General features: G+C 41.8%; 1 protein-coding gene across 2 annotated transcripts; it reads right to left on the bottom strand.

Moving 5' to 3' along the window:
• Positions 1-4,168: 4,168 nt before the first annotated feature.
• pik3r4 (phosphoinositide-3-kinase regulatory subunit 4) lies at positions 4,169-57,977 on the bottom strand. 2 transcript variants are annotated; one of them, XM_033016982.1, is made up of 20 exons: positions 56,892-57,959; positions 53,623-53,756; positions 48,233-48,815; positions 47,354-47,488; positions 47,000-47,221; positions 42,150-42,323; positions 40,792-40,937; positions 38,331-38,534; positions 32,710-32,911; positions 30,194-30,387; positions 25,973-26,198; positions 24,943-25,108; positions 23,415-23,579; positions 19,905-19,931; positions 18,500-18,711; positions 18,098-18,229; positions 14,915-15,015; positions 13,925-14,013; positions 9,332-9,452; positions 4,169-6,629 (listed from the first exon to the last, which is right to left on the bottom strand). In XM_033016982.1, exons 1-20 carry the CDS (start codon positions 57,619-57,621, stop codon positions 6,459-6,461), a joined length of 4,134 nt encoding a protein of 1,377 aa, XP_032872873.1. In that variant the 5' UTR covers positions 57,622-57,959; the 3' UTR covers positions 4,169-6,458. The 2 variants fall into 2 exon arrangements, with proteins under 2 accessions (XP_032872873.1, XP_032872879.1); XM_033016988.1 differs by lacking the exon at positions 19,905-19,931 and having other exon boundaries at positions 56,892-57,977.
• Positions 57,978-72,089: the final 14,112 nt, after the last annotated feature.

The following is a 72,089-nucleotide window of genomic DNA, read 5'->3' on the forward strand; positions in this document are numbered from 1 at the left end:
CATTTTCACATTTCGATACCACTTGCCTAATGGGAGAGGGGAGAGGGGAGAGGGGAGAAGAGAGAGTGACCGGGGTGAGACTTATCCTTGATTATGCGGGGGGGCCTTGTCGAGGCAGTGTGAAGTGTAAACAAAGTCACTGGAAGGGAGTTTGGTTTGTGTGATGGTCTGGGCTACATCTACAATTCTCTATAATTTATTGTGGGCTTGGATGGAGCAGTTTCCAAACCAAGCTGTGATGCATCCCGATAAATGGACTTGTAATGGACTGTTCGAACTACTTCCTTCCGGCAGATGTTACAAGGCCTTCTACGCCCGAACCTGCAGACTCAGGAACAGCTTAATTCCCAGAGCTATAGTGGCTCTGAACCGGCACTGCTGACTGCCCCCCCCCCCCCCCCCTGGACAGTCTCCCTCGGATGGTCACGTCGCACAGACACATCTGCACTTTAGTCTGTTGAACTGTTTTGACTGTTTCACTGTTCTATTACAATCCATGTTCTCGGGATATCAATATCTAAATCTAAATGTTATTAGTTATTTATGTTATGACATCGGTTGGAAGCTGCAGACCAAATCTCGTTGGGCTTATGTGCAATGACAATAAAATATATTATTATTATCATCCCAATAAATGCTTTCTACAGTGCATCTGTAGAAGTTGGTGAGAGTTGTTGGGGACATCGTGAGTGGATGCTGCTAAGTTGGATTTTCAGATGGCCTTTGATAAGTTGCCGCACGTGAGGCTGCTAAACAAGATAAGAGCCCACGGTATTAGAGGCAAGGTACAAGAATGGATAGAAGAGCAGCGGTCACGGTGGAGCAGCGGTAGAGTTGCTACCTTACAGCGAATGCAGCGTCGGAGACTCGGATCCGATCCGGACTACGGGTGCTGTCTGTACGGAGTTTGTACGTTCTCCCCGTGACCTGCGTGGGTTTTCTCGGAGATCTTCGGTTTCCTCCCACACTCCAAAGACGTTCAGGTTTGTAGGTTAATTGGCTTGGTAAATGTAAAAATTGTCCCTAGTGGGTGTAGGATGGTGTTAATGTGCGGGGATCACTGGTCGGTGCGGACCTGGTGGCCTGAAGGGCCTGTTTCCACACTATCTCTAAACTAAACTAAATTGGCTGACTGGCAGAAAGCAGAGAGTGAGAATGGTGATGAGGAGGAATTTCTTTAGCCAACGGGTAGTGAGCTGTGGAATTCATTACCACAGACATCAATGGAGGTTATGTCATTAGGTATTTTTAATGCAGAGATTGATAGTTTTTTGATTAGTAAGGGTGGCAAAGGATATGGGGAGAAGGAAGGTGAATAGCGTAGAGAGGGAAACACAGATCAGCCATGATCGAATGGCAGAACAGACTCAATAGGCCAACTGGCCTCATTCTGTTCCTATGTGTTATAACCTTAGAAAACAAAACCAAGGTCCTGTGGGTCAGAACACATATAGAGTCATAGAGTGATATAGTGTGAAAACTGGTTCTTCAGCCCAACTCGCCCACACTGGCCAACAATGTCCCAGCTATACTAGTCCCACTTGCCTGCGCTTGGTCCATAACCCTCCAAACCTGTCCTATCCATGTACCTGTCCAACTGTTCCTTAAATGTTGGGATAGTCCCAGCCTCAACTACCTCCTCTGGCAGCTCGTTCCATACACCCACCACCCTTTGTGTGAAATATGTTGAAACATTCCAACAACAGCAACATTTACAAGCACTACGAGACTAGTTCTGTTAAATTGTACAACATCCAGATGGTTTGTCCAGTGGTTCACTTCCGAGAATTATGGAGGGATCATTTTTAAAGGAATTTGGTGCTTCAAAATCACTGAATACACAGTGAATTGTTGAACAGTGAATTGTGACGGAATCATTTAAAAAGGAAATTACTGCTTATAAAAACAATAAATACAAACAAACGAGTGTTTACAAACCTGTTGTGATGCTGCAAGTAAGAATTTCATTGTTCCGTTTTGGTACATATGACAATTAAACACTCTTGACTTTCGAGGAATAAAAATCATAGTTCAACAACAGCTGAAAAAATATTGCTCTTGTGGAAATACAATTTGCCAAGTTCTTTTAAACTTGGGAAGCGGCAAAATAAACTTTGTGCCATGTTAAACAATTTTGATGTCCAACAGAATTATTAAAAAAGTTAGGAAGAGCATTGGTCCTCCATTTTAATTGTTGTAGCACTTCCAGAGGAAGGTTTGAACACACACAACTCCTAAACACAGTCTAGGCACGTGCACAAACACGCACACTTTTGCCCAGGTCCAAATTCCTCTTCTTCCAGTTCCCTTTGCCCGCTTTTTCCCTTCTCCTACTTCTCTTCCCTAGTTCCCATCCTCTCTCAAAGCTCCTTCCTTTCAACCCTTACCCCATTCCCTTCCAGCAAATATACTCTTCCCTTCTCTCAATTCTTAGTTTAGTTTAGAGATCTGTCATGGAAACAGGCCCTTCGGCCCACCGAGTCAGTGCTGACCAACAACCACCCATACACTAGTTCTATCCTACACATTGGGGACAATTTACAGAGGCCAATTGACCTAAAAACCTGCATGTTGGAGGAAACAGGAGCACCCGGAGAAAACCCACAGGGAGAAAATACAAACTCCGCCCTGAAAGCACCCAATCAGAATGAAACCTGTGCCCCTGGCACGGTAAGGCAGCAATTCTACCACTGCGCCATCTTCCTTTCAGCTTCTTTCCCCTTCATTCACCCCCTCAAACTCAGCCCCTTTAATGTACACAACACATTCTATTGTTATGTATACTCCTGTTGTATTTTTTCATCCTTTCAGCACATTTTTCTGTCTCCCTTTTCTTTTGTATACTTACCTAATTTCCTTTGGCTGTGTCTAAGGTTGTTGCCTCAACCCCTTCCTGTGGTAACAGATTCCCCACATCCCAACCTCTCTCCGAATATGTCAGTTCTCAGTTCCTTACATATTGGGGCTTGTTATGAATCACCGTGGATATGGTGACCCCGTGCCGGTTCCCTGAGATCCAGAGACGGGGATGGAGGGAGTAGGCGAGGGCGGATGCAAGAGCAAGACCCAGTGAGAGAGTGAACCAAGATCTTGCCTTCTGTGCCCTCAAGGTCGACTTCGGGAGGCACCCCCAAGAACACAAAGGTTGAAGGTGGTTGGGTGAGGAGAAGGAGAATGGTTTGCTGGACGATCCAGATGGTGGTGATGGCTGGAGGCCCCGCAGCAGTCTGGGGCTCGCCTAGATCGAGCGCCGCTCCAGACTGGACTGGAAAATTGCGCCAAAACCTGGCGCCCCTTGCATGCGGTCTCAATGGATTATTTCCATGCACGCTATACTAATCAGTGATTGTGCTTGGGTATGGCCAATAATTTCACTCTACACGCAATAATAAAGAATGATTGTACAATTGAAGAGGTTGGAATTGTCAAATCTGTTCAGGAAAGTTTCTCAGGCAATATGTAGAAGGGAGAGGGCAAAGCTTGATTTAATCTTAGGGAATTTGGAAGGGCAAGTGACTGAAGTGTCTATGAGCTAGTCTTTTAGAACCAGCTTCCACACTGTACGACTCTGTATCTTCAGAGAACTGATGTTAAGTAACGATTTAAATTATCAGCTAAATCCTCGTTTTGGATTATTAATTCCAAAATCTCACTCTCTCGGGGCCCACATTTCAATATCTCCACTCTCTCCTTTGTAAAAAGCATGTATGTTCTCCCCCTGACCTGCGTGGGTTTTCTCCAGTGCTCTGGTTTCTTCCCACACTCCAAAGACGTACAGGTGTGTAGCTTAAATGGCTTCGGTAAAATTGTAAAATGTTCCTAGTGTATACGATAGTATTAGTGTGTGTGGATCGATAGTCGGTGCGGACTCAGTGGGCCAAAGGGTCTGTTTCTGTGTTATATCTCTAAATTAAAGATACAGTAAACCCTCATTTTAACAGACCCCTTTATAACGGATTTCAGATAAAGCAGACGGACCAACTGATGCCACCCCTGGCTCGATGCCACCTTGGCAGAGGCTGCAGGTCAGAGAGGAGGGAGCCCCATGGTGACCAAGTAAAATAATCCATGTACATTTTCAGTGTAATATCATGGAGGCACACTAAAATTATAACCAATTCCTGATAATGAAAACACTAAACTAATGGCATCTCCCAGAAGGTGAAAATTATGTTAGTGAAACTTTTATTCTTATGTTATTATTTCCACAATAAACAAAAAAAGTTTCCAGTTAATAGCTGTATTAGTGCACACTTTAATGCAGATTTATATTAGCACAACATTTAAATTGAAATAATTGTCAAAAAATAAGTTATTTTTATCAACATGCTTTTATTCATTATAATACATTGTGCAACGAACTGGCCTCCATTTGTTTAACATGCCTAGCCTTACACCTGGCGGAGGTTCAGTGGCTCTTGACATCTTATTCTTCAGCAATTAGACGTTAAACTTTAGAGACACAGTAAGGAAACAGGCCCTTCGGCCCACCGAGTCCACACCGACCAGCGATCACCCCATACACTAATCCTATCTTTCACACCAAGGACAATTTACAATTTCACCAAAGCCAATTAAGCTACAAACCTGTACGTTTTGGTGTGTGGATAGAAACAGGAGCACCCGGAGAAAAACTACGTGGTCACAGGGAGAATGTACAAACTCCTCACAGACAGCACCTGTAGTCAGGATCAAACCTGGGTCTGTAAGGCAGCATCTCTACCGCTGTGCCACTGGGCCACACCTTCTGCTTCATTGATACTGCTACAATTTTCTAATGTGTGATTACACTACCTCAATTAGCACTCAGGAATAAATGTGCTAATTGAAAGGTTCTGTAATTTTAACTTTTTATTTTAATGATAAAGTTTCCTTCCCCAGGCAAAAAGTGTTATAATGGATCAGGTTTCTGGAGGGGAGCACAAAGAGGGGCATCAGGGCACTATACAGCTTCATCATATTTGCAACATAGAAGCAGTCTCCAATGGCATAAATACTTTCAAGAACTTCAGCAGCACGATTACATTTGAGAATAGCAAAATTTAGATTATAAATAGCTAAGTTTTTGCATATTTTACCTGCTTGACAAAATATGACCTCACGCCAGCAGGCTGCCAAAATTGTTTTACTTCTATACTAGGTTTCCAGAAACTGAAAGCTTAATTTAAATCAAAAGGAAATTTTCCTTTTGCAACATATTTTCAGTTTGCAATATTTCTATATCTTTACCGAATAAGGCGATATCCAAACATACCAACTAATCCTAAAAAATCCAGATACTTTACTATACTGAGCAGCTTAAATATTAAAGCGATTTTGCTCACTGACAGCTACATGCTCATGTACTTTTTTGACTTGAAAATATGTGGCAGTGTTTTTACATTTGTCAAAACCGAGATAACCCTGCCAAAAAGTGTCCAAATATAAAAAGAAAAAAGTTTGTTTTGGCAATGATAACTTTTGTCTTTGTTATAGTTTTTTTTTTAATTGATGTCAATTATCCTCATACAAACTAAGAACATTTCTAACATAAACTTTGAAAATCTAAATTGCATCCAAGGTTTTTTGAGTTTATTTTCTTTACATCATTTGATGGCTGCTTAATCATTTTGTACTTAATCCACTGCAGCACCCTGTGCACATTATTAAATATTTAATTATTCTAGACTACCTTCATAGGCCCAAAGTTTATCTCACCTAAGGACTCATTACACATCTAAGTTTAACTTAATAAAAATCACTAGAAAATCCCTGATGGTCAATATCCTGGAACTTCAGTCTAAATGCATTGCGAAATTCAGCCTATAGCTGTGGTCAACAACTTATTAACAAAAAAAAACTGGAACGCAAAATGCTGCAACCATTCAAGAGTTTACTTTTAATGATTCTGGTCATACCCTGTTTCCAAGTGGTCTCCACACAGAACCAAACTAACATATGAAGAAACTTACGTCAGGCATATTATCCATCTGAAGGTGCCCAAAAATGTTTTAATAATTTACTTAAAGTTATATGCTCTTTTAAATTCCAAAGTGCTCTTGAATAATTCACGATGAAATTATTTGGAATTGACGCAAATCTGACTTTAAAAAACATTATACATATTCTTGTATTAACAAAGTTCAAACACTGAGAACAAATTCTTTACACACACACAGAATGGCGAGAATACATTCAAAGCTTATAAGCTGCTGTTAGTCATATTCTGGATTATGAAGTAATATGTGCAAACTCCTTTCTGCAGTTCGAACATCATTTAGGGTGTAAAGGTTAAATAATTTGAAAATGTGAACATACTCTTTCCCATAAAAATAAGAACGTTACACATATTAGACTTTCATTTTCATGAGGCAATTATCTACATAATTTTCTCTGCTCCATACTGTAAACAAATGTATTAATGCAGTTGTTTCTTTAACATTATATTGATGAAAACCAACTGAAATACATCTGCACTTCTACTTCCAAACTTTGACAATTCCATCTCGTGAAGCAGTTACGATAAAACCCTGAGTGGTTTGGAAAGCCGCAAGATCTGTGATAATATCGTGGTGTCCAACTGGGAGGGATTCTGGACCTCTGCGTGGCACATCATCTGATGATCCAACTTTCTGCTTGCTGTGAATTTCCTTCCAAAACAAATTATGATGTTCTCATGTAACTGAAACGCTTTAAAACATTTTTTTTTTAAGTTGAGTATAAATGTCATTCCGAAATTAAATTTCCATAAAAGGAAAAGCATTACTTAACTTGTTTCAATGTTTAAAGTCAAATACAATAAAGTTAGTACTTTTGACTATTATGAAGCTTCATTAATCGATGTATCATGTTAAGCAAAGTACACAAATCAAAAGCCCCTTGATTATTTCAATCTTTTTGTACACCAGGTGCCCTGGATAAAAGTTTATTTAAAAAAAAATTGTCAAGACAATTTGGCACAAATTAGCGAAAACCAACAAGAATTTCAAACAATCCGAGCAGTTACAATTTGATATATGCCACTGTTTAAGGGGGGGGGGGGGGCTTTTAATGGAACCTTTCATGTAGTTAGGACTTCCCCAAATTCTTCAAGGTATTGAAATACAAGTAAAGTGGGAGGTCACTGACCTGACACAATAATAGTTTCTCTCACCACTGAAAGCAGTCTGACCTGCTAAGACTTTCTAGCATTTATTAGTTAAGATTCTGCACAAAATCTCGTGTTGGCTGCTGACTAAATGCAGGGCGTACATGAACTCCTCTGCTTACGTTAAAATCCAGCTCTTGTACAACCATCTAAGGGAGTATATTGGGCCTTGCATTTTTTCCTTTATTTGAGGAATAGGACAAGTGTAGTATGATTAAGTGTAGCTGATTATGTGGCCATAACCTTTGGAAAACGGCTACTGCTTCTATTGAGTCAAATAATATACAGAAAAGCAAAAACACAACCGAAAATAATAAATCTGAAATCCAAAAAAGTCTGTTTAACTTGTCAGAAAGAAATTACTTCTTCAAAATATTACAATTTATTTCTTTATATCATCCTTTAAATTGCTGCATTTCTCTTTCTAATTTTTTTTTAAAGTTCTGACCATAACTAAACTCAACAGAAATGTGGCCTTTAGTGTTTTCAATTGAATGCATTTTTATGCCAAATTAAAAGTAATTCACCTGTTAGTTAGTTACTCTGTAAAAAGAATTATACCAATTTTCGAGCCAGCAGTGCAGACTCGAAGGGCCAAATGGCCTCCTCCTGCACCTATTTTCTATTTTTAATTATTTTCCCGTTTCAAGCTTTTTCCGCCCTGCTACCGTCTGTACCCATTTCATAATGAACCTTAAGCCACACATAATTTTGATTAATTTGATATTTTTATTTTTCTCAGGCGCTGGGCAAAAGAACAGGTCAGTGTCAATAGACAGTAGACAATTGACAATAGGTGCAGGAGTAGGCCATTTGGCCCTTCGAGCCAACACCGCCATTCAATGTGATCATGGCTGATCATCCCCAATCAGTACCCCTTTCCTGCCTTTTCCCGGTATCCCCCGACTCCGCTATTTTTAAGAACCCTATCTAGCTCTCTCTTGAAAGCATCCAGAGAACCTGCCTCCACCGTCCTCTGAGGCAGAGAATTCCAGTGTCATAGAGTGATACAGTGTGGAAACATGCCCTTCTGCCCAACATGCCCATATCAGCCATAATGTCCCAGCTTCACTAGTCCCACCTGCCCGCGTTTGGTCCATATCCCTCCAAACCTGTCCTATCCATGTGCCTTCTAACCGTTTCTTAAATGTTGGGATATGTCCCTGCCTCCTCTGGCAACTTGTTCCATACACCCACCACCCTTTGTGCGAAAAAGTTACCACTCAGATACCTATAAATTGGTTTTCCCACTTCACATTAAACCTATGTTCTCTGGTCCTCGATTCATCTACACTGGGCAAGAGTGATGCTATCCCACGTGGACGGCAACACAAATTCCATAATGACAATTAATTAAATTAAATTTAGTTAAAATTAAACCAAAATAAATCTAGAATACCTGATAACTAATTGTAAAATAACTAGTGTGTGTGTGTGTGTGTACTGCATTAATATATTTTTAGTTCATTCTTTCTTTTGTCTAATTTATTTTTAAATGTTTTTCATATTTAATTCCTTTCGGCCATGAATAGGAATCTTGGAATCAAGATAAAAGCTGTTTGATGTATGTCTATTTCTCCAGAATCTGCCTGACATAATACGTATTCCCATCTTTTGAGGTTTTATGAAAAAACTGCCACCTTGGCTAACGCATACCATACAATAATATAACAATTACAGCACGGAAACAGGCCATCTCGTCCCTTCTAATCCATGCCGAACACTTATTCTCACCTAGTCCCATCTACCGGCACTCAGACCATAACCCTCCATTCCTTTCCCGTCCATATACCTATCCAATTTATTTTTAAATGATAAAATCGAACCTGCCTCCACCACTTCCACCGGAAGCTCGTTCCACACAGCTACCACTCTCTGAGTAAAGAAGTTCCCCCTCATGTTACCCCTAAACTTCTGTCCCTTAATTCTCAAATCATGTCCTCTTGTTTGAATCTTCCCTACTCTCAATGGAAAAAGCTTATCCACGTCAACTCTGTCTATCCCTCTCACAATTTTACAGACATCATATATCAGGGCTCACTCTACCGTTTATTAAAGAAACATTTAAATGAGTTTAAAAATTAATCAAATGTTGGTGGCTCTTTATTATGTCACAAAGAATTAATATTTTGTACAAAAAACGACTTTTGCACATTTCAATAAAGGTTTGAGATCTTTCAGATAGTTATACACAGATAAGCCTACCTGGACAACCTCAGTTCCTTCAATTATCTTTCTGTAGTAAGAGACAGATGGGCAATGCAGAGCATCATTTGCACCTCCTGCTACAATGTATGATCGCTCTGGATATGCCAAATCCCAGAACCTGTGTGAATATAAATGAATTGTTAAATTAACCCTTAACATTAGTTCATACCAGTTGTGGTTGTTCTAGTGGCTACAGTGGACTTGTTACAAAATGTAAGTTTGTGAGGATGCTGCCACTGAAGTAGCTCATTTGTGCTACTGACTCATTGGAGAAGCCTCTGTTTACTTTAGTTTAGAGATACAGCATGGAATCAGGCCTAATGGGCCCACCGAGTCCACACCAACTACCACTCACTAGTTCACACTAGTTCCACATTATTACACTTTCTCATCCACTCCCTTCACGCTAAGGGACAATTTACAGAGGCCAATTAACGTACAAACCCGCACACCTTTGGGACTTGGGAGGAAACCGGAGCACCTGGAGGAAACTGGAGTGCTACAATAGGAGCACTGGGAGAACGTGAAAACTCCACCCAGACAGCACCTGAGGTCAGGATTAAACCAAGGACACTGACGCTATGAGGCAACGGCTCTACCAGCTACGCACTGGCTTTGGGAAGGAACATAGAAAATATAGAAAATAGGTGCAGGAGGAGGCCATTCGGCCCTTCGAGCCAGCACCGCCATTCATTGTGATCATGGCTGATCGCCCCCTATCAATAACCCGTGCCTGCCTTCTCCCCATATCCCTTGACTCGACTAGCCTCTAGAGCTCTATCTAACTCTCTCTTAAATCCATCCAGTGACTTGGCCTCCACTGCCCTCTGTGGAAGGGAATTCCATAAATTCACAACTCTCTGGGTGAAAACGTTTTTTCTCACCTCAGTCTTAAATGACCTCCCCTTTATTCTAAGACTGTGTGCCCCCTGGTTCTGGACTCGCCCAACATTGGGAACATTTTTCCTGCATCTAGCTTGTCCAGTCCTTTTATAATTTTATATGTTTCTATAAGATCCACCCTCATCCTTCTAAACTCCAGTGAATACAAGCTTAGTCTTTTCAATCTTTCCTCATATGACAGTCCCGCCATCCCAGGGATCAATCTCGTGAACCTACGCTGCACTGCCTCAATCACAAGGATGTCCTTCCTCAAATTAGGAGACCAAAACTGTACACAATACTCCAGATGTGGTCTCACCAGAGCCCTATACAACTGCAGAAGAACCTCTTTACTCCTATACTGAAATCCTCTTGTTATGAAGGCCAACATTCCATTAGCTTTCTTCACTGCCTGTTGTACCTGTAAGCCAACTTTCAGTGACCGGTGTACAGGGACGCCCAGGTCTCGCTGCACTTCCCTTACCTAACCTAACCCCATTGAGATAATAATCTGCCCCCTTGTTTTTGCCGCCAAAGTGCATAACCTCACATTTATCTATATTATACTGCATCTGCCACGCATCTGCCCACTCACTCAATCTGTCCAGGTCACGCTGCAACCTCCTAACATCCACTTCACAGTTCACACTGCCACCCAGCTTTGTGTCATCTGCAAACTTGCTATCATTGCTCCTAATTTCCTCTTAAATCATTAATATATATGGTAAACAGTTGCGGCCCCAACACCGAGCCTTGCGGCACTCCACTCGCCACTGCCTGCCATTCTGAAAAGGACCCATTCACTCCTACTATTTGCTTCCTGTCTGCCAACCAATTTTCTATCCATGTTAACACCCTACCCCAATACCATGTGCTCTAAGAACACCTCATAGCACTTTGTAGCCAACAAAGTAAATTATGAATTGTAATTAGAGGTGTAAATTCTGAATTGTAATTAGTTCAAGAAGAAACTGCAGATGCTGGAGAATCGGAGAGGAAGAAGAAAGGAGAAGCTTTCTTCTCCCACCCCCTCCCCCTACCCTGCATCACTCTGAAGAAGGGTTTCGGCCCGAAACGTTACCTATTTCCTTCGCTCCATAGATGCTGCCGCACCCGCTGAATTTCTCCAGCAATTTTGTCTACCATGAATTGTAATTAGACACCTAATTCCATAGTGTAAGGTTCCAAAAACAACATTGTGAAAATAACCAGATTTCTGGCATTGGTTAAGGATTTATTTACTTAATGTTGACCACGCATTGCCCTTCTTCCTTTATGTCCTGAGAGGCCAGGACCAATTTAACATCTCTTTTGAAAGATAGCCTCCAAAAATGCAGCTTTGCTTTTGAACAAGTTTGTCAATTTAAACTTTACTGCTATTGAAGTCAAGTGGTACTAACTGAGATAGCTCTGCTGAGTTTCTTTAACCTTGTGAGGCGTAACATTTGAAGATTATGTTTCCTGTATGGAAGAGAAAGATCTGCTAAGAGACAACTTCTGTGAGCTGATGATGATCTGGTGAGCTGATGATGATCTGATCAGGCTGCAAATTTATGCTGCTGTGATGAAACAGCTGATGGTCACCAAATCTTGAAATTGGACACAAGCAGTGGTATTAATGTCAGTTAAAATGATTAACAATTGCGTAGGAAAAATCAGGCTGCTAATTTATACTGCCCAAAATCAATTTCACAGCTCATCTCAAAAGATTGAATATCTAAAGCTGGTCTACATATGGAAGTAAACCAGGCTTTTGAACCTTTTGCCAGAATCAGACATTTTCTCCTCTTCCGGGAGAAATAATTAGTCTGCTTTGGCAGATGTTCCAAAATTCCCTAACTATTAAGTACAACTTTAAATGCTCTGTCAACAATGTGGTTGATCTGCCAGTTAGCTAATGATAACATGATTATAAAAAGGATATTAATACTGTCTGTTGATTTTAATACATACATTTAAAGTGAGCGAGATGTGCCAAATTTGACAATTGCCATGGAAGAAATACAGATGACAATAAATAAATAACTTTCAGCAGTTTTCCACAAGGTCAAAGGCAGATAGTGGACTGTAAATACAATAAAGTACCATTAATCCCACCTGAAAACAGCAGAATGATTAATGCTCATTGTAATGCACAAATTCTACAGCATTTCAAGGAGATAGACAATAGGTGCAGGAGTAGGCCATTCGGCCCTTCGAGCCAGCACCGCCATTCACTGTGATCATGGCTGATCATCCACACTCAGTACCCATTCCTACCTTTTCCCCATATCCCCTGACTCCACTATCTTTAAGGAGTCCTATCCAGCTCTCTCTTGAAAGCATACAGAGAATTGGCCTCCCCTGCCTTCTGAGGCAGAGAATTCCTCAGATTCACAACCCTCTGTGTGAAAAAGTTTTTCCTCATCTCCGTACTAAATGGCTTAAACTGTGCCCCCTGGTTCTGGACTCCCCTAACATCGGGAACATGTTTCCTGCCTCTAGCGTGTCCAAACCCTTAATAATCTTATACGTTTCAATAAGATTCCCTCTCATCCTTCTAAAGCGAATGCCCCTAACTTGAGTGTGAACAATACTTTCTTCATGCAACATGGGAAATTTACTAGCTTTGTAGTGGAATAATGCGGAAATAGAAGTCATCAATAAAGTGGACAGCAAACTCACAATTCGTAAAGCACGACAACCAGCTCACAGACATATATACACTTGAAAGGTTTGGGCCAGTGATATCCTGCCCCTTCACTTCTGCCATCATAGTTTGAATTCTATCAATCTTGTTTCAAATAACTCCCTCTCTACCCCCCTCCCTCTTTTAAGGATTGAAACCCCCCCACCCCCTAACCCTCCCTTGCCCTCTCTGCCCTCCCTCTACCCCCAACTCTACCCCCCTCCCTCTTTATCCCCTCCCCTTCCCCGCCTTCTACCTTCCATCTCTACACCCCTCCCTCTCCACCCCCCTCCCTCTCCCTCTCTACCACCCTTCCCTCCCCAAGGATTGAAGAGGGAGGGTGAAGAGGAAGAGGAGGGAGTGCTGGGGAATGAGGAGAAATGAGCCGTGCCTGCGCAGTTGGGGGCTATGCGTGAGTGGTGCAATATTGCATTGGGGGGGGGGGACGGCTTGCGTTGGGGGAACGGGCGAGTGGTGGAATCTTGTGTTGCGGGAGCAGACGCAACAGGTCTGCACTTGATCTATTTTTCAATAAAAACACAAAAATCTTGTCAATAAATATTCTAAAGTCATACCAAGCAAATGTTTTTCTCATTGTTATAATCCCCTGATTGGGAAACAAAGAACTTTACAATAGTTTAGAAGTTCAGGAGCAAAGATAATCATGAACTTTACCTACTCTGTGTTGTGATATTGCAAGGACTAATTTGTTATATCACAAGGACTATTTTGTTTGCCCACGTAGCAACATGTATATGTGGGAATGACATAATATGGGCACGGCACTCTGGTTGCAGATGGCCTCGAAATAAACAGAGCCTTGATTTATGCTCAGCTTCAAACCCCTAAATACATGTACTTGTGGTCATTCCAGAGTCATAACAATGGTATCACAGATACCGGACCACGAAGTACAACACTCAGTGTGGACGACACATTTAATTTGTGGATCTGTACTCTAGCTGCTAAAAATAGCAAAAATAATACTGCTTCAGATAATAACAAATATGTTCTTCACCCAATTTCAAAAAGTACAATACCTTATTCTCATGTCTGATCCAGCTGTTAGCAATAGAGGATTCCCATCTGCTGGACTGCAGTAGATTCCATGAACACTATGTGCTGAAGGCTAAAAAGTAAATATAGTCAAATGGACCTCAAGGTTGCTTTGGTTACTAACACAACAAGCCTTAATTTTATCTCTATGCAATAATAATTGTAAAGATGCCTTCAATAGTGAAGACAGAAACACTCATCACAGATAAGGAATCCCAAGTGTGAGTAATCATATATGCAGACAAGTAATAGATGCCCACCCAACGATTTATTAATCATGTTCTAACTGACCTGGGATCATTACCAGCTGTTACAATGGATCACTTGATCCAAATCATTAGTGTAGATTGTAAATAACAGATGTCAATACATTTTACAATGAGATCTTTACAAGATCTTTACACTGAAATCCTAGTGATGCTCCTTGTGCCAAGTAGCAAGTAACTGACCAAAATGATTAGTTCAATCTTTCTCTTCTCTGCCCATTAACAAATTCTCTGTCCATTAGTTGTTCCCAACTAATGATCCCTCACTAATGCACCAACCTCCTCAGGCATATTATTGAATGCTTTAAAAAAAAATAAAAAAATCAAGATACATCCACTAGTTTTCCTTAATTCATCATCTTAGGCAGCTCCTCGGGGTTCAAGAGGAATTACTTCCACTCCAGTTCTCTGCTTTCAGTGGCTGATAAACTTTCATAAAACCATGCTGTCTCTGCATTATGAAATGGTGTTTTTCTGTGTGTCTTATTATCACCTACTTAAGAATGGACTCAATTTCTTTCCTGGCAAAAGTCACCTACCCTTCTCTATCTTCCTGGCACTGCAGTAGTGTGTTAACCTATATTTTATACTGAAGTCTCCAGAACAGAGTTTGAACTCAGTCTTCGGTCTCAAAGACATGGGTGCAATGAGGCATGAATAAGAACTCGAGTAGAACACTTCCTAAGCATTGAAGATATAGCTTCCAACCTGCATTTCTGAGAGAGGTGGTGCACTGCTGGCCCATAGAGTGAATCGCCGGTCTCCAGTTTCCATGTCCCACATTGAAACTTCATTATTTCCCTGCACGGCTGAGGAGGAATATCAAAATAAACATTCAGAAAACGTGGAGTGGAATCTTCAACAACAAAAAACAAAAAAAGTGCTGGTGGGACTCAGGTCAGGCAGCATTTGTGGAGGGAATAGACAGGTAACATTTCAGATCAGTACCCCAAGTGTGACGGTCACTTTAACAATGAAATTATAAGCTGTATGATTAGTGGAGATGGTTCAGCTGCTCCAGCTGCTACGGTCAGGCAAACGCCTCCGTTGCCATGCCTTGAGAATGGAGAGGTTGAGAAGGTGTTTCTTCCCAGAGGCCATTCGGACTGTAAACTCCTACCTCACCAGAGACTAACTTTACTGTACCATTCTACTGTTTTTTTAAAATGCTGGGTTTTTTTTTCCTTTTTCCTTCCTCCCACAATATGTAATATGTAAAAGAATATGTGATTCTGTTCCATTGTGTTTGTAGTTTGTTTGTTGTTTGTTTTTTGCACAAAGTCCGCGAGCATTGCCACTTTTCATTTCACTGCACATCTCGTATGTGTATGTGACGAATAAACTTGACTTGTCCATTATGCCTAGAAATGTTGCATTCTAGATATAAAGCAAGCAGTGAAATAACAATAGAATTGTGACTTCAAATTAAAGGTTATGTAAAACTATGATTAATTACCAAGAGGAATCAATCATCATATAGATAGACACAAAAAGCTGGAGTAACTCAGCATCTCAGGCAGCATCTCTGGAGAAGGAATGGGTGACGTTTTGGGTTGAGATCCTTCTTCAATATCATATAACTGACATTGCAATTTACAAAGTAAGAAAACAATGGAAGTGTTATTGCTGGATCATGTACTAGCTACAGTAGCACTTCATCAAAAACATTACACAATTTTTAATTCTAAGTTTGCCTGTATCTGACTTGTTCTTTTGGAAACTTGCTGGTGGAGTGTTGGACCCATGGTGATGGAAGACATGGAGGGGTGAGGCTATTAAAGGGAACACCATGGACTTCAACAATTGTACTATACACATTTTTACATCTCACTCAAACTCCATTGACATTCATTTTGGAAAATCTGAATCGAAACAGTGAGGAGGAACACTGTAGATTTCCTGCTACAGCTCCATTGGAAAATAGACTGATATAGCTTGGAAACAGGCCCTTCGGCCCACACCAGCCAACATATCCCAGCCACACTAGTCCTACCTGCCCGCGTTTGGTCCATATCCCTCCAAACCTATCCTATCCATGTACCTGTCTAACTGTTTCTTAAACATTGGAATAGACCCAGCCTCAACTACCTCCTCTGGCAGCTTGTTCCATTCCTTTGTGTGAAAAAGTTACCTCTCAAATTCCTATTACATTTTTTCCCCTTCAACCTATGTCCTCTGGTCCTTGATTCACCTACTCCGGGCAAGAGACTCTGTGCATCTATCTGACCTATTTCTCTCATGATTTTATACACCTCTATAAGATCACTCCTCATCCACCTACACTCCAAGGAATATATCCCTGCCTACTCAACCTCTCCCTAAAGCTCAGACCCTCCAGTCCTGGCAACACACCCGTAAATCCTCTCTGCAACCTTTCCAGCTTGACAACATCTTTCCTATAACATGGTGCCCAGGACTGAACACAATACTCGAAATGCAGCCCCACCAACGTCTTATGCAACTGCAACATGACCTCCCAATTTTTATACTCAATACTCCGACTGATGAAGGCCAAAGTGCCAAAATACTTTTTAACCACCTTATACAATACAATACAATTCAATTTATTGTCATTTGGACCCCTTGAGGTCCAAACGAAATGCCGTTATCTACCTGCGACTCCACCTTTAAGGAACTATGCACCTGCACACTTAGATCCCTGTGCTCTACAACACTCCCACAGAGCCCTACCATTCACTGCCCATGCTATAGACTTCTCAAAATGGAACACATCATATTTCTCTGTATTAAATTCCATCAACCATTCCTCAGCCCACCTGGTCAATCGATCCAGATCCTGCTGCAATGTTTCATAACCATCTTCAGCATCTGCAAAACTACCCACTTTTGCATCATCACCAAACTTGCTAATCTTGCTAATCTTGCCCTATATGTTCTCATCCAAATCATTGAAATAGATGACAAACTGTAAAGGGCCCAGCACCGAACCCTGAGGCACACCACTAGTGACAGGCATCCAGTCCGAGAAACAACCTTTCACCATCACCCTCTGCTTTCTTCCGTGAAGCCAATTTTCTATCCATTCAGCTATCTTTCCTTGGATGCCACGCGATCTAACCTTCCAGAGCAGCCTACCATGCAGAACCTTGTTGAATGCTTTGCTGAAGTCCATATACACAACATCCACAGCTCTGCCCTCATTGACCTTTATGGTCAAGTCTTCAAAAAACTCTGATTTGTGTGACACGACCTCACACATACAAAAACCATGCTGACTATCCCTAATCGGCCCTTGTCCATCCAAATGCTTGTAAATGGAGACCAATTCAGTACAGCATTAATTAGTTTTAAATTGTGGAGGAACATTGTCTGGTTCTGCAGCGTTGCAGTTTCCAAGATTCATGGCAATCTTATCACAGACTAATTCATATGCTTAATGCTCCAAGCTCTTTCAGTTCTGTATTCTTGTGCATATCTAAACTCCATCACATCCCCATTGATGGTTTCACCTTCTGCTGCCAAATTACTAAACTCTTGAATTTCCCTCCTTCCTTATGACTTCCCAAAATCTTTTCACTATTACAATGTCTTCTTTCACTAATTGTTCTTATCTGCCCGAATATGTTTGTCAAACAAAGTAAAATTCACGTTCTCTCTCTCTCTCCCTCTGAGAGTGTGCCCTGGGATGTCATCAATATACTAGATATGTTGCATAAATGGAAGATTTTGCTCTATACAGAGAGATGGCATTAATTAGTATCATACAGCAGATAACATAGATAGAGAGGACCAAGGGCCTTGATGAGGTCAGTAATGCTGAATTTTAAAGTGTTAAACGACAAATTGTTTGGAGGAGACAGGATGGCAAATGCAGGGGCAATGAAGCCAAAACTATTACACCATGTAATCGAAGTGAAGCATTGTACGTACCTGCGATGACCCATGACTGGCAGAGAGGATGCATTAGCAGCTGTCGAATGCGAGCTCTGGCTGGGTGACAATGACTTGAAATGGGCAGCTGAAATCTCATGTCCCAACAAGCCATAGTTCCACTACTTGTTCCTTTATAAAAAAAAAAGAATCCAACTCTAAATATAAATACAGCAAATGCCATGTAGTGCTCCCAGAAAAAAAATACTTACTGCAAAAACAACTGGTCTGATTGTGTTTGAATGGCAAATAAGCCAAATTCATTTTTGCTGTAAAGATTTACTACTTAATGCCAAAATTACATTTTGCTGATAATGATATTTTTCTTAATGAAAGATTATTGAAAAATGTGTAGCAAAAGCAGCCGACACAAGATAAATAGCCATAGGAAATCACACATACCTATACAGAGCCAGCATTGATGTATATCTACAGCAAATGAGGTTATGAGTCCAAGTCTCAAATCATGCTTTAATGTCCAGGCATTTGTTGATGACCTCAGGTCCCAGCCAACTAAAGAACCATTTACAGTTGCATATGCCAAAACAGACTGAGCACCTGCATTAAAGTGGTGAATATCCACCACACACCCATCTACTTTCTGGTCCAAAATCCTTCGGTGAAAGAAATGGGAGATATATTTATTTAAATATGAACACAAATTGCATGTGGTCAATGCTATACATAAAAACCTGCTAATACTTACCAAGAATTGATTTTGAATTAGAAATATATGTCTGGAATGTGTTTATAATTACATGCATTCCATAAATGGAATAAATTAGCATGGCAATAACTACGATGGATGGAAGATAATAATTTTATCTTTTATAAACAAATTTATCTGGTCAAGTAAAATATGACCTAATATTTTCATCAAGAATAGCTATAAATTTAATGTTATTAAGAAAATTATTATTGTTCTTATTAATGCAATTATAAAATGTAAAAGTTGCATTAGTACCAGTAGATTAACAGATTCAAAAGAAAAAAAAATGGGAACTGATTTAAGACGAGATGCTGATAACAAACTGTTTTCCATTTTTAGTATTTAAGAATAATCAAATGCAAAATTCCAACCACATTCTCACATTCATCTAGCTTGCAAATATGAAAGCAAGCTTCTTTAATATTAAATTAAATACACCTAATTATTAATACCACATGCAAACTTCACAGAATTTGAAATTAGAACAAAGGAATACATGTTAGTGACAAGGAAACCATCCCACACATTAGCTGCGGCACTGTTAACAAAGCTTTTAGGAAATAACCACATTGAAGGGGGTCGGATCAGTATATATTAACATGGTTTTCTCATTAAATTGTGTCAGTTCCAGGATGTTTTAAAATCAAAGGTCATTAGTTCTCTTAGAAAACAGGAAATACTATTGCCTTCATCTGTATCAATCATATAAAAGAAAGTAGCAAATAATTGGCAGTTTCTTTTTAACAAGAAAAAAGTTTGTACATAACATTGCGTAATGTGCATGATTAATGTTAAAACCTAATTATAATGATACTAAGGGTTTCTTTAAAGAAAGGAGCATATTGTGTGAATTGCCTTAGGGATATTTATCTCAAGGATGCATTTTCATCTCTAAAGTTAAATAATACATCATTGTTTCCTATTTTAGTGCAGAGGAAATTAGTTCCTCATGTCTTGAAACAAAAACGAAATGCACGTATAACAATGACACAAATGCAAGTGGAAGAGATTAATCATGCTAAAATCAGGGCTTTAATATCGTATTAAATATGTATAAAAACTTAGCAAATGAATGACTGAAAATAAAATTAAGCATACACATTACAGATGCAATGGTCTTCCTTTCTGTGGAGAAAAAGATAAAAGGTCACCATCAAAACATAATAGCCCAAATCTTGCACCACCAATACCTTAGCTTTGCTACACAGGGTCATCTGCCGCATCAAAGGGCAATTACTCATGGTGTTCTATGTCAAACATCTAGCAGTTAGGAATATCTATTTGTTCCATTAATGGCAGACAAAACAAGAAAGAGTTATGAATCTGTGGAATTCTCTGCCACAGAAGGCAATGAGGCCAATCCACTGGATGCTTTCAAGAGAGAGTTAGATATAGCTCTTAGAGCGAACGGAATCAAGGGATATGGGGAGAAAGCAGGAACGGGGTATTGATTTTGGATGATTGGCCCTGATCATATTGAATGGCGGTGCTGGCTCAAAGGGCCGAATGGCCTACTCCAGCACCTATTTTCTATGTAACATTTACAAGTTTTAACATTTAGAAACCAGGCACTTGATAAAACATGTTTAAGAAGGAATTGCAGATGCTGGATAATCGAAGGTAGACAAAAATGCTGGAGAAACTCGGCGGGTGAGGCAGCATCTATGGAGCGAAGGAAATAGGCAACGATTCGGGTCGAAACCCTTCTTCAGACTGACGTGAGGGTGGGGGGTGGGGGGTGGAGGAAGAAAAGAAGAGATGGAGCCAGAGGGCTGAGGGAGAGCTGAGAAGGGGAGGAGAAAGTAAGGACTACCTGAAATTAGAGGTCAATGTTCATACCTCTGGGGCGAGGGTGCGGCTATTATCCGAGTCGCTTCCTCGCCCCCCCCCCCTCTCGCGGCCTACCAGCTGGATTGGCGTGGCCTTTCCTGCCGGGACCGGACCAGAGCTTCACCAGCAGCGGCGCAGCACTGGGTACATCGCGGAGCGGACGAGGCCTTCCTAGGATCACCACTTGGAGCTCCGGAGTGCTGGGCCGCTGCTCCAACATAGCGGAGCAGTGGATGCGGAGCTCCCAACGAGGGCGGCGCTGACTTTAACATCGCGGAACCCTTTGGCGGGGGTCGCCAGCGCGAACATCGGGAGCCGCGGACTCCGGTGGAAGGTGGCCGACGAGAGGTTCCCGGCGAGAGGGCCTGAACATCGGGCCGCCCGTAGCGGCGACTACGGGGTGCTCGGGAAGGAGGTTGAGTCCATCGGCAAGGAGGTTGACTGGACTTTGGTTCCTTCCCTCACAGTGGGGAACTTTGGTGCTGCTGTGGGGATGTTTGTGTTGTGGACTACTGTGTTCTGTGTTTTGTGTTTTTTTTTATTTTATTTTTTTGTATGACTGCATAAGAAAAATAATTTTGTTGTCTCTTCATTGAAGACAATGATAATAAATTAAATCAAATCAAACTGCCCAAGCGAAATATGAGGTGCTGCCCCTCCAATTTACGGTGGTCCTCACTCTGGCTATGGAGGAGGCTCAGGACAAAGAGGTCGCATTCGGAATAGGAGGAGGAGTTGAAGTGCTGAGCCACAGGGAGATCAGGTTGGTTATTGCGAACCGAGCGGAGGTGTTCGGCAAAGCGATCGCCAAGCCTACGCTTGGCCTCACCGATGTAGATCAGCTGACATCTAGAGCAGCGGATGCAATAGATGAGGTTGGAGGAGGTGCAGGTGAACCTCTGCTGCACCTGGAAAGACTGCTTGGGTCCTTGAATGGAGTCAAGGGGGAGGTAAAGTGACAAGTGTAGCATCTCTTGCGGTTCCAAGGGAAAGTGCCCAGAGAGGTGGTGGTTCGGGTGGGAAGGGACAAATTGACCAGGGAGTTACAGAGGGAGCGGTCTCTGCGGAAAACAGACAGGGGAGGAGATGGGAAGATGTGGCGAGTGGTGGGATCACGTTGGAGGTGGCGAAAATGTCAGAGGATTATTTCTTGTATGTGACAGCTGGTAGGGTGGAAGGTGAGGGCAAGGGGGACTCGACCCTTTTTACAAGTGGGGGGGATGGGGAGTGAGAGCAGAGTCACGGGGTATAGAAGAGACCCTGGTGAGAGCCTCATCTATGGTAGAAGAGGGGAACCCCCGTTCCCTGAAGAATGAGGACATGGTGTGGAACACCTCATCCTGGGTGCAGATGCGGCGTAGATGGAGGAATTAGCAGTAGGGGATGGAGTCCTTACAGGAAGCAGGATGGGAAGAAGTCTAGTCCAGATAGCCATGGGAGTCAGTGGGTTTATAGTGGATGTCGGTCGGTCACCTGCGACGGAGGTAGTGAGGTCAAGAAATGGTAGGGAAATGTCGGAAATGGTCCAGGTGTATTTGAGTGCCGGATGGAAGTTAGTGGTGAACATGTTGCGAATTATTTTTCAGATATTTATTTTGCTTCAAATATTTGCAACAAGGAAGTCAGGCTGCACAGTTAACTGCAGTACTATTAACAAAAATATGCAAAATTGTTAACTAGCACAAGGAACTTCTAATTTTCCAATTACACTTCATCATTGATCATAATCGCACTATTGCAATGTTTAAACAGGTACATGGATAGGTTTAGAGGGATATGCGCCAAATGCAACCAGGTGGAACTAGTGGGACACGTTGGCAAGTTGGGCCAAAGTGCTTGTTTTCACGCTGCAAGACTATGGCTATAAGAATTTATTTAAAAAGTGCAAAGCAACCGGTGTGGATTTTACATTCAGTGTTGAAGCCAACCACAAAGAACGTTGTCCACAAAGATTTTCTAGTCTTCGTGGCATAGATTTCCAACTTTGACTTCTTATGGCATCAGGCATCACCTCAAAGAGACTTGGGTAACTGGCAGTCATCATTACAAACTAGTTGAATGCTACATTACACAATTATCACAGAAATTTACAAGATCCAGATGCATAACATGTTCTTTTATTGAGCCGAGCTTGATAATTCATAATTATGGTTTATGGAAGTCAATAGGAATTCACTTAGATTGCTTGCAATGAAGCATATAAACCAGATTGAGATGGAGCCAGCCCACCCTCATGCTATCCCTGTAACCAACATTAGTACTTGCAATCCTGCGGGTCCAAATATACTGCAGATCTTGCTGCTACAATTGATAAAAGATACTCAAAACCAACTCAAAATGATTTCAAATACGGGTCCACCACCTATTTTTCGGCAGCCGTGCTTCCAGAGTCTTTCTGGATTATCCGTTTTGCCAGATCAATAGAGGTTATGGCCTTGGGAGGGGGCGAGATACCGGCCATCAATGTCGACCGCAGAAGTCGGTTATGGAAGTGGATCTGCCGATAGACACAGAAGTCCCGATGAGGTCAAGATCGGCAGCTCACCCGGCCTAGATACCACATTTTCAGGGGGGACTTCCGCAGGGAGAGGGGGATGGATTTTGTCCGGATTAAAAGGGAAGTTGGACCACCAGTTGCCAGAAAATTGGTGGTGGACCAGTAATTTATAATTAAAAATCAGATTATTTAAAAAAACATTCAAGTGTTCAAAATCTAAAACAAAACTGACCTAGAGAAATCAACATGATAAAAATCAGTTCATATTCAAATGAAATTACCTGCTCTGGAGGGGATGTATTTTTGGAGATTTTGGAGGTTTGCTCGCTTCAATTCCCAGGAGCTGGACTGTACCATTGTCAGAAGCTACTGCCAAATAATGGGAGCCCTGACAGAATGCCAAAGTTTTGATTTTTCCTCCTATTCGAGAATAAGTCAAAATTGATCTGCAAAACAAAGACAAATTCAGAAAAGGAAAATTAATCGCATCAAATGTTTGGCGTAATTTTTTTTATTTAAAGCAGCAACTCTATCAATGACTGCCAATTTACTTCATGATACAGCTTCATGTCTGAAAAAAGCACTCCTCACACAAACCATAAATCGAAAATGCAACAAACCTCTCCAAAAAGCTGTTCTGAACTGCAGTGGAATGATTGATAGGATCAACTGCAAATCTACATAAGCTGGTTTATGTAAAAAGACAAGGTGCTGGGGTAAAGCAGCAGGTCAGGCAACATCTCAGGAGAACATGGATAGGTGACATAAGTGGATCCTTCTTCAGACGGATTGTGGTGGGGAGAAAAATGGAAGAATAGCAGCAGGACAATGCCTGACAAGTGATAGGTAGATACAGGTGAGGGGTATTTTTTTATAGGCAGATGGTTGCACAAAGGCCAACCATTTGCAAGTGCTCTCCAGAGATGGTTTGCTCATTATGATTAGAGAAGGAATGAAGCCAGCAATTTAAGATATTTGACTTCAAAGCATGGAAAACACAAATGATTTTGGAATACATTATTGTATACTTGATTAGAAACGGTCTGCATGGCTTTGTGGTTGGGAAATAGTCTCTCACAAATCTGATAGAACTTGTTTTGAAGAAGTCATCAAGAGGATTCACGACAGCAGGATAGTGGAGTTTGTCTATGAACTTTGGCATACCTTTGACAGAGTCCCGTATGGCACACTAGCCTGGAAAGATTGGGCACATGAAACCCATGGTGAGCCAGCCAAATGGATTCAAAATTGGCTTGGAGGAAGCAATCAATGGTCAGTTGTAGGAGGTTGTTTTACTGATTGGAGACCTGTGACATGTGGAGTGCTGCAGAGATCCTCTGTTGCTTGATATCAATATTAATGACAATGTAATTAATTTAAAAGATGACACCAAAATTTGTGATGTAATGGACAGTAAGGAAAGATATCCAAGTTCATAACATGAACTAGATCAGTTGGGAAGGCAAATAAAGGAACGGGATGTGGAATTTTAACTCCGGCAAGTGTGAGGTATTGCAAATTATAAATGTAAATATACAGTGCCTTCCATAATGTTTGGGACAAAGACCCATCATTTATTTATTTCAACAGCACATTGAACTGTCTACAGCGCCTGGCGGGCTTTACATAACTTCTGCTGTCTCAAATGCAATACACGGCTTGCTCTAAATGCACTTGCATAGTTGACACCTTGTGAGAGCATTATGCACAAGGTGGTGTGGTCAACATTTCAGGCCAACATTAGCCTGTTCAGACCTGAAAACAACCCTGTACGATCAAAAGCCCTGCCCTGAATAATTTCAACAATACCTTGTGGTTGTAGTCTTTCCTTCCATCTTCTGACTATCCCAAATCTTCACAGTCCCATCATTTGAGCAAGTGGCAAAAATTGAATGTTCATCAGACACTCGGATTCTATTCACTGCTGATTTATGTTCATGAAGGTGTGCAACCAAAAGCCCTTTGGGATGCCAGCCTAGACAGATAGTAGAAATCACTCATTTTAGTTGCAATGAGTCACAATCCTACAGTGCATTTATCCTTACACTGGCACAGCACTATGAACATTATATGTGAATAATACCATATAATATAACCTCTGATACTTGATTAATAAAAGTTATACAGTATATGAAAACAAATTTTAAGTTGAAAAGCAAAATTAAAAAAATCAGTATTCACTCGTCACAAAATAATTGCAAATACTCAAGCTACATGAACATATGTCCATGAACATGCCAGAAAACAGCTGGAAACTGAAGAAACCATTATTTTTTAAAGAAAAACTGAAAAATATTTGAAGCAAATGCAGTTTAAAGACTGAAAAGTATGTTATTACATTAATTGTACAATACACATTAACTTCGTTGTTTCAAGTTGTTTCACCAAGTTTCTGTTTCAAAATCAGAAGGTATGTTCGAATTGAACTAGTGGGCAATTCACACCTCAGGACAAAAGGTCTTAATTCGGTAACTACACACAAACTGGTGCATATTTTTTGAGCAAATGTCTATACATCTATAAAAAGGTACACATTTTAATGAATCCAACAACATGTTAAATCATTGCGCAATGAGGTCATCAATCAGTTCGTAGAAATAACATTGAGACGCTGCGAATCAAATAACTTCAAAAAGCAACCCTGACCGCATTCTATCAGAGATAGTCCCTCTCCTATACAATCATGCTGCCCTCCCTTCACATTTGTTTTCTTTCTTCTCCGGTTCTGACATATAGTTGTCAACCTGGAACATTAACTCTGCTTTGCTTTCCACAAATGCTACCTGGTCCATTGAGTGTTTCCTGCAATTTCTGTTTTTTTTTAATTTAAGTGTGTTACCTGGTGGTGGAGATTTGCTCTCCCATTCAGCACTTTCCATTAGTTGCTTTGCCATTCGCTCAGCATTGCACTGCTCTCGCTTCTGCTGGACCAGGTGTTGGAGCTCAGTGACACACGTAGTAATACGTCTCTGGTATGTGGAGGGCAACAATGGAACAGCTCCACTCTGCAGAACTGGCAAGGAGGCAGCTGGTTTCCTTGTTGGGACCACAGTTCCTTCAGCTACCTTTAATAATATTAAGAAGAATGAAAGGATACTAGATTTTACAATTTTAAATCAGAGTAATATAAAAATTAAAAGCAGCTATTAGTTTATAAAGAACAGCTACAAAGAACTTGTAGGCTGTGGGTTAACAGGTTAGAAATTTGTCCCAAATGGATTCATCCTGCCATTGAAACTGACAGTCCCACTAAATGTTATCAACTACAATCTTGTTGTTTTCTACATTGTTCTCTTTCTCAAATTAAGCTTGTATTTCAATTATCCATCCATACCCGATTCCATATGATGATAGAAACATAGAAACATAGAAAATAGGTGCAGGAGTAGGCCATTCGGCCCTTCGAACCTGCACCGCCATTCAATATGATCATGGCTGATCATCCAACTCAGTATCCTGTACCTGCCTTCTCTCCATACCCCCTGATACCTTTAGCCACAAGGGCTACATCTAACTCCCTCTTAAATATAGCCAATGAACTGGCCTCAACTACCTTCTGTGGCAGAGAATTCCACAGATTCACCACTCTGTGTGAAAAATGTTTTTCTCATCTCGTTCCTAAAATATTTCCCCCTTATCCTTAAACTGTGACCCCTTGTTCTGGACTTCCCCAACATCGGGAACAATCTTCCTGCATCTAGCCTGTCCAACCCCTTTAAGAATTTTGTAAGTTTCTATAAGATCCCCCCTCAATCTTCTGTGCACATCTACTGTGCACATCTTTCCCAGCAATATGTGCCTCAAGCTATTCAAAATAATAATTCCAGAATCATTCTGAACAGCTCAAGGCACAAATTCAGTAACATTTCCTCTTCCCCCCCCCCCCCTCCCCACCTCTCACAACTATCTGCTCTCTTGCTGGTCAGCTTCCCTTCAACTTCTGAACCAGCACAATCAAATGCCAAAGTTAAAATTAAGCCATCGCATTTGACCTCCTAGTCTACTACTGAATACAGGGAATGTCGTGGTGAGAAAGCACTTTGTTCCCTTATCTTTATGCAGAAAATTGCTGGTGAAAGTAGCATTAGCCCGTTAATCTGAATGGAGTTGTTGCCCAGGAAAAATATATTTCAATGATTCACTCGGATTCCTTATTTTAATGTTTTCAATCAATTTCTAGGATTCAGACTACTTAATTCTATTTAATTATTTAAATGTATTGTAATTGTTTTAAAGGCATTTAGATAGTAATGGTTTAGAGGGGTATGGGCCAAACCCAGGCAAACTAGCTCAGCTAGTATGAAGAAGGGTTTCGGCCCGAAACGTTGCCTATTTCCTTCGCTCCATAGATGCTGCTGCACCCGCTGAGTTTCTCCAGCTTTTTTGTGTAGCTCAGCTATAGAACTTGCAAGGCGTGGACGAGTTGGAACAGAGAGTCTGTTTCCAAGCTGCATGACTCTATTTCTAATGGTCAAACATGGTTCAAATTGACATCAGAAATATGACTGGAAGCTTTACTGTGTTCCAGGGTGGGACCTTCAGGCTACAATCGCCCGATTTTAAATCGCTATTCAAGGCTTAGTATGCTTCATTTATAGGAGACCTTGGGGAAAGTAAATCAATTGGCAGTAGTTTACAGGAACCATGGGCAATGAGCTAGGTCATTTGGTATAAATATGATCAGTCCCATTGCAATAACATTCCTGGAAGAATGAGCTGACCATGAAATTTATGGTTCATAGTGTTTAAGCTAGCCAATAAGGGATATCAAGCCTAATCCCAATGTTTAAACTTTAAAGATGAAGTTTTCCGTTTACAGCACCCTTTCAGGCAGTGAATTGCAGGCCGAACCAGTAGGGAGATGGGAGAAAAAGTTCTCAACTTGTTTCAAATCTATGTCTCCTAATTATTGATCTCTCTATATTAGGAAATATATTTTCCCTATTGACACCCCTAATATTTGATATATCTAAATTTTACTACCGTTCTTAAAAAAATAATTCCAGCACATACAATGGATCATACTGTAGTGTTCAGCAACAAAACAGAGTGGCATTCATTGAATGGATATGCAACATTTCATCTTTTCCTGTTGGAAGCAAAAGAGCAGTGATATTCTTCCCACAGAAAAATATTGCATGTTTTGGTGATTAGTGATTAGCAATAAATACTAATTTTGCTAGCAGCATCCATGTGCTGAAAGTTAAAATGACACCTGCCATATTTCTTTTCACCACCTGTTTAAATCTCTTGAACCCTAGTATAGGAGCAAGTAGGTCATACTGCAGTTGTTCAGGGCCCCGATGAGACCACACCTGAGTATTGTGTGCAATTTTCATTTCCTAATTTGAGGATAGACATTATTGCTATTGAGGGAGTGCAGCGCAAGAATGGTGGGACAGATGCACGATGAAAGAATGGGTCGACTGGGCTGGTATTCACTGGAATTTAGGATGAGACGGGATCTTACAGAAACTTATACAATTTTTAAAGGATTGGACAGGCTTGATGCAGGAAAAATGTTCCCGATGTTGGGGGATTCCAGAACCAGGGGTCACAGTTTAAGAACAAGGGGTAGGCCATTGAGGACTGAGATTTCACCCAGAGAGTTGTGAATCTGTGGAATTCTCTGCCACAGATGGCAGTGGAGGCCAATTCACTGGATGTTTTCAAGAGAGAGTTAGATTTAGCTCTTAGGGCTAAAGGAATCAAGGGATATGGGGAGAAAAAAAAACGGGATATTGATTTTGGATGATCAGCCATGAATCAGCATTGAAACATAGACATAGAAAATAGGTGCAGGAGTAGGCCATTCGGCCCTTCGAGCCTGCACCGCCATTCAATATGATCATGGCTGATCATCCAACTCAGTATCCTGTTCCTGCCTTCTCTCCATACCCCCTGATCCCTTTAGCCACAGGGGCCACATCTAACTCCCTCTTAAATATAGCCAATGAACTGGCCTCAACTACCTTCTGGCCTCTGAACTGGCCTCAACTATCTCGGTCCTAAAAGATTTACCCCTTATCCTTAACTGTGACCCCTTGTTCTGGACTTCCCCAACATCGGGAACAATCTTCCTGCATCTAGCCTGTCCAACCCCTTAAGAATTTTGTACGTTTCTATAAGATCCCCCCTCAATCTTCTAAATTCTAGCGAGTACAAACCAAGTCTATCCAGTCTTTCTTCATATGAAAGTCCTGACATCCCAGGAATCAGTCTGGTGAACCTTCTCTGTACTCCTTCTATGGCAAGAATGTCTTTCCTCAGATTAGGAGACCAAAACTGTACGCAATACTCCAGGTGTGGTCTCACCAAGACCCTGTACAACTGCAGTAGAACCTCCCTGCTCCTATACTCAAATCCTTTTGCTATGAATAGCGGTGAATATTGCTATGAATATTGAATGGCGGTGCTGGCTCGAAGGGCCGAATGGCCTACTCCTGCACCTATTTTTCTGTGTCCCTATTGCTAACTTCTTCACAGTTCATGATCCTTACAGGTTTTGTATCATTTCTGTATTAGGAAATTGTGCCCTATTTTCCAACAGTGGTGCAGTTGGTAGAGGAGCAGCTGCCTCAGTGCCAGAAACCCGGGCTCAATCCCGACTTCAGGTGCTGTGTTTGTGGAGCTTGCAAGTTCTCCTTCTGACAAGTAGGTTTCCTCTGGTTTCCTACCACACGCCAAAGCGTGGGTTTGAAGGTTAATTGGCCTCTGTTAGCCCGCAGTGTGTCGGACGTGGATGCAAAAGTGGAATAACATAGAACTAGTGTGAACGTGTGATTGAGAACCAGTGAGCCGAAGGGCTATTACCTTGCTGTATATCTAAACTAAATTGAATTATGAAAATGAGTGGTCCTAGTACCAACTCCAGACCATTTACAGATACCACAAAACCAAGCCAAGTGCTCGAGAAATTGAAAACATTCCCTCTATCATCTCTCCAGTCATGTTGACCAACTCTCCAATTATTGTATTTATGAGATTGCTTTCAAATTTCTTAATATTTTAAAATTCTGCCAAACGGACCACTCTTTTTTGCAATTATTTTTTTATTAACCTGTTGCAAAGCTGAGTTGGTTACGGTCATCATTCCAGGTGAAGACTCCGATCTAAGGTTTTTCCCAGTGGCATTTTCCTGGTCTCCAGGGGCTGCAAGGACCTTCAGCTGAACAATATTTGAATGTTCAAGAGAGCCAAACATGCTCTTCCATTCTTCATTTAAACTAGAGTCTTGTTTAACATGTCTTCGTGCTGTAAAATACCAAAACATCGAGTTCAGCAAACCCTGTAGTCATCTAAAATCTATTAAATTACTGAGAACTTTTTGAACTTCAAACATTGTTCCAGAAAACAAGTTGCTGGTAGCCAAAAATAAACTGCTGGAGGAGCTCAATGGGAAGTGGGCAGACAATGCTTTGGTGAGGAAACACAGACGGTGGCTCTATCCACAACAGTGGTGGTGGGGGGAGGGGGGGTGAATGCAGCAACTATATTTCCTCAAGAAACAGGGCACGAGATATCCGAGTGGAAAGTCTCACGTTAAAGCAGATGCATCGGACACAGAGAAAGGGATGGGAGAAGATATAGTATACGTGGCTATGGAAATCAGTGGATTTGCAGTAGATGTCTGTGGATAGTCTGCCTCACATCTTCCCTCCCCCACCTGACCTATCTGTTAATCAAGGATAACTCCTTACCTTGATCCACCTAGCACTTGTCAGTTCTTGCCCCACCCATTCCCCCTTACCTCTCTCTATCAGCTATCTCCCCTCTACTAGTCGAGAAAAAGGGTTCCAACCAAAAATGTTGTCTGTCCATTTACCTCATACTGATGCTGCCTGACCAGTCGAGTCCCTCCAGCAGTTTGATTTTTGCTCTAGATGACAGCATCTGCAGCTTCTGGTGTTCAAAATTTGCTCATATTTTGATTTAACCTTTCTATCAAGGTTAAAGCATTTTAATTGAGAAAGTTATTTTTGATATATCCACTCAGTGTGCAATATGAGGATTCTCTGCTGAAACTGCATCCGAAAAAATGACTTTACAACATTTTTATGGACACCTTTAGAGATCCAAGTCTTTGCTTATGTTGAGATATTGCAATCAAAAGAAATACTCCATTTATTATGCCTATTATTCCCCCAAATTTTCTTTCAGGCTTTTCAGAACAAATGATGGCAATTAGCAATGTACCTTTACAGAGAGCTCAGGAACCTCTTTCAGGCATGCAGAGTCTGAACCAGAAAGTGCAAGTTACAATATTTTATTCCATGTAAAGTCATGTACAAAATGCAAAGAATGAGCATTAAGGGAATGACAGCAATAACAAACAATGTATTTCCTCAATCTGTGGATTTTGCAACAATTATTAAATTTCCACTGCTACGTAATTGTTCTCATCAACAAGGTGGGAAATTGAAATGTCTGAAGGTGGATAAGTCACCTGGATCGGAAGGACTGCACCCCACCCAGGGTTTTGAAAGAGGTGGCTTTAGGGATTGTGAAGGTATTAGTGGTGATCTTTCAAGAATCAGAAGACTCACTAGAACCAGATTATTGGAAAATTGGAAACAGTACAAGAAGGGAGCAAAGCAGAAGAGTGGAAACTATAGGCCAGTTAGTCTAATTTCAGTGGTTGGTAAGATTTTGGAGTCCATTATAAAGGATGAGGTTTACAGCGCACTTAGAAGTTCATAATAAAATTGGCCGAACTCAGCATGGTCTTGTGAAAGGCCGAGATAGAGTGGATGTGGAAAGGATGTTTCCACTAGTGGGAGAGTCTAGGGCCAGAGGTCATAGCCTCAGAATTAAATAACGTTCTTTTAGGAAGGAGATGGAGGAATTTCTTCAGTCAGAGGATCTGTGGAATTTCTTTAGTCAGAGGATCTGTGGAATTCATTGTCACAGAAGGTTGTGGAGGCCAAGTCAATGGATATTTTTAAAGCAGAGATAGATAGATTTGTGATTAGTACGGGTGTCAGGAGTTATGGGGAAAAGGCAGGAGAAAGGGGTTAAAAGGGAAAGATAGATCAGCCATGATTGAATGGCAGGGTAGATCTGATGGGCATAATAGCCTAATTCTGCTTCTATCACTTCTGAACAAATGATTAATAATTTACCACAAAACAAAGCTCGTAAAAGGTAGCATTGTTTTAGCAACAATTTCCTGCTTTCCACATTTGTCCATGTACTTGCAGATCCTTGGAAATGCGTCTCATATGGTATTTGGAAAAAGTGAGCACCAATTTTAAAATTGGTATTTTTGTGCAAGAAGAAAATGAGCCATTATATCCTCTCCACCATTAAAACACCAGGATTAACTTGACAACCACTTTAACTGTTAAATTACTGATTTATTCTGTTTAACCCCCCCCCCCCTAAAAAGAAAAGTATAATGTCCACCACAATGGATTAGATCTGCATCAATAGTTTGCCAGTACAACATTTTAAATGTATCTACATATCCTGTTATCTATGTTTCGACTTCTGAACTAAACAGCTGCTCTCACTATGTATATACTACTTGACAATTATAATCAAGGCAGCGAAAAACGGAAAGATAAAGAGGACTACCTCGTTTATCATCATTTTCTTGCTTTGTCTTCACAAGATCAATGTGCCTTCGAGGGATTCCTAATGCAGCCAGATCAATCACGCCACTTTGAGCGCTGTCATTCATGTGGCTTTGGTCCACCACATTGGCTTTGGCCTTGTTTGACTTCAGCATGAAATCCTTCAGAGCGAGTAGTTTGTCTTCATCTGCTTCATTCATGCCCTACATCAAAACAAATGAGCCACATGACAGATCAGGTCATAGTGAAACCTAAATGCCGACTTTGAGCTTCAGGTTGATAAAAGCCAAACTAATATTTGGACCAGGGAAGAATGATGTAAAACAATTAATATTCCAATTCCATATAGTTCAAGCTTAATTGTATAATAACATGACAGCTATGAGTTTATATCAACAAAGCCTACACTTGGAGACTGCGGCACCTTTGGGAATGCCAGCATGCGAGAGATACAAAGAGAAAAACAAGTATCATGGTAGCATTAGGAACTTATTCTGTAGTCTCACTTTTAGCCACAGAAGGCACAGTTCCCCTCATATTCGAATCCCCCACTATTGCAGCTCACCTAGAGTTTTCCTTCCCCGCTGTGCATTCATTCATCCCGTGTTATTGCCAGGACCAGGTGCAGAATATTCTGAGTGAAAAGGGGGGGGGGGGGTATATATTTCACATTTTTGCTAACAACATAGGTAGAAAGAGGATCAGAGTCCTGAAAAGTGAGTGTAGGGAGCTGGACGACTTCTAGGGTTATGATCTCACGACTTGGGTTGTTAATTTGAGGAAAAGCAGATTTCAATAGCATAAAGGACATCATGAAAGTAGATTATGAGCAGGTGCCAAGTCTTTTAAAAGAGAATTCAGAGCTAGCATGTTGAGGAAATGAAAAGATGGCAAGATTAGCAAGCCCTGATGACAAAGGATAGTGAAGGCTTGTACAGAGGAGAGAATTTAAGAAAGAGAAAGGAGGACCACAAGGGGCCATGAAGTATCCTTGGCAAGTGAGATTTATGATATTCTCCAAGTTTATCAGGAGTAAAGGGTACCCAGAGAATGATTGGATCTCCTAAATATTAGTGTGAATGGGTGATTGAGGTTCGGCGTGGACTTGGTGTGGCAAAGCGCCTGTCTCCATGCTGTATCTTTTGATCAAATAAATAAAAAACATAGGGTTGATGAATCCACAGGGCTGGATTAAATATATTGCAGGATGCTATTGGAAGCAAGCAAGAATGCAGCTGGAGCTCTGACAAAGATTTTTGCACCATTATTAGCCACAGGAGAGGTGCCAGAAGATGGAGACAGTTAATGTTCTTTCATGATTTATGGACACAGTGAGGTTTGTGTCAGTATACAGGAAGCTATGAAGGGGTTAGAATCTATGTATAGTTATATGGATGGGAAAGGAATGGAGGGTTATGGTCTGAGCGCAGGTATATGGGACTAGGGGAGATTATGTGTTCGGCATGGACTAGAAGGGTCGAGATGGCCTGTTTCCGTGCTGTAAATTGTTATATGGTTATGTACATTTAGAAAGACTGCATGGAGAGTCCGCACAGCTTTATCTGCCTCATTAATTGGATTTGATGAAGGTAGGCTGGTATTGTCTAAATGAACTTCAGAAAACAAGATGCTAAAGGGGCTGCCCCACTTGGGCGACCTAATTGGCGAGTTTAGAAGAGTTTGAAAAAAAAAAAATGACATGTTGAAGACCTCCTTTGACTACTCTCGAGCATGAAGAAGAGTAACGAAGACCTCCTACGACCTCGTGTCGACCATGCTGCGAGTACGAGTCGAGGGCAAACTCGCCAGAACTCACGGATTAGGTCGCCCAAGAGGGACATGCCCTTCAGATCTTTATTAAGGGTCCTTAAATCTCATCCCTTGCCTCTCTCAATAACCTGTGATAAATCCCATCAGTCCTGGGGATATATTCACCTTAATGCTCTTCAAGTGCCCCAAAACCTCATTTTTCTTAATCTCAATCTGCCCTTGCATATTCATATACTCCACAACCAACTGAATCAGTCCGAGAAAGGGTCCCAATGTCACCTATCCGTGTTGTCCAGAGATCCTGACCCACTAAATCACTCCAGCGCTTTATGTCCTTTGGGTGGGTGAAGAGGGGCTCACTGGTGCATTTTGCGAGTCGGGAGTGGAGTCAGAAGCCGGGGCTCTAAACGGCCATGGAGATGGTGAGAGCCAGGGATGGGTCATTCCATTCACATTCTGCTTATATTTTATATTTAATTTATTTACATTTCTGAGACTCCATGGTGCCTCCGAGACATGGGAGCAGTGTCATTAGTGGGCCAGGGGTGTATAGTCATTTCAATATCTCGTGAACTCTGATGGTCCAGAAAAACAGATAATGCAGAAAGGCTCTGGTGCTGGAAAATCGATATTCATAGAAACATGGCAAAATAGGTGCAGGAGTAGGCCATTCGACTCTTCGAGCCAGCACCGCCATTCAATATGATCATGGCTGATCATCTAAAATCAGTACCCCATTCCTACTTTATCCCCATATCCCTTGATGCTTTCAGCCCTAAGAGCTAAATCTAACTCTCCTGAAAACTCTGTAGTTAATGAATCAATATCCCATTTCTTTATATTAATTTGTTCGACGAAGAGGGAGAACAAAGAGGGAAGAGACAGAGGCTTTAAGATTTTGCCTTCCATCACAGTGAGGAGTTGTTTGGTGAACTCACTGTGGTGGATGTTAAATTTGTGTTGATTGTGTGTTTTTGTCATTTTTTTATTACATGTATGGCTGCAAGGTAACAAAATTTTGTTCAGACCGAAAGGTCTGAATGACAAATAAATTCAATTTGATTCTATTCATTCTACCCTTTTCTATGCATATATAAATGTTGACTGGTTAACTTTCTTGCAATAAATGGTTAGTTTCTTACAAGCTTCAGTACATTTGCATTTCTGGGCAAGGAAATTGTGTTTCATTTCCCTGGATGCTCACTAAATGTACCACAAACTATGTGTTAGCGGAAGACTAGCCTATACCAATGTAAATTAAGATAATTCTTTTTATAACAAATCTCTAAATGTTGGCTGAACAATCCATTACGACCAATTTTCAAGTTCAATTACTTCTCTGTTTATACTGGAGCACATGAGAAATAGATTCAACAGACCACTCTGCGCCCCTTGGTCCAACTCCACCCTTTCACAAGATCATGACTGATCCTTTCTCTTAAGTGCATTAACTCCAGATCCCCTATTATCCACAAATCTATCACTTTCTGTTTACGTACAGCGTCTAAGATTCATACTCGTCTTTGACACAGAATTCCAAAGATTTGCAATCTCTAGATGAAGAAGTCCATTTTAAATTTAATAACTCAGCGGGTCAGACATCATCTCTGGAGAAAGGGAATAGGTGACATTTTGGGTCGAGAATCCTTACCTATTCCTTTTCTCCAGTGATGCTGTTTGACCCACAGAGTTACTCCAGTTGTTCGTGTCTATCTTCAGTTTAAACCAGCATCTGCATTTCCTTCCTACATACCCATTTAACATTTTCTGAATTATCAACTATTTGAGATACCCGATTCTGGATACTTCAGCCAAGACAGCCATCTCTGAATCAAACCTCTTAAGCCACAAAATGCTCTTTTGTATTTCAATTACGGTAGATCATTTCTCATTCTTCTAAACTCTAGACTGCATCGGCCTGGTCTACTTAAAGGGCCTGTTCTTGTGCTGCACTCAGTTCTTCTTGCAGGAAAGGCAAAGTACTGTATTCCTTCCTAACACGTTATAGTCTCACATTACCTTTCAGTGATGCGTATATGAGAACACCCAGGTTTCTCATTGTTTAAATAGTGCTTCATTTTTCTATTTCTTCTGCCCGTGAAAGGTTGCAAACTTTCCATGTTATATTCATCTGCCTGATCCATGCTTATTAACTTAGAAATTTCAAGCCCCTTGAATACATACAAATACTCAGAATACATACAAATAGTTTTGTGTTCTGAGTACGACTGTAAATATTACTTTGTGGCGGCACCTGGTGACAACCCAAGGGCACAACGAACCATTGGCTCTACAGGACAGCGTCTTGGTGTGGGAGGCGCTAGTCACAGGGTCGGTACCCGAGTTGGTATTTAAGGCCGGGCAACGCCCGTAACCTTGGAGGAGCAGGAAGCTGTAATGGAGAGAATAAACATGTCCAGTGCACGCAACTCGTGTCCGATTAGTTTTTGGCTGGACTCTTTCGCGTGCCCGCCACACTTGTGACCTCGATGCCCAGGAGTGTAATCCTGGAAGGGAGATTTGAAAAGAAAATGAATTCTGCCGCTGCCGCCTACGAGGCCGACCTCAACGCGGTCTCCCTGACGATACCTACATTTTGGACCTCCCAGCCGGGAGGTTTGGTTTCGACAGGCCGGATCCCTATTTTACATCCGCGGCGTTACAGCCAATGAGATCATTGATTAGATTGTGAATAGTTGGAACCCATTACCAACACACCAGTGAGAATCTCCCATCCCAATTATTTTTTTCTCTGTTAAAAAACTACTGTTTTGATTTGTTAACCAATCCTCAACTGAGTATGCATTTTGTTTTCTTATTAATAACTTTATGCGTGGCATTTTATCAGTCTCATTTGCCCCAATCTATTCTATTAACTACTCTTAAAAAATTCTAAATGGCACATCAAATATGATTTTCCTTTCATAAATCTATGTTGACTCTGCACAGTCCCATTAGCAATAGTTTAAAGCTACTTTCAGTTACTGAAGTCTGAGTAACTTGTCTGCAGTTCACTATTTTCTCTGCAGATAATTTCTTAAATAGTGGGTTATCTTTACTTTCTTCCTATTTTTAGAAGATAAAAGCTAATGTACCCACCATTTTCATATCAATCTTCTTCAGAACATCACAAAACCATGCCATCAAATCCTGCCTCCACTAGCTTTTCAAAGTGTATTTCAGATTCCCGTCATCTTCTGGGTAGAATAAAAAATCTTTACCGCCCATCTAACCCTTCATTCCTCACCATATGCCTTTTTGTTTTTAACATCTCCATCACAAGGAAAAGTTTCTCACTATCTAAGCACCTCACAGCTTGATATATCCATCTAGAAAGGTTTAGATTAACATTATCAATTTATATCCAAATTGTATGGAATCTATTGAGAGGACTAATTTTGGGAAGGGAAATCTTATCCAGAGCAAATGACACAAAGAAAATAGGTGCAGGAGTAGGCCATTCGGCCAGCATCACCATTCAATATGATACGCATGATATCTACAATATGTGTTGTGACCTATTGGATCTTTGTAATGGTTTCAACATATACGTCTATAACCGACCAAGTCTGCCTTATTACTTACATTGTAACTTACTACCAACACAAAACAATCTGTAGAAACAGAAAGAAAGCCCAATATTGGTATTGAAACTAAAATTCACTGAAGATCCCTTGTTAGATAATTAAATGTAGGCTGAGCAAATGTCTTACTGAGCATTTAGTCATTTAGCCCTGATGACTTGAAAAGTACAACGAGCCAAATTTTGTCCCTGACAGATTGATCAAAAGTGAATAACAAAGAAATTAGGAGATTCAAGATTTTTTGTTAAACTTGTATGTTAAGTATTACCTGGGAAAGCAATTTCTTTAACAACTGGGCAATAATTGGGTCCTCGGGGATTGGGCAATCCAGCAGAAGTCCATTTCGTATTTTCTGGCGCAAGTACAAATGCCTGTAGAGATTCATTATGTCCTTCGATCGCAATACATAGTCAAATATGGAACGGTTGACTGGCTCTTTGAGGACGCTCAGCAACACAATTTCCTTGTCTATCTGGAAGACAATCCCCAAAAAGCCAGTGAAAAACATATACTAGACTAATATTTACATACAATACCTCTAATAAAAACAAATACGATAATAATCATAAAAACAAACACCATAATCTCTAGACACAAGCCACTGCAGATGCTGGTTTACAAAAAAGAGACAAAATGCTGGAGTAACTCAGCGGGTCAGAAAGCATCTCTTGAGTTCTCCATGTTCAAACACTGGTGTTCTCCATGCTCTCCAGAGATGCCACATGGCACGCTGAGTTTCTTCAGCACTTTGCATCTTTAATGCAATCTCCAGAAAAGTGATGTGTTTGAATGAGGGAGACCAGGATATTAAACAGGCATTTTTCATTTGTTTATTTCCCTCTCTTATTTCATTTTATTACATGTGCCACACTTTGCAAATGATTCTGGCCTTGAATCCTGGGGTGTTCTGCTGTGTATTTCCCTCTGGCAAACATTCATTGCTATTCTCCATTATTTGCAACTTGGGTAGTTTTCAGCCTGTGCCATTAACCTTTTTTCCCCCACGTGCTTCAATCTTGGAGGAAGGCCAATTGTGCGGTATTTTATCTGTGTCTTTTCGAAATCCATACAACAAGTACAATCAACATCACATGGCCACTCACTTTCATCAAGATGTGAAGCCTTCACTAAATTAATTGCAGTGATGAGGTCTTTAATTGAGCGAATAGACTAGAGAAACTGCATTTACTTTTCTTGGAACAAAAAGTAATCTCCGGTGGTACTGAAACATGATTTATTGAGATGGCAGACAGAAATGTTCTCATTGCTAATTGACTGAAAAACCAACAGCATCAAATTCTGTAGACAACCAAATAACCATGATTGGTTAGTTTCTGCCATGACAGGAGTTGTAAAAAAGGTTTTTGTTTTTTTATTGGTCACATACACATACACCTAGGTGTAGTGAAGAGAAATGCTTCTTGCCATTTTGCAGCACATAAAGAAAGAATACAGACATAACATTAATAAGAGTTTTAAACATAAAGAACATCCCCCCACAATTGTTCCCATTATGAGGGAAGGCACAAAGTCCAGTCCCCAACCCCAGTTCACCCATAGTCGGGCCTATTGAGGCCTCCACAGTTGCCTCTACGGAGGGCCGATGTTCCAGGCCGTTCTCGCCGGGTGATATTGCTCCGGCATCGGGAGAGTCCTCTCAGCGGCTTGGGAACCCTGGAACGACCGCTTCCGTACTGGACGCCGCGCCGGTTGGAGCTCCACAACTGGCGATCTCATCTAGAGATCACTGGCTCCCGGTGTAAAGTTCAGCGCCGCCGCCCGCAGCTGGTCGCTCCACAGTCCCGCAGCTCCGCGATGTTTTCCTCAGCGGTCTTCAGCTCACCGGAGCTCCAGCGCGGCGACCCGGGCAAGGCATCGCCCGCTCCGTGATAGCGCTCCAGCGCTGTGCCGCCGCCGAAGCCGAGGTTCTGGGCGGTCCCCGACAGGAAACTCCGCTCCAGGCCCGCTGGTAGGCCGCGAGGACGGGTTGAAGCTGCAGCCCGGAGAAAAACTGCCTCTCCGACCAGGTAGGGACCCTGAAAGATAGTTTCCCCCTTCCCCCCCCCACACATAAAAAAGTCTAGACCTCCAAACAAAACACTTTAACCAACTAAAATAAAAATAAAAAGATGAAAAGACAGACAGCTACTGGCTGGGCAGCCATGCACAGGACAGCGCCCCCCTTCTGTCATAGAGGGAGATCAAAATATGGTGTTCAAGAGCACTTGAAAACAAAATGATGGTAGGGCAATAAGAAGATGGCAGAGAAAAGGGACTAAATTGATAATTTGTGCATTGGACTGGCATGGATTTAATGGACTATGGCTTCTATCACTATTTTTTTTTTGTAGTTTTATAGTGTTTATTCTTGTTCCCAGTCATTAAGGGAATGTTACTTTAAAAAAAAAACCTTAAGTAAAAAGTACTTAAGTACAAATGCAATTTGTATAGGCACCAAATTTGTTTCTTTTTTCCTAAAAGATGGATTAAGTTATAAAATAGAAACCAGGGAAAAATAAAAGTACAAGCACAAATCCCACATTGTAATCTCCAAATTCTTTAAGGTAAGTTGTAGAAAACTGGTTAAAACAGTAACAATTATCTTATTCACTATTATTTGTACTAAACATTACAATAAAGAAAATAAATGGAGACATTTTAACTACATCAAAACACAACCAACTGCATTCTATTTAACCATGGAACAAGTCAGGTAACACAAATCGTACCTGTATTATTGGTTGGGAGATGAATGGATTGAGGAATGGCATCAGTTTGCAATAAACGTCAGCAATATTCAGATGCTGTGCAACCACCGTTATGAATCCCACAGCTCCATAACGGATCCAGAGATTTGGGTGGCACAAAAACGGTGCTAATGTAAAAAAGGAACAAGATTTTTTTTTTTTTTTTAATAAAGTCCACAAATGTTAACACAAACAGGCAATTACCTGTGCACTTTGCATGGATTTAGTTAGTTTAAACCATTACATATTTTAACAACATTAGTAAGGTAATTAGAAATACACAAATACCATTAAGTACATCATTGTTTTTAGTTATATTCTACGGAAAGCTATATTCAGGATTCTAATGATCCTTCCAACAAATACATAATCTTTTCACAGGAAATTCTACAATATTGTTTCTGGCAACAATTGAAAAGTCATTGTGTATACCTTACCACTTGAGAAAGAGAATACTGTAGCCCCAATACAATTGTTTATTAATTCACTCAGACATCCTTGGCATTGCTACCTTGGCAAATACAAACTTAATCCTCTCAAACAGAGATTAAATATTAAAAGGGAGCTTTTACATGTTGCTATAAAACTTTATATCCTAGAGATTTAAATTCCTGTTTGTCTGTTTTTTTAAAAAACTGTATTGATTTTCCACCACAATTTTTCTTAGTTGTACAAGACCTCACCATCCAACTTTTTATATATGCTATGCGGCCCATATCCCTCCAAACCTTTCCTATCAATGTAACTTCACATTGTGTTTTTGATTTTCTGTTTTTGGATTGAATTCTGTTTTTAATTTGTGTCTCTGTGATGTCTTTATTACTTATTTTATTCTGATTATATGTTTCTATTCCTATTAATCTATGTAAGGTGTCCTTGAGATGTCTGAAAGGCGCCCATTAAATACAATTTATTATTATTAATATTACCTGTCCAAATGCATTCTAATTGTCGTTATAGTACCAGCGTCAACCATCTCTTCTGGCAGCTCATTCCATATACCCACTACCCTGTTAAGGGTTAAGGATGTTAGATAACTCAACACAAGAGGTAATACAGAGTGGATGGACCTTTTGTTCCTAAACACAGGGTTAATAGTGGTTCTATGAGAATTAATAGGAGATAGAAATTAGCTTTCATGTTGCATCCAATAAATAGCCTAATAATCATCCTCCATTCAATATGTATCTGAATGAGGACAGGCATGTTTGAACTAGACCATCTTACATAAATGCAAAGTTTTTGTCATCTGATTACCATTACAGATAGTGACTACGGCTAATATAAATATTCCAATAAGGAAAAAGAAAACATATCCTTCTAACAAATCTAAAACTTACCAATATCGTTGGCAAACTCATAGATGTGAGGTTTTTGCAGAAGTCCCAACTGACACATGCATGTCATCGCATTGAGGGCTTTATAGATCACAAACTCCTCAGCATCACTGAGTCCTTGTTGAAGAAGGGGCTTGAGGATTGATGAGCTCTGCCATCCAACATAAGCGGCCACACCTAAAAAAATAAAAACACCTTAATCAAGAACAATGCATCAAACAATTATCAGGACCCAAATGGTAACCATGTGAAGTTTTTCAGAATCTGATAACAAAAAGTTATTGGAATTTCTTTCTTATTGGTGAATTATATCATATGTTTAAGCCTTTTTAAAAAAAAATAACAGGAAAGTCAGAATCAATTTATTTTTTATTTTTTATAATCTGCTTCATTGAAGATGGGAATTAGCTTTCCTTTTCTGAAGGAAAACGACTCTTGCACGGCACCAAACAGTCACTTTATAAACAATATGTTCTGTTGTTATACACTACTTTAAGGTAAACGATAGGAACTGGACTAGACTTGTCAAATAAATTTGGCACAAAATGCTGGAATAACTCAGCGGGCCAGGCAGCATCTCTGGAGAAAAGGAATAGATTGTAGCGGCACCTAGTGGTTAGGCCACTTTTGCTATGCGAATCCTCGGCAGTCACGGAAAGGAGTCACGGGATATAGAGTGGTGCCCTAGTATATAAGAACTAACCTTCCCTCTCTCTCTTGTTCTTCCTCTCTCTTCATGAGAGTGTCCTGCCACTTCAGCAGGTGCTCAACTGAGGCCACGAGGCTACAGCCTTTCAGCAACAATGACTAGAGTGCTAATCGTGCGTGTATATCTAACCTACATTGCCTGAATAAAGAATCCATTTATTCACAACGTTTGTGCCTCTACAAGGTGACGTTTTGGGTCGAGGCTCTTCATCGGGCTTAAGTTTGCAGAAAGCTTGACTTGTATTGCTATTCCACCAGAAGAAATTATATGCCTCATGCTTCCAAAGAGGATATGAACAGAGGGTGAAGAAGGTGTCCTGAATTGAAATGTCGCCTATTCAGGACTTCCAAAGATGTTGACTGACCCACTGAGTTACTCCAGCAATTTGTGGGTTTTTTTGTAAACCAGCATCTGTAGTTCCTTGTGTCTCCATATGAACTGAGTACTGTATATATACTTTTATGGTGGACCAAACTACACCAATTATAGACAATAGTTCCAAGGGGAACTAATGTCATTCAGCTTATTCCAGGCATGTTCATTCCAAAATGACATTTGCTCACTAGAAAGCCTGGATACGCTCAAGAGACAGATGCCAGGGCACCTATCGCTAAGATCTTCCGCTGGACACATTAAGTTCAACAAGGCCCCACCACACAGCAATTCTCCAGTACTCAGGAATCTACCTCTCTAATGCTAAGCTAGTCAAAACTGGCAGATAAATCCTTCTTTGTTTGAATAAGAATTCCCAAATGGAGATTAAGAAGAGTCGTATCAGGCCCTTTGGCCAACTTACCCATGCCGACTAAGATGCCCCATCAACACTAGTCTCACCTGCCTGATTCTGTCCAAATCCCTCCAGTCTTGAGAAGGAAACTAATTTTTACTTTAATGTATAGAATTATTTCTTCATGCTTGGATTAAATTATAACTAACTTTTTCAATTATTTTTTTAAACAAACCCTCGAAAGCGATTAAAGAAACTAAAGCTGCATTCAATTTTTGCACCATCAAACGTTATGGAGGCATTCCAGTGCTGGGGCCTCAGCCACATTTTGCCTAAGATCTACTCAAGGTCTTTCAGCACCCTGCCAGATGCCTCCCAAATGTAGAGAGTCAGCAGATTCAGCATCTGCATCAGCCACACAAGTACAAGCAGACAGGGACAGAATAGTGTTCAATTGGGCCCAACGTAAATAAACTCAGTTTACATTGATTTTGGCATGCACACACTGTAGAGCTGTCTTACAGTTAAGTGATGAGCATACACATTGCCACCATCAGAAGCAGGATGCTGAAAGGTTAAAGTTACTTTACCTCCAAGTTAAATAAGTTATTTCAGTCACATTTTGCTGTATAAGTGACAAAAGTTAGTCATTTGACATTCAAACCCCATATATAACATACAATTTGCGTTGAACAAGTGCGAAAGGTCTAAAATTAATTGGGAGGCACAAGAGACTGCAGATGCTGGAATCTGGAGCAACAATCTGCTAGAGGAACTCAGCAGGTCAAGCAGCATCTGCTGGGTGCGGTGAAGGATGTGTTTAACCTTCAGGATGAAACCCTGCCTCAGGACTAGAAGTGAAGAGGAAAGATGGCTAGTATAAAAGGGAGAGGGCTGTGTCGAGACTGAGACCCGTTTAATATTAACTGTTCCTGCTGAGTATTTTAAATTATTACATTTTTTTGCAATTGACGGAGCAATTTTCTTTCATCCCGACAACAAAAAATTTGAAGTAAATAAATTTGAATTTCCGTATATTCTTTTAATATCTTGGAGAAATTAAAAAAGAAAAATGACTCCCTGAAATATAAAAATTACATTTTAAAAAATCGAACAATTGGTAGATGGTAATTTCAGTGCTCATACACATATTTAAATTATGACTATGTGCTTTTCAATTTTCATTTTGGTGCGAGGAGCCTTTCTCAAATCATTGAAAGGAGGTTTTATTGTACCACCTGGTGGTCGACTTTAGCAAAACCAATGAACTACTTTAGAATTAACAAGCAAATATATATGAATGCTTTTGAAACACACAAAATTATTTTGTTAGCATAAATACATTACAAAGAAATCTAAGTATTCATATTTTTCGATATGAAGATGGCACAGCTGGTAGAACTGCCCTCCTACAGTGTCAGGGAGCCTGTTTCGATCCGGACCACAGAAGTTTTCATATTCTCCCTGTGATAATGTAGGTTTCCTCCAGGTGCTCTGGTCTCTTCCCACATCCCAAAGACGTGCAGATTTGCAGGCCAATTGCCCCTTATGTGTAAGGAATGGTTGAAAATGTGGTATAACATAGAACTAGTGCGAACCGATGATTGATGGTTAGCATGGACTCGGTGGACCAAAGGATCTGTTACCACGCTGTATCTCTAAACTAAACATATCCTTCCTCTTACTCTCATGATAATAGTATTCTTAAACAAAAATGCTCCTTGTATGGTCACCTGTAATTAGCTGTTTCTAGACATGTTTTCACCTCTGAACCAAAAGCACAAACATTCCGATGGAAAATAATGCTAGTCTTGTACACAATAAATATAATACGTCAAAAAAGTGTTGAAATAAGAAGTCTTTGTTTGAAAATAGTGGATGAGACTAAATGTTACTTCAATGATAGTGAAGCAAAAATTGTTTTATCTCTGAGCTTATCGTCCTTAAAAATATCTGTATTACAAAATTTGTAGAGAATATGGGATGAATCTGGAGAAAACCCACAGGGGGAACATGAACTCTGTACAGACAGCACCAGTAGTCAGGATCATACCTGGGTCTCTGGTGGTGTAAGGCAGTAACTTTACCACTGCACCACTGTGCCATCGTAAATACTGGCAATTGAGATAGAAGAGGGAAATACAGAAAACAAATAAACAGGATAAAACTGAAATTTAAATCTCCAAAAGTAGAGAGAAAAATAAGATGGTGAATTGTAATTGTTACATTTAATAATAAGTCCCAAGGGCTACAATATGCCCAGAGAAGTGACAATTTAGGTTTATCATTGTCACGTGTACGGAGGTACGGTAAAAAGTTGCATGTAGAGTAACTCAGCGGGACAGGCAACATCTCTGGAGAGAAGGAATGGGTGAGTTTTGGGTCGAGACCCTTCTTCAGACTAACCAGTCAAACTAAATAATACAAAACATAACCACATTCAAGCCAAATTCAAGTACAATAGGTAGAGCAAAGGGTAAAATACAGAATACAGTTCTCAGCATTGTAGGACATCCGTTGCACAGACAAGTCCAATGTCCTTCAGCCCAATTTGTCCATGCTGACCAAGAAGCCACATCTACACTCGTCCCACCTGCCTGTGTTTGGTCCATATCCCTCTAAACCTTTCCCACCTATGTACCTGCTCAAATGTACAATAAAATGAAACTCAATACAAAGTATTTTAGCACATGCAAACAAGAGGAATTTCAAGTAATCTTTCCAGAACACTGAATTACCCTAATCAAATTGTGGGATAAATGTGATTTATTTTTGGTATAGTGATCAGCAGTAGATTAAAAGGTAGATAAAAATGCTGGAGAAACTCATCGGGTGAGGTAGCATCTATGGAGCGAAGGAATAGGTGACGTTTCGGGTCGAGACCCTCCTTCAGACTGGTGTGGGGGCGGGAAGAAGAAAGGAAGCGGAGACAGGGGCTGTGGGAGAGCTGGGAATGGGAGGGGAAGGAGGGAGAAAGCAAAGACTACCTGAAATATGAAGCAGTAGATTAAGTTAGCTTTATATTTTTGACTTACATTTTTCTGAAAAACAATTATCAGCATCTCAGGTCCAGCACTGTTTTGTCTCTCAGCTGCCTTAATTTATCTTCCTCTATTTGCACACTTCCCACTAACAAGCCATGATTACCAAGCATTCATCATCTTTGACAACACCAAAGCATTTATGTCAACTGTACAATCTTGGTCTCTAAACATTGCCCTATTCTGAAATGTAAACACACTCATCTTCTCCTTTTCAGAGTTCTGGAAAAAGTCATCAGCTTGAATAGTTAACTCTTCTCCATCCATATTTGCTATCTGGACCACTGGGTATCTCTACTATTAATACAGTAAGATATAAAATTGGGCACAATTGCAGCACAATAGCAAGTTATCAAAATATTCATACTGTACTTACCAACAATACTATCAAAGAAGGCACCTCGAAGATGCCAATCATTCTTATCATTCAAGAAGGTGATCATGTGCGACAAGAGAACATCATTTGCCTTTTGGCGGCCAAAGAACACACAAAGTCGAGTTATCCCATTCTCCATTAAGGTCTGCTTCACAATATTTTCTGGGTCACTCAACAGCGTCACCACCTTTTGCTGAACCATCTCATGGAGAGCTTGTAATTCTGCAAACATGGGATTCAGTTCATTAGTTAACAGGATTTTGAGGAATTGAGTTAGAAGAGTGAATAATTGTATTACCTTGTGAAAAATAATATTAAATTGCAAATAAAATAGATTATAATGTGAGAGATTACCAGAGTCATAGTTTTCATTGGGATGTAGTATTTCTTCTGTTTCCTCTCCATTTAGCTCACTTTCCACATTTAAATTATTTAACTGGACTATTTCTAAAAATCGGAGAGCTGTCTCAGCCAAAAGTGCTATGTTTTCTGTTAAAATACAATACAAGATTATGAATAGTTCAGAAAATATTGTTTGGAGAGACAGCGCAGAAACAGGCTCTTTCGTCACCTAATCCGTGCCGACCAGCGATCCCCACACAATAACGCTATCCTACACACACTAGAGACAATTTACCCAATGCCACCAAAAGTATCTTTCACCGAAATAAATTGTAGTTCGGCGTTTGGCCATGTTATAATATTCAGACAATTAAAGAAATTGAATAGTGTCAGAAATGAACACAAGATAGAATTGCAAGAATTCAAGAGCAACCAATGTAAAAAAAAAGTTCACAAAAACACAATAACCTTAACTTATATCAAAAACATTGCCTTAAAACGAGGATGGAAACCTTACATGGTTAATGTGTAGGAAAGAACTGCAGATGCTGGTTTAAATCGAAAGTAGACACAAAATGCTGGAGTAACTCAGTGGGACAGGCTGCATCTCTGGAGAAAAGGAATGGGTGATGTTCAGTTCTTCAGATGAAGGGTCTCGACCCATCCCTTCTCTCCAGGGTGCAGCCTGTCCCACTGAGTTACTCCAGCATTTTGTGTCTGCCATACAAAGTTTAATGGTAGGAGACAAGAGACAAATGCAATCCTAACAGTGGAGCAATGGGGCAAGGACAGGAAAGAGGCAAAAAGAGAGGGGTTTCAATTCATATCCAGTTGGTTCGCCCTATGAACCGGCTACAGATTAGAATTATTTATTTCATCTACGTTCCTTACCTGCATATGCTAATCTGACAAGAGTTGCTTCATCCTGAGCCAAGTGAGCAATACCTGGCAAGATGTACTCGGGGTAAATATTGACATCATTACGTGGCACCTCTTTGACAAGGGCTAGGACTTTTGTCAGTGTTCTGACTGCTTCAGCTCGGACCCTTGGTACGGAATCATTGGCAAAATGTAAGAGGTAAGGTGTTATCCTATCAAGTAGTATCTCGCCACTTAGTCTGGTTGCTAAGTGGAGAATTAGTTCCAAAGCAGCTAATTTAGAATCACAGAATTGGAGTGTCTGCAAGCAAGAGGTGATAACAGACACTAAAATAATCAAACCATACTCTTTTGTTTCTCCATTGTTTTTATCCGTCTGGTCTTCTCCACAAACATTTTGTAGAATATTTTCTAAGTCCTTCCTTATTACCAAGATACGTTCATCAGCAGATTGGAAAGTCTCTTTTGCAAATTGTGCCATATAAGGTTGCAGAAAACTGTAAAACAACTCTGGGAAAGTTCTGCCCCTATGTTGTTTAAGATGTTCTTCAGCTGTTAAACGTTTTTCAGGGTCACGCTGTATCATCTGAACAACCTGCAATATAGGAAGATCAATGTTCTAATCTTTAAAATAACGCAGACAGAAGCAAATTATATTTTTTGATCACGTAATTATACAAGCAAACATGGAAATGTGGATTGCGAGATCAATATCCTAGAGGGGCTGAAAATCTTACAAATTTGTTTATCCTGATTTACAAGCAACAAAATGCCATCTGTAGCACTAAGTTACAAACAGTTTGAGACTAAAAATTCATGGTTATAAGCAAGTAACTATATTTCAGCTACTCTAATTCCTTGGCTTCCTGACCCACAGACCTCAATCAGTGAGAATAGGGGACGAATTATCCTTTACTCTAATCCTCAACACTGGTGTTCCACAAGGATGCATTCTCAGCTTTCTGCTTTACTCCTTGTGACTGTGAGAAGGCATGTGACTTGTTGCATGTGACAATCAAGTATTCATTCATTCATTGTACACCCACGATTGTGCAGCCAAGTAAAAATCCAATTCAATTTACAAATGCACAGACAACACCACCGTTCTGGGCCAGATATCAAATAATGTTGAGACGGAGATCAACGGTGGATGCGATCTCGCTGGCCCTCCACTCCGCACTGGACCACTTGGACAACAAAAACTCATATGTCAGGCTGTTATTCATCGATTACAGCTCGGCATTCAACACAATCATCCCCTCCAAACTGGTTACCAAACTCGCAGAACTAGGTCTCTGCGCATCCCTCTGCAACTGGATCCTCGACTTCCTCGTCCACAGACCACAGTCTGTTCGTATTGGTGGAAATGTGTCAGCCTCGATAACAATCAGCACGGGAGCACCTCAAGGTTGCGTGCTCAGTCCCCTGCTGTACTCACTCTATACCCATGACTGCGTAGCCAACCACAGTGCGAACTCCATCATCAAGTTCGCTGACGACACCACTATTGTGGGGCGTATCACTGATGGGGATGAGTCAGAATATAGAAGGGAGATCGAGCAACTGTCCATATGGTGCCAGCGTAATAACCTGGCCCTCAACACCAGCAAAACCAAGGAACTGATTGTAGACTTTGGAAGGAGTAGGAGGGGGACCCACAGCCCCATTTATATCAATGGGTCGATGGTTGAAAGGGTCAAGAACTTCAAATTCCTGGGCGTGCACATCTCTGAAGATCTTTCCTGGTCCGAGAACACTAACGCAATTATCAAAAAAGCTCATCAGCGCTTCTACTTCCTGAGAAGATTACGGAGAGTCAGTTTGTCAAGGAAGACTCTCTCTAACTTCTACAGGTGCACATTAGAGAGCATGCTGACCGGTTGCATCGTGGTTTGGTTTGGCAATTTGAGCGCCCTGGAGAGGAAAAGACTACAAAAAGTAGTAATCACTGCCCAGTCCATCATCGGCTCTGACCTTCCTTCCATCGAGGGGATTTATCGCAGTCGCTGCCTCAAAAAGGCTGGCAGTATCATCAAAGACCCACACCATCCTGGTCACACACTCATCTCCCTGCTACCTTCAGGTAGAAGGTACAGGAGCCTGAAGACTGCAACAACCAGGTTCAGGAATAGCTACTTCCCCACAGCCATCAGGCTATTAAAACTGGCTCGGACAAAACTCTGATTATTAATAACCACTTTCTGCTATTTGCACTTTATCAGTTTATTTATTCATGTGTGTATATATTTATATCATGGTATATGGACACATTTATCTGTTTTGTAGTAAATGCCTGCTATTTTCTGTGTGCTTAAGCAAAGCAAGAATTTCATTGTCCTATACAGGGACACATGACAATAAACTCACTTGAACTTGAGTACATTAAGGAGATTGAGAACCTCATGACCTGGCGTCACAACGACAATCTTTCTCTCAATGTCAGCAGGACAGAGGAGATAGTGATCGATTTCAGGAAGCAAAGTGGTACACATATCCCAGTCTGCAATGACGGCACCGAAGAAGAGATGGTTGAAAGTTTCAAATTCCTAGGAGTAAATATCACCTGCAACTTTTTCCTGGACCTCCCATATTGAAGCCACAGCCAAGAAAGCACATCAACGCCTCTACTTCCTTAGAAAGCATAGGAGGTTTGGCATGTCCCCAACAACTCTCACCAACTTTTACAGATGTGCCACGGAAAGCTTTTTATCAGGATGCATCACATCATGGTTTGGGAACAGCTCCACCCATGACCGCAAGAAATTGCAGAGAATTGTGGATGCAGCCTGGACCATTCCACAAACCAACCTCCCTTCCATTAACATCTCACGCTACCTCGGCAAGACCAGTAGCGTATTAAAGGGCGAGTCGCTCCCCGGTCACTCCCTCTTCTCCCCCCTCCCATCAGGCAAAGGGCATAGAAGTGTGAAAATGCACAACCCCAGATTCAAGAAACGTTTCTTCCCAGGCAATTGAACCATCCTTCCAACACTAGAGAGCAGTTCTGAGTTACTATCTACAACATTGGAGAACTTCACATTTTACAGGACTTTGCCTTGCACTAAACGTTATTCATGTCATTCCATTCATCATGTATCTTTTGTAATCAATTGTAATCATGAATGGTTCAATTGTAATCATGTATGGTCTTTTCGCTGACTGGTTAGCATGCAACAAATGCTTTTCGCTGTACCTCTGTACAGCCTTTTTATTTTAAAGTACAGTAATCAGCCATAATTCCCACGATCTAAAATAATTGGAAAGGAAATATAGAGTAAAAATGGAAAATGCTTTAAATACTTTGCATGTTAACAAGCTTCTGAGGAGAGAGAAACCAATTACACATTTCAGGTCAATAATCTTACTGGTGAAATTCTCATCAATTTTAAACATTTGCTCTGATTCTCACTCCACAGATGTTGATATTGACGTTGGTATGTGTGTTTCATTTCAGATTTCCAGTTTCTGCTTCAAGTTTTTCGTTTTTTGAGAAATAATCAAGGCTCCTGGTCGCTAATCACTATCCAACAGCAAAAATACATGCAAAGTGTGAATTTTTTTTAATAGGTTTGCTAACCCTCTCTAGCTCTTCAATGAATAATGCTGCTTCCAAGAAGCCATCACAGTCGTAACAGAACCTGAATTCGTAGTCATCGTCAAAACCAAAAATGATAAATGGACAATATTAAAATCATCAATGAACTATGATTCCAAAGCTTGTTCACAGTGTAAAGCAATTAGGATCGTATATGCTATATTATCATACTTCTAGAAACATTATTGTATTCTCCTGGCAAACTGTTTTGGCCTCAAAAATAATTTCAACAAATCCATTAATTTATGGCCAACCATCAGATAAACCACCACCTAAACTGCCACTTAGCACAAATCCAATAGGGTTCACACAATGAAACAAATCTTTCACCGTTAACTTGACTTATTAATGCCATGAGTTGGAAAATGAAATGCAGTTGCCAGAGCAACTACAGATGGACAATAAGGGATGCCTTTTTCCTTATACTATGCCATTGATGGAATCACATATCTTCATACAAACAGTGGTAACATTTCATTTAAAAAAGTCGAATAATAATAATAATAATAATAATAATAATATATTTTATTGTCATTGCACACAAGTGCAACGAGATTCGGGTATGTAGCTTCCATCCGATGTCATAACTTAAATAACTAATAAAATTTAGATTTAGATACCCCGAGAACATGGTTTGTAAAAACATTAAAACAGTAAGACAGACTAAAGTGCAGATGTGTCTGTGCTACGTGACCATCCGAGGGAGACAGTCCATGGGGGTGGAGGGCACTCAGCAAGGCCGGTTCAGAGCCGCTATAGCTCTGGGAAAGAAACTGTTCCCGAGTCTGGAGGTGCGGGCGTAGAAGGCCTTGTAACGTCTGCCGGAAGAAAGTAGTTTGAACAGTCCATTACAAGGGTGTGAGGAGTCTTTATGGATGCCGACGGCCTTCCTGAGGCACCATGTGTGGTAGATGTCATCCAAGGCTGGTAGCGGTGTCCCAATAATCTTCTGTTCTCAGTTGACGATGCGCTGAAGAGCTCTCCTCTCCGCCTCCGTGCAGCTGAGATACCACACAGAGATGCCATACGTTAGTGTGCTCTCTGTTGTGCAGCGGTAGAAGGTTGTCAGCAGCTGTTGGGGCAGACCGGTCCTTTTCAATGTTCTCAGGAAGAACAGTAGTTGCTGTGCCTTTTTGACCAGCACACCGGTGTTGGTGGACCATGTGAGGTCCTCTGAAATGTGAGTGCCCAGAAACTTAAAGCTGGACACTCTCTCCACACTGTCCCCGTAGATGGAGATTGGGGCGTATTCCCCATTCTGTGACCTCCTGAAGTCGATAATCAGCTCCTTGGTCTTGGAGGTGTTTAATGACAAGTTGTTACGTGAGCACCAGTCCGCCAGGTTCTGCACCTCCGCTCTGTATTTTGTTTCATCACCGTCGGTGATCAGCCCGATCACAGTTGTGTCGTCTGCAAACTTGACGTTGGTGTTGGTGTCAAATACAGGAACACAGTCGTGTGTGAAGAGGGAGTAGAGCATGGGGCTCAGTACACAGCCCTGGGTGATAGTGGAGGACAGGTGTGGGCCCAGTCTCACTGAATATGAACTATAGTTTGAGAAAATGTCTGATAAAGTGTCCCAGCCCAAAATTATGCCTGTCCATTTCCCTCTACAGATTCTGCCTGGCCCGCTGAGCTCCTCCAGCACTTTGTTTTTTGCTGAGCTACAACATAGTATACGCATTCCTACCATCTACACTTGAGCAACATACAGTATATTGAATAATCATTTCAAAGACTGCAAAATGCACTATATTTATGGCTGCATATTAGATTTTAAAATAATAATTTGGAACCATTTGCTTACCAGACCCCTTATGGTAATATCCTCAATCTTATTCAGCACCTGTTCATGGGCAAAATGGCCATTTCTGTAAGCCAGCAATTGGGATAGATCAAACATTGGTACTCCTTCTGTGAATAGCTCTGCAATTACACACCCTACAATAAGAAAAATAATCTATTAGTGCGGTTTGAACGTTATGTATATTATGCACCAACTGTGCAAAATTAGTAGCCAACTATGAAACTGTTGCATTCTTAACGTTTCTTTTCTTATGACGGTTTCCTTTACCCAATTAGACAAAGTGTTACAAATTAAAACCAAATGAAACTGATCAATTGTTCCCACGTAACTTCTTGAAGTTTTTTTAAAAAATATTGTCCATCATCATTCATCGTATTTATTGAATGGATTAAGGTAACCCAGCATAACTTTAAGAACAAATCATGATTAATCAAATTGAAACATTTTTTTGGACGAGATAACAGAGTGCTGATAAAGGTAATGTAGTTAATGGGTTGTATGTGCACTTCCAAGCAGCTTTTCATGAAAAGCCACTTTGGCTTACGAACAAAGTTGAGGCACATGCAATAAAAGGGACACGGTTAGTACAGATATGAAGATGACTATTAAAAGATCACAGAGGGTTGTGGTGAATGACTGCTGTCAATCAAATGAGGTAAAATAATGGCACTCACCTGATTGGAGCAATATTGGGGATCATTGTTTTATTTTTACATATATCAAAGTCTATATTAATGGTTCAAATTGCAGGTGCAGTTGACAATTGTTTTATATTTGAGGGTATCAAAGAGATGCAGCATGGAAGAAGGCTTACTAGCCCACTAAATGCACTCCTCCTTACACGTGACAATGAACTAAACTGAACTAAACCAACCATCAATCTGATTGGCAGTACTCTGCAGTAACTGCAAAGGGGACAGTAATAGAATGCAGCAGGATATAAATAGGCTGGCGGAAAGTATAGATGCATGGAGGGTGATGGTTAATGCAGAGAAATGCTAGATAATTGAATGAGAAAAATGCAAAGGATAAAGGATACTAAAAGGGAATGTGGAACAGAGGAACATTAGATGTAGGTGCACAGGTCACTGAAAGTGGCAGGACAGGTTCAAAGTGGCTAATAGAGCCAGAGAGTGTGACAAGAGTGAAATCATGCTGAACCTTCTGGTGAAGCCTCAACTGCAGTGCAGTGTTCAAAGCACTACTAGGCATTAGAGAGGGTACAGAACAGATTTGAAAATAACTGTAGCCTCTTATCCCAGGACAAGGTATATTAGAGGCATAGGGATTAGATTTTTGTAGAAGGCACAGGAGAGATTTGTTAAAATAATTTGGGGCCTTGATAAAGTGGACAGTGGGAGGCTGTTTTATTTAGTAGAGGGGACAAGGACGAGAGGTTACAGGATAAAATAAAGGGGAAAATAAGTAAGAATATTATAGGGATAACTTAATTACATAGCATGCAATTAGAATCTGAAATCCACTACCTGGACCTGTAGTGGGGATACTGCATGCAGTGAAGAAAGCTAATGGTATGTGGCACTTCATAATGAGAGGAGTCGAGTATAGGAGCAAAGAGGTCCTTTTGCACAGGCCCTCTAGTTGTACAGGGCCCTGGCGAGACCTGGAGTATTGTGTGCAGTTTTGGTCTCCTAATTTGAGGAAGGACATTCTTGCTATTGAGGGAGTGCAGCGTAATTTAAGAGGGAATTAGATGTGGCCCTTGTGGCTAAAGGGATCAGGGGGTATGGAGAGAAGGCAGGGATGGGATACGGAGTTGGATGATCAGCCATGATCATATCGAATGGCGGTGCAGGCTCGAAGGGCCGAATGGCCTACTCCTGCACCTATTTTCTATGTTTCTATGTCTATGTAAGTTCACATGGTTAATTCCCGCTCTGGCGGGACTGTCATAGATGAAAGAATGGAGCGACTGGGCTTGTATACACTGGAATTTAGAAGGATGAGAGGATATCTTATAGAAACATTAAGGGATTGGACACGCTAGATGCAGGAAACATGTTCCCGACATTGGGGGAGTCCAGAACTAGGGGGCCACATGTTAAGAATAAGCTATTTAGAACTGAGATGAGGAAACCTTTTTCACACAGAGAGTTTAAATTTGTGGAATTCTCTGTCTCAGAAGGCAGTGGAGGCCAATTCACTGGATGCATTCAAAAGAGAGTTATAGCCCTTGGGGCTAGCGGAATCAAGAGTTATGGGGAGCAGGCACAAACGGGGTACTGATTGTGGATGATCAGCCATGATCACATTGAATGGTGGTGCTGGCTCAAAGGGATGAATGCCCTACTCCTGCACCCATTGTCTATGTATCTATGGTTGTTGAGAAAGTTGTTGCAAAGTGGTACCTCCATTGGAGATCTTTAGGAAAATTCAGTGTCAAGACAAACTTTTTTTTTCAATTTTAGATTTTCAACATTCTCAGATTTACACCTCAAATTCAAAGTAGGTATGACTTTTACAGCTATGGGATTTCCACTTTGTGCCTGGTCAAGCAATGGTTCTTTTGGGCAGTAGATTAAGATTTTGGTACCAGCCTGGAAGTGGGACCACAACCCAGTTGAGTGATCGCGGGTGTGGGGGATGAGGGTGAAAATTGATAGAATTAGTGTCCCCGGCCCGAGGGCTCTCTTGACCTGATTGTAGAGTCTCAGTGCGGAAGAAGGCCCTCTCGCACCTGAAAGATCAGAGTTCCAATACAACCTATAACCAAACTAATTAGGACCGAGGGCATTCGATCCAATTTGAGATTCCATCTACCAAGACAGATGTGTACAGCAATTCGTTCTTCCCCTGCACAATTAAAGCATGGAATAATCTCCACCCAACCACAGTTATGCCCCTGGCCCACTTAGGAAACCTGAACGGAAACCTCTGAAGGTTTCCGTGCGGTTCCCGGAGGTTTTTGTCAGTCTCCCTACCTGCTTCCACTACCTGCAACCTCCGGCAACCACCTGCAACCTCCGGGAACTACACGGAAACCTTGGGTGGGGCGCAAAGTCTCCAGAGGTTTCCGTTCAGCTTTCCTAAGTGGGACAGGGGTATGCCCCAACCAGATACAACTAAATTTAAGGTAGCTCTTTCTTCCCAAAAACTCTTTCTGGCTTAAGTTTTCCCTCCACCACCTCCAGTTTAAGTTCCATTTGGAATATTTTGGAGGACCAAGAAACCTACGTCCACACAATAATGACTTTCCAATTCTATGATCCACGCACTTTCCAACTAACAGACCACATTAGCAAGTGCACCTGCAGAGAAAACGTCCATGGCCGGTTTGAGTTCTCCCCTCATCCTCTGGCTGTTGGGAGTCAGATCCACCAGTGGGGTAGTTGAATCCCTCGCCGATTCCAGCTCGGTGCTGAACATGGTCCCGTCCACAAACCGCTCGGGCGCGATGTAACAGGTCCTCCTCCGGGAGGTGTCGAAGAAGTAATTGAAGTCTGCCGGGTTGTCCTCGGGCAGGTAGGTGGGCTTGAAGCTGGCAAAGTCGGTGAGCAGCACCCAGTTCCAGCTGGTGACCATCACGTTCTCCGTCTTGATGTCTCCGTGGCGGACTCCGGCCCGGTGGGCTTGTTCCACGGCGCTCAGGAGCTGGAAGGCGATCCACTTCTTCTCCATGTTGTTGAGGAAGGGCCGGGTGCTGATGCGGTCGTACAGGTTGTCGCGGACGTACTGGCGGAAGAGCATGGCGGCTTTCTCGGTGAAGCCGGCCCTGAGGAAGGGCAGGCAGTTGTGGGCGCCCAGCAGTTTGTGGCGCAGCTCCTCCAGCTCCTGCTTGTAGGCCGTGAGCGGCAGCGACGGGTCCTGGACGGCGAACACCTTGACCACCACCAGCCCCTCGCGGTGCTTGGAGCGGGCCACCTTGAAGAAGCGGGTGCTGCCCAGGCTCTTGTCGTACTCGAACTCGTGGATGTCGGAGAAGTAGCTGTCGACCGACAGGATCTGTGAGGGCGCGATGCCCGCCAGCTGGTTCCCCATCGCTCCCCGGCCGCCGGGATCAGCGCAGTCTCCGCCCGCCCGCTCGCTGTGGCTGTGGCGTCTGCACCGGCGGAACTAAACTCCGGGGAAAGGGGGGACCGGTTAATTCATCCCCCGCCCCAATTAAAATAAAAACTTGACCCTGTCGGCTCAACCGGTCACGTCAAATAAAGTCAAGCAAAGTGCGCGTCATCAAACTCATTGAACGTGAACTGGAGGAAGGGGCCGCGGTGAAGCTGCACGAAGACTGTCTCCCGTCAGGGAGCCCGGAGGGAATTGGCGGCGGTACAGGGGCGAGGGAAGATAAACCCGGGCGGACCGGGACCGGGACCGGGCCCTCCTCCTCCCCCCCGGGCGGCGACTGCGCGCGTTGCCCTGGCAACAAGCCAGCCCAGGTCAGCAGAGTTTCATTGTCAAACGCGTCGGGAACGGGGTGGCGGCATCTTGCTCCCCGCAGCTCCCCTCCAGCCCCCCGCCCCCAGCCCCCCGCAGCTCCCCCCCTCCAGCTCCCCCCCTCCAGCTCCCTGCCAACGTTAATAATAATAATAATGGATGGGATTTATATAGCGCCTTTCTAATACTCAAGGCGCTTTACATCGCATTATTCATTCACTCCTCAGTCACACTCGGTGGTGGTGAGCTACTTCTGTAGCCACAGCTGCCCTGGGGCAGACTGACGGAAGCGTGGCTGCCAATCTGCGCCTACGGCCCCTCCGACCACCACCAATCACTCACACACATTCACACACAGGCAAAGGTGGGTGAAGTGTCTTGCCCAAGGACACAACGACAGTATGCACTCCAAGGGGGGTTCGAACCGGCTACCTTCCGGTTGCCAGCCGAACACTTAGCCCATTGTGCCATCTGTTGTCCCCTTATTCGTTATTCCCTTATCATGCTTCTGTACACTGTAAATGGGTCGATTGTAATCGTGTCTTGTTTTTCCGTTGACTGGTTAACTTTAAGAAATGAGTATGATTTGTGTCATGTGATATATTCAATATGTAAGTAAGTAAGTAAGTTTTATTTATATAGCACGTTTTAAGTCAACTCGCATTGACACCAAAGTGCGTTACAGCGATAAGACAGAATTCCTCCTCATAGGCTCCAAAGCCACACTCAGCAAAATCAATAACCACACTCTCACCATCGACGGCACCACTGTCTCCCCATCTCCCCAGGCCCGCAACCTTGGCGTGATCTTTGATTCCACCCTCTCCCTTGAGCCTCACATCTGCCATGTCATTAAAACCTCCTTCTTTCATCTCCGCAACATCGCCAAACTCAGACCCTCTCTCGCACCTCCCGCTGCTGAAAGACTCATCCATGCCTTCATCTCCTCCCGACTGGACTACTGCAACTCACTTCTCCTTGGCATCAGCTCCACCTACATCAACCGACTCCAACTGGTCCAGAACGCAGCCGCCCGACTCATCACCCACACCAAATCCTGGCATCACATCACTCCAGTCCTCAAACAACTTCACTGGCTTCCCATCTCCCACCGGATCAACTACAAAATCCTGATCCTCGCCTACAAAGCCCTCCACCATCTGGCCCCCCCCATATCTCACTGACCTCCTCTCCCCCTACCAACCCTCACGGTCCCTCAGATCCACATTAGCCGGTCTCCTCTCCATCCACAAGTCCAACCTCCGCAGTTTTGGGGACAGAGCCTTCTCCAGGGCAGCTCCCAGGCTCTGGAACTCCCTCCCCCAACTGATCCGCAATTCCGTGTCCCTCATCATCTTCCAGTCCCGCCTCAAGACCCATCTCTTCACCTCTGCCTATCCTTAGCCCCACGTCCCCCTCCCTTTTCATCTGTGCATTAATTGCCTCATATTGTGTTTTGTATTGAATTCTGTCTTTACTTTGTGTACTAGTCATGTCTCTACTATTTATTTCATTCCCCTTACATGTTTTTCCTCTACCTGCTAAATTTTTGTACGGTGTCCTTGAGACTCTTGAAAGGCGCCCATAAATTAAATTTATTATTATTATTATTATTACATAAAATAGCTAATAAGTTTCCATACCATAGAAAAAGGTTAACAAAAAAATAAAGAAAATGGACACAACACATTATAGAGTTCAACACAAACGTCCCCCCGCAGAATCAAAATGCATCAGTCAAGTTTATTCGTCACATACACATACGAGATGTGCAGTGAAATGAAAAGTGGCAATGCTCGTGGACTTTGTGCAAAAAGACAAACAAACAAACAACCAAACAAACTACAAGTGCTGCAGCGTGTGATGTCCATGTCATATCCTCAGATATGTGGACTCCCAGATATTTAAAACAGCTCACCCTATCCACAGTATCCCCATTTATCCTCAATGGTGTGTACGTCCTCGGATGATGTGCCCTCCTAAAGTCCACAATCAGCTCCTTAGTTTTTTTGATGTTCAAGAGGAGGCTGTTGTCCTGACCCCAGAGTGCCAGATCAGCCACCTCCTCCCGGTAGGCCTTCTCATCGTTGTCTGAGATCAGGCCCACCACCTCGTGAATATGTGTGAGTATGTGCAGTGTACTTTTGTAAAAATAAAGAAGACCCACACTGGCAACAGTGTGTACTGAAAACCTGTGCTTGCTTCTATCTACATGCTGAATCCGTAATATCGTACAGGAATAAACAGTTGTGTTTACTTCATGCTCTGTATGTGAGAGGGCAAATGAGTGATCATGGTATGATAGTCAGTTCTGGATCAATTCACAAGAACTCACACGCACACACTGACAAGGTAAGAGGCATGTGTTGAAGTCCCAGGCTAGCAACAGTAAGGTTATGTGAGTTCACAAATTAATGGAGAAATACAGTGAACCAGAGAGCATTCTTCAGAACTAAAGATGGTTAGTGGAATATGTGGAATATGTTGTAAAGCCCCATTTGTTCCCTCCAGAGATGCTGCCTGGCCTGCTGAGTTACACCAGCATTTTGTGTCTACCTTTGATTTAAACCAGCATCTGCAGTTCTTTCCTACACATGTTGTAAAGCTTTGTTGATAAAGTACAAGAAGCATTTGGTAGGGTTGTGAAGTTAACAACTCGATTCCATACAGGGATCTGGACAGTCCTTTCAATTGAGGCAGAGATTCTCTTGCACCTCCTCCAACCACATCGACTGTATCCATTGATCTCGGTGTGGGCTCCTATATATCGATGAGACAAAGACTAACTGGGTGATCATTTCGCTGTACACCTACACTTAGTCCACCCTGGCCATGCGATCTCCCGGTTGACAAACATATGTATTAACTCCTTTTTCCATTCCCACACTGACCTTTCTTTCCTGGGGCTCCTCCACCGTCAGAGTAAGGCCACATGCAAATTGGAGGAACAACACCTCATATTTCACTTGGGCAGCTTACAGCCCAGCAGTACCAATATTGATTTCTCTAATTTCAAGTAACCCTTGCATTCCCTCTCTCTGCATCCCTCCCCCACCATAGTCACCCTGCTAGTTTTACTGTTTGTATCCCTTCATTATCATATCTTTCTCAGTCATCAATGGACCATGGTGGGTTCCACCTTTCCTGGGCCATTGGTGCCGGCTCTGGTTTGATCTGCACCTTTTCTAATTTCTCTATTTTCCCTCTCCCCTGACTCTCAGTCTGAAGAAACATCACCTATTCCTTTTCTCCAGAGATGCTGCCTGACCTGCTGAGTTACTCCAGCATTTTGTGTCTATCTTCAGTGTAAAGCAGCATCTGCAGTTCCTTCCTACACATTTGGGTTTAGGTCTAGGTTTAGGTTTATTATTGTCACATGTAACGAGGTACAGTGAAAAGCTTTGTATTGCATGGTATCCAAACAGGTCAGATATATCATGCATAGATATAATCAGTTAGAATTCATGATATATAAAGCAAAGGGGAAGATACAGCTTGCAGAATATACTGTAGCTCTCAGCATTGTAGTGCATCGGTTCCATAGAGAAAGTCCAATGTCATCAATGTGGTAGAGGTGAATCAAATAGTACCCTAGCTTATGGAAAGACCATTCAGAAGCCTGATAACAGATGGAAAGAAGCTGTTCCAGAGTCTAGCTTATGTACCTTCTGCTGGATGGGAGAAGGGAGAAAAAGGATTGGCCGGAATGGGAAATTATTTGATGATGTTGGCTGCTTTTTCAAAGCAACGTAAAGAGTAGATGGAAACATAAGATTCTAACTTGCAGCAGCACAACAGGCCTGCAAACACAACGCACATGGGTAATATATAATAAACAAAATTTCAATATATTAAAAAGTACAGTACTGGTGCCAATCAAAACCCCAAGTCCTTAATGCAAACAAAGACAGTCCATAGAAGTTCATTGTTGAGGTTAGTTCATTGATGGGAAGAAGCCATTCTTGAACCTTCTTCCCGTTGGTAGGAGTGAAATTGGTCTTTGGTGATATTGGATGTCTTTTTGAGGCAGCACCTCCTATAGAATCCTTTGATGGTGGGGAGATCAGTGCCTGTGATGGACCGGGCAGTGTAATCTTTGTTGCTGGACATTCAAGTTGCTAAAACAGGCCATTTCAAGATAGCTTCATCTTTCCCAGATAGAGTGTCAATTACAAATTTCAGTGAAACCTCTCAAATTAAATTTTCCTTGAAAATTAAAATATAGAAAGAACTATGGCAATTATTGAGAAAAGTGGGGTGGGAGATTGCAACCTTCACGTGGTCCACCCTGTTTCGACGAATGCAATCAATCTGGTGTGCGCAATCAAATAGGATCAAATAGTACAAGTTGTCCTACAACTTTAGGCTGTGCATGCCACACACAACACGAAGATGGAGAAAAGTCAATTACACATTATCTCCACTAGAGGGCTATCAATCCCGAAAGTTAATCTGGGGATTTTTACCAAATCATTGTTTTTTTAATTCTGAGAATTATTTTTCTAAGAATACATTGTCATTGTATTTGATAATTCTAGCAGTTAAAGGTGAAATACATACTGTAGCAATGGCAAAGATTAGATCCCTGAAAAAAGACACAAGTGTTGGGGACGGTGAACAGGACAGAATGTGCTTGTAGAAGCAGTATGCTCACTGCCACTTCATGTGTAGTTCCTTCTCAGAATTGGAAAAATTAAATAGACTTACATAGAATCCAAATAAAAGGAAGAATAAGAACACACAGGGAATCTGTCCTGTTTCCAGCTAACAAGTACAAAGGATCAGTCAAACAACTACATATTTGTTCTCCACAGGATTAGATGAACAAGATACTAACAAATAAGTTCAAAATGGTAAAACTGAAATGTTAACTTACTTAGCTAAAGTGTAGCATTTTCAGATACATGGCAGAGCTCAGTTTCAAAATAATATTGTATGGGATAGTTGTATGGGATAGTTTAAATTTCACGACGCACATACAATTAAGATTATTTTATCTCAGATCTATGCAGGAGATTGGAGTTGGGATCACTTCCTTGTTTTCAGTTTTTTTTTCGTTTTAGGGATACAGTATAGAAACAGGCCCTTCGAGCCAGGGAGTACATAATCACCTGTTCACACAATCTTGCCCTACACATGGGGCAATTTACAGAGGCCAATTAACCTACAAACCTGCACATTTTTGGGATGTGGGAGGAAACCGGAGCACACGGAAGAAACCCACATGGTCACAGGGAGAACGTGCAAAATTCAGATAGCCAGCACCCGAGGTCAGAATCGAACCCTGGTCTCTGGCACTGTGAAGCAGCAGTTCTACTAGTTGCACCATTGTGCTGCCCTCAAATGTAGTATAGTTCACTTTATTGCCAATAGTGTAAGCCCCTGTTTGCATTGCCCTCCCAGCCTGGTACTGTACTGTAAACTATATGAAGGAAAAAATAGAAATCTGGGGATTTTCAGCTGTTGCTCTCCCATTTGAACCAACTAACTTTCCGGAAAATATAGATTTACAAATTTATTATTGAAGCCAAGACTTCAAGATCCTTGTAAAATGTGGTGAATATGGTACTTTATGAAATGATATGGTATGGTATGGTACTTTATTTGTCACGTGTACCGAGTTACAGTGAAATCCATTTTCATATACAGTTCAGTACAAGTATCACTATACATAAGCACTTAGATACATATTAGAGAAGCATCTCAGATTGAAATTTACACCCAGGTATTTGAGCAATATTTGTGCCAGATACCTATATCACACACTCTGGCTCTCTTTTTGTCTTGGTGGAATATTTAAACAACATTTATTGCTGGGTTTTGACCAAGGCACCAATACAGGAAATGTTTACCCATCAGTTGTCTGATAATCTGACAACTCAAATCCATTCTTTTAGTATCCACCAATGTGAAAGCCTCCTGGTTTTGGCAAACAGGACAAATTCCACTGACGGACTGTTCAAAAACTCAGCATTCCATTTCTGAGGTTAATGTTGACTAAATGTGAAAAAGCCCGCATGCAAAGGTAAAATCCTGTCAGACATCCTGCCTGCATTTTTGCACAGATGATTGCCAATTGCTAACAGAACTTTACAGAGATATTAACTGATAAAATCATACAGTATTTCTAGGGGATTATATGAAGTCATTAAACAATAAAAGCGTAGGCGAAAAATTACCCACATCACTTTTAAAACATTCATGGAAAACACTTGAAACACGTGATCTACAAATCTTTGGACCAAAAACTATGAAGTGGGAGTAACTATATCAATTTTTAGCCAGCATTGTTATGATGAACATGATGTCCTTCTGCGTAGATTTGAGTGAGTCAGACATAAAATAGAGAGAGGAACTATTAATGATTAAAAGTTGAATGTGAATGAGAGATTTGTGGCTGAAATCAAAATGGATACCCGGCAAAGCAAAATCAGATCAAACTGCTGAGTACAAAACTCCGCCAGCAGCTAGCAGGCAGATCCAGTATGATACTACAATGGCCAACAGCTCCCGCCACTAAATGCAGCAAATGCAATTGCAGTTAAAGATGGTGAGGACTTTACACCTAAATTATAAAAGTTAAAATCAAGGCAGAATTATTCAGGATTATAGTTTCAACCACTCCTTATTTTTTAATTATTTAAGGTGCTTTTATACAGCCTTTTTTGAAGATGAATCATGAATAATCTGTTAATTCCACATTTGAGTCTATTGCTGCTTGTCTTTTGTGCGGTTGACAGAGTAACTAAATATCTAGTTTTAGTTAAACAATCTATTACTCCTGAATAGAGTGTATGTATTCCATAATGTTATTATTAAATTTGCAGAGAGGGCATATGCTGATTTGTGATTCATGGTTTGACCAGGCTTGACAAAGTCACATACACCAGGACTCTGGGGCTCGTGTTGTCGACCTCCCTGTGGTGAGCCCTGTCAACTGACCTCAGTCAGACGAACGACAACAAACAGAGACAGCAGCAGGCGGCGCCAACCCGGAGCATGCGCCCTTTTTAGGGCGGGCATCTACGGATGTCGAACCGGATGGCATCACCCTCCTGCAGACTTCTGCTGCCTCAAACGCAAGAAGAAGACCAGGACTCTGAACAAACCTTTTGTTTACAACCGTGATCATGTCCTGCTTGAATCCCAATTAGAACATTGCAATTTTTACAGGTAGATCAAAGAGGTCAGAGATTAAATATTTACTCTGGATTTTGGCTTCATTCCGCACGTCCCTCCAAACTGCTGCATGGCCATACATCACAGAGATTTGGGAGTGTCATCTCGATGGTTTCTTAGTAATCAAAAGATGAGCAGGGAGAGTTGTTAAATGTATATGAATATAGAAGCCTGATTTATCATTCACTTGGATGACCTCTGTATGAAGGGTGTCAGTGGTTACGGGGAGAAGGCAGGAGAATGAAGTTGAGAGGGAAATATTGATTGAATTGCGGAATAGACTTGATGGGCCGAATGGCCTAATTCTGCTTCCTTAACATATGAACGTACATAATCATTTAGTTGATGCAGATCATCTTACATTGCAAAATTGAACAGGTGTCGGCTACTCATGATTTAGCACCTATCATCAACGTCGTGACAAGTTTTCACATTTTGTTCATTCGGTCTTAACAGTTCTTCAGCATTGATTAAGAATAGTAAAGTGCAGTCAAGTGCCACAACTAGGTGAGTAGGGGTTGGATTACATTTACTTTCTCACCACAAAACCAAGATAACTTTGTGCTTGTGGTGACTGAGGTTAAATGATAAGATGACAGATGTCACTGGATTTGTCTGCAGTCTCTACTTGTAGAAACATTACTGACAAGATGGGTGTAACCGTGTATTCAATTTTGACAGAAGGCCTTGCTTTTTTAGTTTGGTTCCGAGATGCAGCACGGAAACAGGCCCTTCGGCCCACCGAGTCCGCACAGAACAGCGATCCCTGCACATTAACAGTATCCTACACACACTAGGGACAATTTACATTTGTACCAAGCCAATTCATCTACAAACTTGTATATCTTTGGAGTGTGGGAAGAAACCGAAGACCTCGGAAAAACCCAGGCAGTCACGGGGAGAACGAACAAACTCCGGACAGACTGCACCGGTAGTTAGGATCATACCCGGGTCTCTAGCGCTGTAAGATAGCAACTCTACCGCTGCGCCACCGTGCCACACGGTGCTCTTGTGGTTTCTTCCAATTCATAGGTATGTGCAAAAATAGCAGGCATATCACTTCTATAATTATGCTGAGTTTCTCCAGCATTTTTGTCTACCTTTGATTTTCCAGCATCTGCAGTTCCTTCTTAAACACTTCTATAATTATTGTTCAAGTTCAAGTGAGTTTATTGTCATGTGTCCCTGTATAGGACAATGAAATTCTTCCTTTGCTTCAGCACACAGAACATAGTAGGCATTTACAACAAAACAGATAAGTGTGTCCATATACCATAATATAAATATATACACTCATGAATAAATAAACTGATAAAGTGCAAATAACAGAAAATGGGTTATTACTTCAGATTCAGATTCAGATTTTTGTCCGAGCCAGGTTTAATAGCTTGATGGCTGTGGGGAAGTAGCTATTCCTGAACCTGGTTGTTGCAGTCTTCAGGCTCCTGTACCTTCTACCTGAAGGTAGCAGGGAGATGAGTGTGTGGCCAGGATGGTGTGGGTCTTTGATGATACTGCCAGCCTTTTTGAGTCAGCGACTGCGATAAATCCCCTCGATGGAAGGAAGGTCAGAGCCGATGATGGACTGGGCAGTGTTTACTACTTTTTGTAGTCTTTTCCTCTCCAGGGCGCTCAAATTGCCGAACCAAGCCACGATGCAACCGGTCAGCATGCTCTCTACTGTGCACCTGTAGAAGTTAGAGAGAGTCTTCCTTGACAAACCGACTCTCCGTAATCTTCTCAGGAAGTAGAGGCGCTGATGAGCTTTCTTGATAATTGCATTTGTGTTCAGGACCAGGAAAGATCTTCAGAGATGTGCACGCCCAGGAATTTGAAGCTCTTGACCCTTTCAACCATCGACCCGTTGATATAAATGGGGCTGTGGGTCCCTCTCCTACTCCTTCCAAAGTCCACAATCAGTTCCTTGGTTTTGCTGGTGTTGAGGGCCAGGTTATTGCGCTGGCACCATATGGACAGTTGCTCGATCTCTCTTCTATACTCTGACTCATCCCCATCAGTGATACGTCCCACAACAGTGGTGTCGTCAGCGAACTTGATGATGGAGTTCACACTGTGACTGGCTACGCAGTCATGAGTATAAAGTGAGTACAGCAGGGGGATGAGCACGCAGCCTTGAGGTGCTCCCGTGCTGATTGTTATCGAGGCTGACACATTTCCACCAATACGAACAGACTGTGGTCTGTGAATGAGGAAGTCGAGGATCCAATTGCAGAGGGATGCGCAGAGACCCAGTTCTGCGAGTTTGGTAACCAGCTTGGAGGGGATCATTGTGTTAAATGCCGAGCTGTAATCAATGAATAACAGCCTGACATATGAGTTTTTGTTGTCCAAGTGGTCCAGAGCGGAGTGGAGGGCCAGCGAGATCGCATCCACCTTTGATCTGTTGTGGCGGTAAGCGAACTGCAGTGGGTCCAGGTTTTTGTCGAGGTAGGAGTTGATTTGCTCCATGATCAACCTCTCAAAGCACTTCATCACCACCGGCGTTAGTGCCACTGGTCGATAGTCATTGAGGCACATCACCTTACTCTTCTTGGGCACTGGTATAATTGATGCCCTTTTAAAGCAGGTGGGGACCTCAGACCTCAGAATTGAAAGGTTGAAAATGTCCGTAAAAACTCCAGCCAGTTGGTCCGCACAGGTTTTTAGAACACGACCGGGTATACCATCAGGTCCAGGTGCTTTTCGGAGGTTCACCCCTCTGAAGTATTTCCTGACGTCGGCCTCTGTGACTGAGACTGAAATGCCATCACAGCGAATGGGGGATCGGGAAGGCACATCAGTATTCTCCCTATGAGTACGTAAAACGCATTAAGCTCGTCAGGGAGTGATGTTTAGCCGACATTCGAGCTGCCTCCTGGTTTCGCCTTGTAGGAGGTGATTGCATTCAGGCCCCGCCACAGCTGCCGAACATCTGTCACATCCTCCAGTTTGGAGTGAAGTTTGAAAAGAGCAATTCCCTGAGGGAGAACATTATTTAAGGTCTTTTGTTAATCTTGTGAGGGTTACACAGTAACTGTGGCTGAATCTGGCTGCAGATACTGGTGTTGTGCATCTGGGGGCGATACATTAGATGCAGCCTTGAGGCTGCTGCCTATGGGCCACAATGTTCAAAACCAAAAGTAAAGTTACACTGTTCTACAATGAGTCAACCATAGGTTTTCCCCTCAGGCCGTTGCAGAAAGTAGTGTTAACTTCCATCATTTGTGTGCGTCTAGTTTTGGATTCAATTTATTGTCATTGCACTTTTCAGTTCTGTGTCAGAGAAACAATTCCAGTACCTGTACCAAGTGAAAGCATATTTTAAAAAGAAAACATAGAAACATAGAAAATAGTTGCAGGAGTAGGCCATTCGGCCCTTCGAGCCTGCACCGCCATTCAATATGATCATGGCTAATCATCCAACTCAGTATCCTGTACCTGCCTTCTCTCCATACCCCCTGATCCCTTTAGCCACAAGGGCCACATCTAACTCCCTCTTAAATATAGCCAATGAACTGGCCTCAACTACCTACTGTGGCAGAGAATTCCAGAGATTCACCACTCTATTAGTGTTTCTCTGTTCCTGTCTTGAAAATATCCCGTATCATTAAATTACAATTATACTGAGTTGGAGAATGTTGGAACGGGAAAGGAACGAATGTTAACACCACGGTCCTGGTTATGAGCAGTTAAAATGCCACATGTTACTTATTTGTTATTTATATGGACATTAATTCTATGGACAACAGAGTAACAGACAAACCAAAAGGAAAATATCTTTCAATTCTTTCAGTACATTTTCAGAAGGGGCATTGGATCTTCCACATGCCTGTGTTTTTGTTAGGTTGATTCCCAAGTCACAGGGGAATAGCTAGTAGAGTTGCTGTCTCACAGCGCCAGAAACCCAGGTTCGATCTTGACATTGGCTATCATCTGTGTGGAGTTTGCATGACTGCTTGGTTTTCTCTGGGTCCTTTGGTTTGTAGGTTAATTGGCCTTTGTAATTGCCCCTAGTGCAGCAAAATGGTGCGAATGAAGTCGGAAGAAGGCTCCCAACATGAAACGTCACCTATCCAATCCTTCCACAGATGCTGCCTGTCCCGTCGAGTTACTACAGCATTTTGTGTTCTAAACGATATTCCAGGTAGAATCTCACCAGAGGCATATATGATTCCAGTGTGACATTGCACCCTGTACCCACATCCTCATGCAATAAAGACCAATCGATGGTTGGCCTAACTGATCGATTGCATTACCAGCATATTACAGTTATCCATGTACAAGGACACCCAGGTCCCTTTGAACAGGAATACCTTTCGATCTCTCATCATTTAAAAACATACTTTCTTTTTTCTTGACCAAAGTGGATGATCAGGCAATAAAGGGGGCATTGTCTGGTTGGCTGTCAGTGACAAGCGGATTTCCGCAGGGGTCGGTGCTCTTCACGTTGAATATTAATGATTTGGTCAATGGGATTGAAGGCTTTGTGGCAAAGTTTGCGGATGATACAAAAATAGATGGATGGGCAGGTAGTGTAGAGAAAGCAGGGACTGTGCAGAAACGTGGGCAGATTGGGAGAGTCGGCAGAGAAGTGGCAGATGGAATATAGTGTAGCAATGTGCGGAGTCATGCATTTTGGTAGTAGGAATAAAGGCGTAGAAGGCTGTGGAGGTCAAGTCACTAGATATTTTTAAGGCAGAGATAGATAGATTCTTGATTAGTACAGGTGCCAGGGGTACGGGGAGAAGGCAGGAGAGTGGAGTTAGGAGGGAGAGATAGATCAGCCATGATTGAATGGCGGAGCCTTAATGGGCCCATATGGCCTAATTCTGCTCCTATCACTTATGACAGGTATTTGAGCAATAGCTATTAATGACTATGACTATGATATAGTTGGGATCACGGAGACATGGCTCCAGGGTGACCAAGGCTGGGAGCTGAACATCCAGGGATATTCAATATTCAGGAGGGATAGAGAGAAAGGAAAAGGAGGTGGGGTAGCGTTGCTGATTAGAGAGGAGATTAACGCAATGGAAAGGAAGGACATTAGTTTGCAGGATGTGGAATCGGTATGGGTAGAGCTGCGAAACACTAAGGGGCAGAAAACGCAGGTGGGTGTTGTGTACAGGCCACCTAACAGTAGTAGTGAAGTTGGAGATGGTATCAAACAGGAAATTAGAAATGCGTGCGACAAAGGCAAAACCGTTATAATGGGTGACTTCAATCTACATATAGATTGGGTGAATCAAATTGGCAGGGGTGCTGAGGAAGAGGATTTCTTGGAATGTATGCGGGATAGTTATCTAAATCAACATGTAGAGGAACCAACGAGAGAGCAGGCTATTTTAGACTGGGTATTGAGTAATGAGGAAGGGTTAGTTAGCAGTCTTGTTGTACGTGCCCCCTTGGGCAAGAGTGACCATAATATGGTTGAGTCCTTCATTAGGATGGAGAGTGACATTGTTAATTCAGAAACAATGGTTCTGAACTTAAAGAAAGGTAACTTTGAGGGTATGAGACGTGAATTGGCCAAGATTGACTGGCAATTAATTCTAAAAGGGTTGACGGTGGATATGCAATGGAAGACATTTAAAGACTGCATGGATGAACTACAAAAATTGTTCATCCCAGTTTGGCAAAAGAATAAATCAGGGAAGGTGATACAGGTGATCCGTGGATAACAAGGGAAATCAGGGATAGTATCAAAGCGAAGGATGATGCGTACAAATTAGCCAGAAAAAGCAGCATACTGGGAGAAATTCAGAGACCAGCAGAGGAGGACAAATGGCTTAATTAGGAAAGGAAAAATAGATTATGAAAGAAAACTGGCAGGGAACATAAAAACTGACAGCAAAAGTTTTTATAGATATGTGAAAAGAAAGAGATTAGTTAAAACAAATGTAGGTCCCTTGCAGTCAGAAACAGGTGAGTTGATCATGGGGAACAAGGATATGGCGGACCAATTGAATAACTACTTTGGTTCCGTCTTCACTAAGGAAGACATAAATAATCTGCCGGAAATAGCAGGGGACCGCGGGTCAAAGGAGTTGGAGGAATTGAGTGAAATCCAGGTTAGCCGGGAAGTGGTGTTGGGTAAATTAAATAGATTAAAGGCCGATAAATCCCCAGGGCCAGATAGGCTGCATCCCAGAGTACTTAAGGAAGTAGCTCCAGAAATAGTGGATGCATTAGTAATAATCTTTCAAAACTTTTTAGATTCTGGAGTAGTTCCTGAGGATTGGCGGGTAGCAAACGTAACCCCACTTTTTAAGAAGGGAGGGAGAGAGAAAACGGGGAATTACAGACCAGTTAGTCTAACATCGGTAGTGGGGAAACTGCTAGAGTCAGTTATTAAAGATGGGATAGGAGCACATTTGGAAAGTGGTGAAATCATTGGACAAAGTCAGCATGGATTTACAAAAGGTAAATCATGTCTGACGAATCTGATAGAATTCTTCGAGGATGTAACTAGTAGCGTGGATAGGGGAGAACCAGTGGATGTGGTGTATCTGGACTTCCAGAAGGCTTTCGACAAGGTCCCACATAAGAGATTAGTTTACAAACTTAAAGCACACGGCATTGGGGGTTTAGTATTGATGTGGATAGAGAACTGGCTGGCAAACAGGAAGCAAAGAGTAGGAGTAAACGGGTCCTTTTCACAATGGCAGGCAGTGACTAGTGGGGTACCGCAAGGCTCAGTGCTGGGACCCCAGCTATTTGCAATATATATTAATGATCTGGATGAGGGAATTGAAGGCAATATCTCCAAGTTTGCGGATGACACTAAGCTGGGGGGCAGTGTTAGCTGTGAGGAGGATGCTAGGAGACTGCAAGGTGACTTGGATAGGCTGGGTGAGTGGGCAAATGTTTGGCAGATGCAGTATAATGTGGATAAA

This window comes from Amblyraja radiata, chromosome 2, assembly GCF_010909765.2.
Source record: "Amblyraja radiata isolate CabotCenter1 chromosome 2, sAmbRad1.1.pri, whole genome shotgun sequence".
Classification (NCBI taxonomy): Eukaryota; Metazoa; Chordata; class Chondrichthyes; order Rajiformes; family Rajidae; genus Amblyraja; species Amblyraja radiata.

What these genes read in the sequence shown, in the direction of transcription:
- pik3r4 (XM_033016982.1), bottom strand. Translation starts at nt 57,621, where the DNA reads ATGGGGAACCAGCTGGCGGGCATCGCGCCCTCACAGATCCTGTCGGTC. An exon ending in TGTCAGATTAGCATATGCAG is followed by an intron (nt 47,489 to 48,232) that starts GTAAGGAACGTA and finishes GTATTTTAACAG; the next exon opens with AAAACATAGCACTTTTGGCT. An exon ending in CCAGTCATGGGTCATCGCAG is followed by an intron (nt 15,016 to 18,097) that starts GTACGTACAATG and finishes ATTCCTCCTCAG; the next exon opens with CCGTGCAGGGAAATAATGAA.